Source organism: Prionailurus bengalensis, chromosome D2 (genome assembly GCF_016509475.1).
Source record: "Prionailurus bengalensis isolate Pbe53 chromosome D2, Fcat_Pben_1.1_paternal_pri, whole genome shotgun sequence".
NCBI lineage: Eukaryota > Metazoa > Chordata > Mammalia > Carnivora > Felidae > Prionailurus > Prionailurus bengalensis.
Window position 1 is genome coordinate 50906890 of NC_057351.1, and position 71253 is coordinate 50978142.

Genomic DNA, 71253 nt, shown 5'->3' on the forward strand with positions numbered 1-71253 from the left:
CAGGAGGAGGGGAAAGGGTTTCTCACGAGTGTTTCAAAAGCGCTTCTAGCTCTTGGCAAAAGGGTCTGGTTCGTGGCGGGCGCTCAATAAACGTTGTAAGCGCGCATTTCGAAACAATCACTTTCTACAGTATTTTCTAGGAGGAATGGTGAGAGTTGTGAACCCCTCCGGGGGGAACCAAACATTTTCATTCAGAAGGAGGCAAAGGATTGGAGCGAGGTTGCTGATTCGGACGCACTAACTTTTGTTGGTACTTGAAGGCGAGGCAAGCGCCTTATAACCTTGAAATGACTACTTAGGAGGAGGGAGGGGCGGACTGTGCAGGTCAACTACAATTCCCAGGATGCCAGAGGGGGCGGGCCCCGCGACTGCGCTCACGGGCGCGCGGCGCTCATGTGACTTCAGCATGGCGGTGTTCGCGGATTTGGACCTGAGAGCGGGTTCCGACTTGAAGGCGCTGCGCGGGCTGGTGGAGAACGCCGCTCACCGTGAGTCTCCCAGGCGCGGGCGGCGGTGCCTGCCCAGCCTCGCTGCCCCTCAGACCGTCGGCCACAATCAGGAAGAGCCCGGGGCCTGTCCTCGTCCAGGTCTCCTGGGATCTCTGGGATGTCCCTGGAAGCTGATGCCCCCGCGGTGTTGCTCTGATCCCGGGCGCGGGAAACTCGAAGGCACTTGGGAGCTTTTATCCAGTCTAGCTCCTTCTCTCCTGCACATTGAGGAACACTGAGGCTCTGAGAGGATGGGAGATTTGTGTAGAGCCCCACGGCTGATGGATGGAAAAAGCCAGGGCTTCCGAGTATATACATATGCTTAGCTTGTACTTTTAGTATCACCCCTCCCCGCCCGCCCCCCTTCCTGCCTCACGGCAGTATCGCAGCAATATGGGAAACGGGTGCACTGATGGGGAATGCTGTGGAGATTCAGAGAAGGGGGCAGGGACCTGAGGGTGACATTGTTGGAATACTGTTATTAAAAAGGGGAGGATGGTGGGGTCGTACTAGGGAGGGAAGCAGCATGGCCAGCGTGTTCGAATGTTACTCATATTTGAATCCAAGGGAAGCAGAAGCCCTGAGAGATAAGATCCTATTTTAATTATTGGAGTTAATCGTGACTGCTGCCTTCTTCCTTCCACTGTAAAGTGTGAGGATAGAGAGGTTTAAAAATAAAGAGGTTCTGCAGAGCCTGTCAAATACTGGATGCTCAATAACTATTTGAGAGGGGAAGGAAGGAAGGGAATCGGACCAAATCTGATGAGAGGGAGAACCACTCTTTTGGCATTAATAAGCATTATCTTTTAATATTAGTATCCTGTCGTCCCCATTGGTGTTTAAATAACTTGAAGATAGGAGTCATGATTTAGACGTATTTTTGGTTGTCTGAATGTCCATAACAGTGCCGCATTCAGGCTGATAAAAGCAGGCCCTGCCCTCACAGAGTTCCCAATCTATTGATGGTGGATAGCTGGAAAGGGGAAGTGAGCAGTGGTGTGAGGGAGTTGTTATTCCATTTCTCCCTAGAAAAAGGGCCTCTGCAGGAAGTAGTAAGGGTAAAAAGCAAAAGAAATGAGCGAGAAAAAAGCTGTCACGCTAATAATACACCACAGAGGTCAAACAGAGCCCTGCCTCTGTGCCTGCACCTGCTCTAAAACATCTCTGCTTATTATCTTAATTTTCATGACAGCCGTGTAAGAGAAGTTCTGTTGTTAGCACCATTTGATAGCTGAGGAACCTGAAACTCGAGGTTGAGTAACTTGTAAGTGGTAATGCTTAGATTGGGAAGAAGGCAGTCTGAAGCCAGAGCTCACATGGTCCCTCTTGACCCCTAATCTTGACCTGAGTCAGGCTGAGCCTATGTGTACAGGAAAGAGGTTGTTACATTTAACAAGAATGTTCAGTTTTTCTTTTCAGTGGGCTATTCAGTTGTTGCCATCAATCATGTTGTTGAATTTAAGGAAAAGAAACAGGTAGGTAAAGAACATTTTCTGAAGTTAATAATAATCAGCTTTTACAATTGTTTTTGTTTATATTGGTAATATAGAAGCTACAGATGAGCATATTTCTTAAATGCAAGCTCTTTGGCACTATCTTATTTTGTATGTTAACAGTGGGGGAGATGCAGAGTTTTCTGTCAAGTACCAGGGCAGATGGAAGGATTCTTGAAGTTGAGTTGATGTTAATTAAATAACTTTTAAAAGTATATTTTATTGACTGAATGGTAATCACAGTATTTAGTCCTTTTTATTTTACTGACTTGGACTCGTTACTAATTGATTTCCTTCTTAAACATGCTAGTAAATATGTATGTTTCTCTTTAGGCCAACAGCTGTACCTTATAGATTATTCCAGTCTAAAAACGATTTTTCATCCCTTTCATCCATTGATGTTCTCAGCTGCTTTTCTGCTTATCAGCTTTCTTCCTTTCAAAACAAAACAAAACAAAAAATATATTTAGTGTTTCTGGATGCCAGAAATGAACTTTTCTGAAAAGCCCTTGTAAGTTTTCCATTACGCTTCATTCCATTCACATGTAAAATCTAGGGTAACTGTTTATCATTTGTTGTAGGAAATTGAAAAACCAATAGCTGTGTCTGAACTCTTTACAACTTTGCCAATTGTACAGGTGGGTATTTTGTTGCTTAAGTATAATACCTATTCAGACATGCCCAGTTTTATGTAGGGTTCTCTAACCTGCTTTGCTCCTTCCTTCCTACCTGCCTTACTTTTCCATCAAGACTCAGCCCTTTCATGAAGGAATCAAGTCAATACTATCGAGTCAATACTTCCTTAATGGTCTTTTTTCCTGAAGTCCTATAACCTTTAAAGAATCTCATTGTGTAGTTTAACATATGTATGTCTTTATTTCACTTATTATATTATAAATTCCTTGAGAAGGAAGAATAGGTTTTACTGATCGTTCCTACCCTTTATTGCTAGTGCCTTTTATTTATTTATTTAAAAAAAATTTTTTTTAAACGTTTATTTATTTTTGAGACAGAGAGAGACAGAGCATGAACGGGGGAGGGGCAGAGAGAGAGGGAGACACAGAATGGAAAGCAGGCTCCAGGCTCCGAGCCATCAGCCCAGAGCCCGACGCGGGGCTCGAACTCACGGACCGCGAGATCGTGACCTGAGCTGAAGTTAGACGCTCAACCGACTGAGCCACCCAGGCGCCCCTATTGCTAGTGCCTTTTAATGGCCATTTTCCAAAATGGAAAATCATTCATTTGTATTTTGAGCTTTTTTTGATAGAATGTTTTTGATTATAGGGAAAATCAAGACCGATTAAAGTTTTAACTAGACTGACAATTATCGTTTCGGATCCATCTCACTGCAATGTTTTGGTAAGTTAATTTTGCTTCTTTTTGACCCTGTAAGTTGTATTGGTTGAACAGTGTTGTAACAGTGTTTTCATCTCACCCCCTTCTGACATACCCTGCCCCCGGGCATGACACCTGCCTGTTCTCCCTGTCCTCAGAATCCACATAGCATAACAATCTCTTCTACTCTTGGCACATATATAGGGATACCATAATTAAAGAATCCTTTGACAACTGCTATTCGCTGAATTTACATGAATGAGACCTAAGGTGGGTGCTGGGGATATTGCTGTGAATAATACACAGTTATTGAACTTAGGAAGTATAGTTTAATGGGCAAGACAGGCACTAAACAAATAATTTAAAATGTGAGGAATATTTAAAAAAGGTGGAGGCAGTAAATAAAGGATGCTCTGGGAGTGTGTAATGGGGGAGCCAACCTAAGGAAGTTGATACTCCAACTGGGGCCAGAAGAACCAGTAAGTGTTACATAGTACTGAGCAGAAGAGAGAGTGTTCCCACACAGGATGGATTATGTACAGGTCCTGGATCCAAGGAAAACGTGGTGTATTCTGGGAAATGAAACAATACCAGTAGGGCTGAGCCTAGTGAGCTGGTTAACCTGAGATGAGGTTGGGGAGGTAGGTAAGGGTGAGCAGTTGGGTAAGCCCTTGAAGGTTTTAACTGAGGAAGTGAAATTATGATGTTTGCATTATTAGGAATGGATCAGAGGGGTTGAGTGGATTTGAGAGGCTTGGTGAGGTGGTGGTGGGGGGGATTGACAGAATTTTATAACTGATTGGATACAAAATGATGGGGTGGGGGGTGATTGACAGATTTGATGATTGACTGGACAGAGTGATGGGGTGGGGGGTGGTTGCCAGGATTTGATGGTTGATTAGATATAGAATAATGACTCCCCAGGCATGGCCTAAGCACCCTCCTAGGTAGATGGCGGTACCCTTTCCTGAGAAGGGATGTACAAAGAGCAGGTGTGAGAGCATCATGTTTGGAACATTATTGTGAAGGTCAAATGCGCAGTTGGAAAAAGGGGTGTAGCCTTCAGAAGAGTGGTCTGATTAAAGATACTGATTTGGAAGTGGTCACCCTGTAGAGAACAAATGAAGTGATGGCAATGGATGAGAATCCCTGGTCCAAGTGCAATGTATATAAAGAGAAGTTCTAGGACAGAGCCTGAGGAACTTCAGCATTTAGTGGTAGAGCAGAGGAGGAGGAGCTAGGATTGGAGACTGAGGAGGGACTGTAAGAAATAGGAAGACAGTGAGCAAAGTGAGGAAGGGTGAGCAGCATCAGTGGGCCCAAGCAGTCCAGCAGGAGAAGGGCTAAAACATGTCTTGGATTTATTGCCAAGGATCTCCTTGGTTGCCTTAGCAAAAACCATCTCCATGGAAATGGTAGGGATGTGAGGAAGTGCAGATGGCGTGTGATGCTGACTTTGCTTGAGAAACTGACTCCACAGGGGAACAGAAGGCACAGGGAAGTTTGGATGAGAACCTGCTGTCTCGGTTAGTCAGGTGGGAGAGGGAGGTACTCCTGCGAATGGGAAGAATCTCACGAAGGAGAGAGAAAGAGAGATCCCTGAGAAACTGAGTTTTATCGGGAGCTGGAACAGACTCCTTTGCCATAGAAAAGGAGTCATCAGGGAAAGGCTGGCCTCCTTTATAATGATTAGTGTTGCTAAAGAAATTGTGGAAAGCCAAACTTGGGGATTTTATACAGCTGCAAGGCAGGGTTCTGGTTCTCTAGGCCCAGGTAGGTGTAAAGGAGCTGACTTTTGGTGGGTCACAAACACGTTCATTTTTTCTTGTTACCATAATATCCTGGTGGCCCCTTTTTGTCCCATTTCCAATTGGGAGAGGCCAAGTAGAGGGCAAAGAATCCTAGATCTGGACTTTCCTAAGACCAGGAGCTGCTCTGTGTTAGCATGGGTTTTCCCAGCAGCTTTTCCTGTCTGCTTCAGCTTCTCTTCACCCCTCCCCTTTTGTCTTCTGATTTTTAGAATGCCTTTTCTTTTTACAAAGTAAGAAGTAAACATTTTAAAGGTGCAAACAGGCAAAGAATAAATATCACATATTATCCCATCATTCAGAGACCATTTGAGTATACAGTTGACCCTTGAACAACACTGAGGTTGGGGGCACCGACACCCCACCCCTACCCCACGCAGTTAAAAATCCGTGTATGACTTTTGACTGATAACATAAACAGTTCACACACATTTGGTGTGCTATATGTATCATATGCCATATTCTTACAGTAAAATAAGCCAGAGGAAAGAAAATGTTATCAAGAAAACACAAGAAAGAGAAAATGCATTTATAATTCTGTAGTATACTTATTGAAAAAAAAAAAAAAATCCATGTGTAAGTGGACCTGTGCAGTGCAAACCTGTGTTCAGGGGTCAGCTGCGTGGATTTCCAGCTCTTTCATATACACACACATACAGCTTAAGTTGGGGATTTTCATTTTTAAGCAGTAACTCTTTAACTGATATATTCCTCCCTTTTTTAAAAAAATTTTTTAAACGTTTATTTATTATTGAGAGACAGAGAGAGACAGAACATGAGTATGGGAGGGACAGAGAGAGGGGGAGACAGAATCTGAAGCAGGCTCCAGGCTGTCAGCACAGAGCCCGATTCAGGGTTCGAAATCACAAACCACGAGATCATGACCTGAGCCGAAGTCGGACGCTTAACCGACTGAGCCACCCAGGCACCCCAGTATTCTTCCCTTTCTGTCCTAGGACTGTCAGGTATATTCTTGCACATCTAGCATTTCAATTTCTAGTTAAGAGTATTCTCATTGTGAACCTGATGGTATCATACTTAGTACGTGTATTTCTTGTCTCACAAAAAAATGGCGAGTTCATCGAGAGCAAAGGTACACCTTAAATGATTTTGTATCCCTCGTGCCCCGCACACAGTAGATGCTCACTGTGTGGCAGACTCCTCCACTCCCTTGTAGGAGCAAGAGCTATCCAATTTGATTCTTCTATCTCAAGCACAGTTTGGTACCCAGTCACAGTGTAACAATGTAGGAAGGAGAATAATTGGTGGGCTCTAAAATCTCATGTGCTTAGGCAGTCTTTTCTGCCAGCATGCAAAACAAAGCAGAAATGGCATATAAGAAGTATCGCATGATTGAAATGTAAGTGCAGCTAGGCCATGAGTCAGAATTCCACGTGTATACTCGTCGTTATTGTACAATAACATTCTTTTTGTGTTGCCAGAGAGCAACGTCTTCAAGGGTCCGGCTGTATGATATCGTTGCTGTTTTTCCAAAGACAGAAAAACTATTCCATGTAAGTAACAGTTAGTGAAAGAAAATAGGATTTGTTATTTTACGTAAGAAGTCTGATGTTGTGCTTTTGCAGGGGCCCTGTTTCACTCTGTCTGGAAACTTAAGATTTTTCATTTACGCTTGGAATTCTGGAATTTCATGAGAGGGTGCTTAGGTGGCATGTGGTTTTTTGTTTTGTTTTATTCATCTTGCTGGATATTTTATGGGCTCAGATTGAAAGAGTCCCTCTGGGTTTTTTTCTGTTTCTTTTTCTCTGCTTCATTCACTTATTCGTTCATCCATTTGAAACTGCCCTTAGGTAAATATTGGTCCGTCTCTTTCTAGCTCAGAAATCACTTCAGTTTCTGCCTTCCATGCTGCTCACTGCTGCCTGTGAGGAGAGAAAGGTGCAAAGTTCTACTATGGCATAAAAGATCTCCTCTCTGTTGTTAGCTTTCTCCTTTGCATGTTCTGAGGTGTGGTCCATATGCCAGCACGATTAGTCAGCCTTTAGTCTTTGAAATCCTTCAGCATCAGCCATCTGCTCCTACTATTACCCTTCCTGTTCTGAGAGCCTTTATGAATTTAATTCCCTTTGTACTTTTAAAATTGCCATTTCCATGACTTCTCAGGAGGAAAGGTTGTTAAACATGTCTGGTCATTTAGTCAAATTGAGACCAAATACATTGAGTATTTTATTTTATTTTGTTTTGTTTTTCATTTTATTTTATTTTTTTTCACACTGGGCATTTTAAGTGATTACAGGAAAGAAAAAAATCCAACTGTAATTTTTTTTTCCAGGAATATGTTTTACTCTGTGTAATAGGTACAGCAGAAAGTTCTGAATGTTGTCTTCATCTAGATGCAAGAAAATAGCCATCTACCAAACCTATATCCACCCAACGGATATTGTAGGGAAAAAAATGCACTGGTAGTTGATGTTTTAATTTTATAGCATGGTTAATTTTTAAGCAAAGTCTGTTCTAAAATTATAGGAAGTTTTGCTTTAAGTTTATCCAGTAGATGGAGCTGTTGACTAGGGAGGCTGATGTGTGATTACATTTAGTTTTTAAGGCAACTATCAATTCTTAATTATTCATATTAATTCACACAAAATGAATTAGCACAAATGAATGAAACAGCACAAATTATCTTTGAATCCCTTTTTAAAAAAATTCTTGACGAGTCCCTTCGTAAAATACCCAATTATAGTAATTCTCAAGAATTTTGTTTCAGGAATAGATGAGTTGGATCAAGTGGTTCTGTTTTCAAGAGGCCCTTGTGGAATTTTTAAAAATCAGGAAAGTCAGATCTCCCACTACTCAGGATTCTGATCTAGTAGGTCTTGGGTTTGAGTATCTTTTTTTCAGGTTCCACAGGAGACTCTCATTCAGTGTTGAAACCCTAAGGAGGAGGCATGGGTGCCTGGAGCTTCTTTAAATAGCAACTTAGTTTTGTTATTAAGTAACAGCAACTTAATTATAATGTAGACTGAAAGTTGGCTGTGTACCTCATTTTGTGTTGTCCATTTGTTTGTTGAACTGATTCTGAAGCACAGTTTTCATTTCCATAGCCATTTACTGGTGATTGGAGAAACAAACAAAACACTTAAAAAAGACATACACTTATATATACTTCCAAAGACTTCTATGTATTATCTTTAACACAACAATCCCGGGAGTAAACTGGACAGATATATTTTATTATCATCATTTTTTAGAAGAGAAAATTGAGAGGCTAAATGATTTGCTGTTAATCTCAGGTAGTATGCGGTAAAGCCAGGACTTTAGGTTTTAGAGTACATTAAAATTTCATTTAGCCATTTTATCTTACTATAGTTGATCCTTGAACAACATGGACTTGAACTGCACGGGTCCACTTTTATGCAGTTTTTTCAATAAATACATTGAATAAATGTACAATGTAATTCAGTAAATACATTCAATAAATGTACAATGTAGTTTCAATAAATACATTGAATAAATGTATAAGTAAATGTATTTTTCTTATGATTTTCTTAATTTTTTTTTTTTTTTTTGGTCTAGCTTTGCTATGAGAATAGTGTATCTAATACATAAAACATACGAACCTGTTAATCGGGCCTTGATGTAATCAGTAATGCTTCTAGTCAATGGTAGGCTATTCGTAGTTAAGTTTTTAAAGAGTCAGAAGTGGGGGGTCGGTGCCCCTAACCCTCACATTCAAGGTTCAGCTATCCTTGTTCTTCTCAGATTATTCAAAAGTGTGACTTCAAAAGCATGAACACATGCTTTATATGGTGGGAGAACTGTCAGAAATACTCTGGGAGATGATTAAAGCTATAAATAACATGCAAGATATTTGGAATCTTGAGTATACAGATATACTCAGAAAGTGACGTGGTGACAGTTTTTGAAATTGGAACATCTTCCTCTTCTCTGTCCAGATCTTACCCATTCATTAAGACACAGTTGAAGTTAGCAGTCTCCCTGTTTTCCACAGAAAATCAATTTAAAAAAGACATTTTTCTTTTAATCATAACGTAGGTATATCACGGTCTGGAATTGGGTCAGATGCAAGCAGTTTGTTCCTTAACAGGTTGTATTCTATAAGGGATTTTATTTGTTTGGTTTTTAAGTTGATTATCTAGAATTTAAACAAGCGTCCCTGTAGATGTAATGTTCTAAAACTGAGGTCTCTAAAATGAGTCATAAAAGCAAACACACACACATATGTTAACAATTAGTAGTTTAAAACCTAACCACCTTAAATAGCATTGTTTCCATGGGAAATAACATATGATTTTCCATTCTGAGTGTCTGGAAGATGTCTCATGGATAAACCCTCCCTCTCCATAGTTACCCCAGGGGATAAGGCAGAGATGAAAGATTGTGAGGGGAGTCCATTAGCCGAGGCTTCTTGGGATGGGAGGTGGCAGTGGAATTTGGCAGACAGTGTTATATAGAAGCTTCAGGAACTTTTGAGTTAGTTATTCCCATTTGAGATTTAAAGTAACTGGAGGAGAGGCGAGGAGAATTCAAGTTATTTAGTGCAGTGGTCGCCAAAGTGGTCTCCCTATTGATTTAAAAAGATACTGAACCTTCATCCCCAGTACATGTATGTTTATTTTCGTATAAATTGTTTGTATGTTCCATTATATCAGTGTGATTTACAAAAGAATATACACACACAAAACAGATTTTAAGAGAATGAATTAAAAACTAAATGGAAATAGAAGTTCTGTTTAGTTCTTCCTTCCAAAATCCGTGCCTTACCCTTTGAAGAGCTGTGTTGCAGAGTCTGCTCCCAACACCTGAGGCCCTTGAGGAGACAGAGTACCTTGTGAGGCATTGTTTCTCCAGCTGTCGCCTGACTCCACCAGCTTCAGAATTGATAGGGCTGTTTGTAAGATGCAGGTTATTAGGCCCTACTTACTGACTTTATTACTGGGAGGAAGGCCTGGTAATCTCCATTTTAAATAAATGGAGTTTGTATATATATATTTACATATATACGTACATATATGTATACACACACACACACACACACACACACACTTTAGATTGAGAGGTACTGTTTATGGACATCTCTCTTTTCCCTGGGTAAGTCTGGCTCTCTCTTGCATGTTACTTATCATAAAGTACCACCATGTATTAAACTGACACCCGTGAAGGGGATTTGGGGAAGACTGAATCTCTACCCTCCTGTTTCCCTTGTTTCATAGAATCAAAGGTAAATGTATCTGGGGGTATGTGCAAACCCCTTAAATCCTTGTAGGAGTCCTTGGCCAAAAAAAAAAAAAAAAAAAGGTGAAGAACAGTTGATATGAATTCATACGCAACTTGCCAAAACCACCATAATAGAGTTCTTAATTGCAAATATTACTTGAACAAAATTTAGTCCATTTTAATGATTTGGAAAGTATCTCATTAGAATGTGAAATTAGCTCTTATTTTATAGTTATCGAAATGTATCAATTAAACAGTTGTATTAATAGAAAAATAACAAAAGAATTCGGCTTGAGACATTTTACATTTGAGGTGTTAGATGGAGCAACTGAGCGTTTATTATAATACACGTATTTACACCAACACAAGAGATATTTTTGAATTAGCTGCTGTTACATAAGAGGGGGAAAAAGCAATACATAAGTTAAAATGTAACCTAATTTAGCTTTATTGTGGGGAAGAATGCTTAACAGACTTTTAAAAAGTGAATCTGTTTTTAAATGAAAAATAATGACAATAAACTCAAACAATATAGAGCAGTGTGTAATGAAAAGTACGCTTTCTTCCTACCTAAAATTCTCTGTCCCTTGTCTCCAGAGGCAACCGCTACTAACAGCTTTTGTGTATCTTAGAAATAGATATTTACCTACTCCTTCCTTCCGCTCCCTCCTTCCCTTCTTAACACCATGCTTTTTTTTTTTTCATCTAACAGTGTATATGGTTCCATAATATCAGTTAGAGATGTACCTTATTCTCTTGAAGGACTCAGCATATTCCATTGTTTACAGGGACTGTAATTTATTTAATATAGAGGGATATTTAGTTGCGTCTTTTGTGATTGATATTGCAGTGACTGTCCTTGCACTAATTAGTATTCTCGAGCATTTGTAGGGCAGATGGCTATAGAATATATTTCTAGAGGGTCTCTATAGGATACATTCCTACAGGTGAAATTGCTGATGTGTGTTTAAAATTTTGATACCTTTTGCTAAAATGCTTTTCAAGACCCCGTGCTAATTTAAAGACCCAGCGAGTGCCTGTTTATTCATTCCCTTGTTAGCAATGGATTACTGAACTTTTTGATCTTTGCTATTCTGGTAGTTTGAAAATGGTGACCAGAAGCTGAACTTGTTTTGTCTTCTGTTCGGAGCTTTTCATCCATTCTTATCAAATTTTCAATGAGTCTTTTATGAGTTGGACAGCTGTAGCATTTGGGATGGGGCAGATTCTTTATAAGCCAAATGTTTCTGCCAAAACAGCATTACTTCCCAGGCTTACTAAGTTACTATGACTGTCTAAAGCCAAGCAGTCTCTGATCACTGCTTGCTTCCTAAAGCCCTGCTGTGGGGGTAGGAATGACCAAAGTGGGAACTCTGAAGAAAAAAGGCAAGGTGTGACATTCCTGTCACTGGTAGAAGGCCAGGCCAGTCATATGGGGGACATTATTGCATGTTCTTTACCCCTCTTCCTTACCCTGTCCTTCCCCTCCGTGCATGTCCCTGATGTTGGTTTGCCAGCATAGCCATCCTGGCAGTTTGAATTTGTTCATCAAGCCTATATGCACCACATTGTCAGTAAGGCTGATTTTTAACACGGTATGAAATGGCCAATTCTGTCACCGTAAATCAAGTCATGGTGAAGTCAGAGCCAGAGCTGCATCTTCTAGCAGTGGTTTTGGCCTTATACTCATGCTCGTAACCTTTCCCCAGCTTTGTTTGCTTCCCTGACTTTCCATTTATCCTGTTTTCCTTATCTACTTGTTTTGTTTTGTTCTTGGTAAGCCATTTCGAAGTAAATGCTGACTATTGATCAGTAAATAAGAGCAAAAATTAGAACAGAGGAAAAGGAAACTAAAAGTTGAAAAATGGATTCAGTATCATTTGATTTGTAACAGCTCTGCTTGGACCATTTATGTAGACTATTTCTGTTAGAATTTGAACAGAATGCTGTTGGTAGGGCCATGTTAGTGTTCCTCCAGCCACTTAGTAGACTGATGGTAGCCACAGGCCTGGGGTGATTCCTGGCACAAAAATAAATCTGTGGAATAAATGGACCATGCCTATATTCCTTTGGCTTATTTTTTTTCCCCCTTGGATTTTAGAACAACTAATTGCTTCTTTTCTGGAACAATCTGAAGTTACTTTCCAGAAACTGAGCCTCTCTTAGCAACCCATCCTTATGTAGCAGACCATGAGTTAGAGGGTCTCTAGGCTCCGTCTGTTGAGATGGTCTGTGGACACATCACTGCTTCAGCTAGACTACAATTAGACCTTTCACCCAAACGTGAAGGAATGGCTAATCACTGACAGACACATTTCAACACAGAACCATTATGATGCCTCTGGAGTGAACCACGTCTATTTATATTCCTTTAAATCAAGTACAACCATATTTCTTAAGATGAACCAGTTTTTCCTTTGGCTTTACCTATTTTTTTTCTTCTTGACAGGTTGCTTGTACACATTTAGATGTGGATTTAGTCTGCATAACTGTAACAGAGAAACTACCATTTTACTTCAAAAGACCCCCTATTAATGTGGTAAGTGTCATACTTTCCATTCCACATGTGAATCTGTACAGATTTGCACTAACAAACTGGAAAAGGGGCAAAAGGAACTAGTGTTCTTTAGAAGGAAAAAGCAAACGCGGTTTAGAAAAGAGGATTTTATTTTTGGAAGCTGACCAAAGGTAGAAAGGGAACTTAAAAACTATCCGGTAAATTATTGAGATGTTTTTAAAAGGCTTTAGAAACCCGAGTTTATGAAGGATATTTCTTAAAAGGATAGCCCTAATGACAGACACTTAGAGCCCGAACGTGGAACATGAAGGGGACTGGGAAGTTGAGAAAGAAGAGGTAGGGGGGAAAAATACATCGAGGGTTCCTGAGGCACCAGTGAGCTAGGACGGGTAGGAACAGGAAGGAGCAGGGCACGGAAAGCACCGTAGGCAAAGTCCAAGCACAATGAAAATCTGCACTGATGCCTGCCGTTTCGCACAAAAGCCCCAGGGTTACTTTTATAATCACCTGAGAGGGCAGCCATGTGTGCAGGGAAGTTTGTTCCTTCCCCTGCGATAGAAGGTTTCTCATTCCCTTTCTACGTAGCTTCTCTTGTTTTTCCCTGCCGTTTATCTTCCGTCTGTCACACCTTCTTGTCCGTCTTCTCTCACCATAAAGGTGGCAGTAGCTCACATCAATAGCCGGCAGGTCAGCACGCTCTCAGCTGTTTGCCTGGGCAGCCAGATCCTGCGGGAGGCTTAGGACGTTATTTTAGAATTGCAGCCTCGAAACCTGTCTCCCATTCTCCAAAACTACTCTTGAAGGAGAGAAAGGGTTCAGCAGACAGTCCAGATGACATGCCCAGTCCTGTCAGAATTGGAAAATTAAAAATGTATACACTTGTTCAAGATCGATAACTCCCCCATTCTTTTGTCTCTGTAGAATCACAACTTCGTTGGGTTTTGTTTTGCTGTCGCCGCTGCTAAGGAATTGGCTCAATGCCAAGAATAGGGGGAGACAGTGAGAGGAGAACATTGATCTATGTGGTGTGCAAAAATTGAATCCGTGTGGAAAAATTTCAGTTGGCTTATGTTCTACCCCTAAAAATATGCTACTAAAAAACTTGAAAAGTACTCAGAATTTTAAAGTCATATATGTAAAGGGGAAGCTATAAACCATGGCTTTTTTGATAAATAGAGAGTGCTACTGAACATACAGTATTTATTAAGCTCAAATCATTGTTTCCCATGTTCTTACTGGTACTTATAGATAAATAAGTAGACAGTAAGAGAAAACCCCAAATCATCACATTTTAGAGCTGGAGATCTATATTGTTTAGCAGCTCGCTTATGAAGTGTAGAATGAAGGCCAGCACGGAGAAGGTGTGCAGCCCTTCAGTCATGGGGTTGGCACTGGTCTGGTCGATACCCCGTCAGATGAGATCTCTGCTCTGCCCCAGCTACCTGTGGTAAAAGGCACAGACGAATACGGCACCCAAGGTGACGGCAGTCTTGTTGGCCTCACGTATTGTTCCTCTCCAGAGGTACCAGTCTCTCTAGAGGTTTGCCAAGGCTTTTTACCAACCTCAACCCGCCGGTCCAGTTTCTACGTAAATGGCACCCCCTAGAGTTAGGAGGTGCAGCCGCTGGCAGTTGCTATTCAGCTTGCAACTCGTTTACCTTTCTCTTCGTCTTCATGAACAAGGAAGGCCATTTTCCAGAGGCCTTGGCCTGAGTAAACCCACGTATGGTTTTACCAACCGTGTCCTTCGCTGGGAGGACGTAGTAGCATGTGGTGGATTCTAAGGCCAGGTCTATGGTCTGGAAAGCAGTGCACCGCACACAGTTCCTCACGCCCCATGACAGTGGAAAGCTCAGTGGCTGTTTTGGTAAAGGCTTTCAGTTTTTTGTTTTTTGTTTTTTAAGTTTATTTTGAGGGCATGCGTGCACAAGTGGGGGAGGGGCAGAGAGGGAGAGAGAAAATCCCAAGCAGACTCCACGTTTCCAGCTGAGAGTCCCAACGCGGGGCTCAAACTCATGAGCTGTGAGATCACGACCTGAACCGAAATCAAGAGTCGGACGCTCAACCAGCTGAGCCACCCGGGCGCCCCTCACTTCGTTTCTTTGGAATGTGCCCTACTGTTCAACCCTGATTGTGAGCCTCTAGAGAGAACCACCTGTGGGTTGGGCCTTTTTGAAATTACCCTAATATCTTGCCTATGCTGGATACTTCCTAAAATTTGTCAGTGGAATGAATATATGTCTAATTTAGCTTCCTAAGGTGCAGCTCGTGGAACATGGATAAATCCTGCTCGTCATTAGTCTTGGGCAGGTTGTCAGTATGTGGCAGGAAGCAGAGGCCAGGAGGGAAGTGGGGCACTGGGGCAGCACGAGGAGGATGGCACTGGGGACAGTGGCACTAGGACAGTCCACTGTCCGGTCCCATCTGTAAGTTCAGGAAAACTGATGGATATTTTTGGCTTAATTCCCACATACTTCAATTTAAGAATTCTGAAAAGTAAAAATTTGACAAGTGAGAGGGATATGCAGTATTTAACATAGTGTCTGCTTTTTTAAAAAATCTGGTGTGAACATTTTACATATGTTGTTTAATAAAAACTAGATGATGGAGTGGCAGGAAAGGCTGTGCAAGATTATTTTTAGTCTTCATCTAGTGTAGGAGTAGGCTGTGGTGTGAATTGGTCAGGAGGCAGAAAAGTCCCTATTAATTTATTCACCACCCATTTTTCATTTGAAAGAGGAAACTGGAAACATATAATAAGGTAGCTAGCTTATTGTTCAGGGGGAATGAGAGTTGTATGGATGTGTATGTATTATTTGTATCTCATAATAGCTATTCTAGATATGGAGCAAGGTGTTTACATCAAAATATGGAAATAATATTCACCACGAAAGTATGGAACATGTAGTATGTGGGTAACCGTTAAGTCTTAAGTCTTAATCCTTGCATGCTTCTTTGGACTTGAGAGTAAACTTGTCTTTGGCCATGAGAAGTTGATAGGTTGGCTTTATAAGGATCACTCTATGGGGCACAGATCTTAATTTGGATAGGATGTGTACTCTTTTCTTTGTGGTGCTGAGAAGCATTAAGATATTTTATTCACTAGTCCTTTACCTAGAGGCTTTAAGCCATGGGACAGTTATCAGCTCAAAAGGCTGGGATGATTGGAGGATGCGAATTTTCTGTTATAGGAAGAGTAAGTTCTGAGGATCTTGGGTGACTACAGTTCATAGGAATGGCGTTGTGTACTTGAAAGTTGTTGAGAGTAAATCTTAAGCATTCTCACCAAAAAAAAAGTATTGACTACGTTAACTGTCAGGTGAGGGCTGTACAAATTATGTGGATCTTGGTAACCATTCCACAATGTATATGTGTACCAAATTATTGCATCGTACACTTTAAACATGTACGATTATATTTGTCAGTTATTCCTCGATAAAGACGGAAGAAGAAGGCGGTTGGGATTATGAAGGAGGGGCCAGAGCAGCACGCCAGAGCACTCCATTTGTACAACTTACAGCTCACAACCCCTCAGTTGTCTTCACCACGTGCTTAGGGCACCATGATATCAATTATATGATTTCCTCTAAAATCTACAAACCTCTTCTGGAGCCTGGGTAACTTGTATGGAACCACAACTTTACCATGTGATAGTTGGATTTCAAAAAAATTGAATTCAGCTCCTCTTCATGGACAATCAGATGACTTGTAGTTAACCTACAGTGTAGGCACACTCACCTGCTCTAGCCCAGTAGCTGCAGGGTGGGTAGATGTTGATGACCCCTGTTATGCAGATAAGGAATTGAGACTCGGGTAGTTTGTGGCTCTTCTCTCAAAAGTTGACTTGGGAACTGTATTCACCTCTGATTCTAAATCTGCTATCATTTCCCACTGGGAAATGCTATTTAAAATTACTTTACAGCAGAGCTCTTTGTTAAGCATAGAATAATTTCATAGTTCAAAATGTGATCTTTAGGAATTCAGGTTTTTGAGAAGAATTTTTTTTAAGCAGTACATACTTTTACCCTCGCTTTGATTTTTTTTTTTTTTTTTTCAGTGTTATTGCCATTCAACAATGACTTCCAGTCTATGGAGTTATTTCGGTGCTTGTATGTGTTCTGCTCTCTGATGCTTTCCTCTCAGCACTTCCTTTAACTGTAATACATTTCTCTCTTCGTGGTCCCATTAGTCCCCACTGAGAAATGTCCAGTAAATAGTGTCTCAAGCGGTGAAGTTGTTCCAGGAATCATGCCATATATTCTTGAGCTGGGTGAGAGTGCTCTGTAAACTTTCTTTTTCATCACACATATTATGAACCTAAGTGTGTTGAGTGCTTTATCGATCCAATGCTTCCACCAGTGCTAGCAAACGTGCCGGTCTCAAAAATTTTTGTGTGGCATAAAAACCAGAAAGAAAATTAAAAGACCAATGACAGACTGGCCTTAGATCAGAGACAAAAGGCTAATCTCTCTAATATATAAAGAGCTCCTAGAAGAGAAGCTAAGAAAGCCAGATGAACAATCCCTTTTCGAAAATGGATTAAGAAAATGAAAAAGACATTTCACAGGAAAGGAAATACAGATGGCTCTCCAACACGAAAGGTACTTAAATTCATCAGAATAGGAAAAACTCACATTAAAATCACCTAACTGGCACAAACCCAGAGGTCTGATGATACGCTGTGTCATAAGGTTGAGGCAAAGCAGGCATTCTCAACATTGCTTCGAAAAGTGTCAATTGGAACGATCGCTATTGGGAAGTGGGTAATTTGGCGACAACCATCAAAATCCCAAATGCTTTACGTTCTGACCTTGTGTCTTAGTTTCCGGGGCTGCCATAACAAAGTACCATAAACTGGGTGGCTTAAAACAACAGAAACTCATTGTCTCACGCTTCTAGAGGCTAGAGGTCTGAAATCAAGATGCCATCAGGACCATGCTGCCTCTGAAACCTGTAGGGGAATCCTTTTCTCCCTCTTCCTGGCTTCCGGGGCTTGCTGGTAATCTCTGGCAGTCCTTGGCTTGCAGCTGCGTTACTGCAGTCTCCGCCTTTGTCCTCAGTGTGTTCTCCCTATGGTCATCGTTTTGTAAGGACACCAGTCATCCAGTAGACGCCAGTGACCTCATCTTCAATAATTACATCTGCAACAACGCTGTTTCCAAATAAGGTCACATTCTGGGGCACGGAAGGCCAGGACTTCAACATACCTTTTATGGTATGTTGTCAACCCATAATACCCAGCAATCCACTTTAGTGTTTATTCTACAAGTATATTGAAACAACCCAACATCTGTCAGTAGAGGCTTGTGTAATTACATGGCATACCTCTAAAATGAAATACTATGCAGCTATAAAACAGTGCAGAAGTTATGAGCTGACCTGGAAAACCCTTTGAGTCAGAACAAGAATGTGGTAGGCTACCTTCTGAGTAAGAGGAAAGATGACATATATTCATTTTTGCTCATATTTATTTGTATGAAGACACTCTGGAAGAAGACACAGAAATTAATAGAAATTATGGGAGGTGGGGATGGGGCAGATGGGAGCAGAGGTACAAGTAAGACTTTATATTGTCTTCTTTCTTTTTTTTTTTTTTTAATGTTTATTTATTTTTGAAAGAGAGAGCATGAGCAGGGGAGGGGCAGAGAGAGAGGGAGACAGAGTTTCTGAAGTGGGCTCTGCGCTGATGGCAGAGAGCCCGATGTGGGGCTCGAACTCATGAACCATGAAATCATGGCCTGAGCCCAAGTTGGACACTTAACCAACTGAGCCACCCAGGCGCCCCTTTATACTGCTTTCTTATGTTCCTTTCATTTGTGAATTATATGAACAAATTACCTGTCTTAAATAAATGACACGCCAAAAGGGTGTTGAATCCTTTTGAATTCAATTAAGAATTTTTATGAAATTAACAGAGAATCCGTATATTGTCCTAGTAATCAACTGCCTATTTTCTTCCTGTCATCTTAAGCTTTGCTTAGTTCTTGGAATTTTACCGCCAGTATTTCTCGATTCGAGTATCACACACCTGCCCTTGGTTTGTAGTGTCATTATGACTGTTATTTTTCATTAGTAAAGAAATCTAATCATCTGCCTATTCCAGAACCTTGGTCAGAGATATGAACAAAAGCCAATCAGGCAGGCAATGTCATTCTTCATAAAAGAGGCTGTTAGGAACAATCATTTGATGAGCGGAAGGCAATTTACATTAGAATGGTCTTAGAAGCAGGCCCAGGTAATGAGTCCGTATTTTATCTATCTAAAAATTTAAAATACGGTAGTATTATGAAGGAAATATTCACAGCCTTCAATAGCACACTATGTATGATTTCTATATCAGATTTTTAGCTATTTAAAAGTGAACTTGAAAAAAAAACAAAAAAAAAATAAAAAATAAAAGCAAACTTGATTAATGTACTAAGAGCAAAGGCAACTTTTTTCTTAGAAACTAATTAAGCTGATAATTGTCACTTTTCTTCCTCCCATCCCCAAAAAGAGGAGTTTTTAATTTTGATCTTATCCCCCGTGGGGGCTAAAATTTTAGATACAGTTAGGAATACTTTATGACCTGATCACCCAGTTGTGTGTATCGTCCACATCTTTTTATTTCCCCTCTTCTCTACTCAACTGCGTTGTGTTTTAGTTCAGCAAATAGAAGGATGAAGAAAAAATGTCAGCTTCTTTGGCTAACTAGTAGTTCTGGTAAGAGAAGTAGCCAACGGGATAGTTGAAAGTATGGCTGAAGGAAGTGTTTTGGTTTCTCTGTTGAATAATTAGCCAAGTTCACCCTGTTTCCTTTTAATATGAATAATCCTTGGTGAGCAGCATTATCACATAACCTCTTTTCTGTAAGCTACTGTGTACTCAGAATATACATATATTAAACACTTTTTATATAAAAGACAGTTACATGTTTTACACAGTACCATGACACCAGCTCTCGAGAAGTGTACGAGACAGGCAGGAAGAGTGAGGTGTATATTTAACTATGGCACAAAGACTATCATAACAGACATCATTCCTGGAAATAAACAACACAGGCCCAAGGATTAGGAGTGGGAAAAAGTTGTCAGAAAAGGGGAGAGGGGAAGGTTGCAGTGTGGAAAAGAGCATGTAAATTTTAACTAATATCAGATATGTAAGGAAATCTAAAATAAAATCTCAGAGCCTTAAGGCAGGAGGCCAAGTTAAGTGAAGAGAAGATTGGGGGATGGGAGAAAGGCAGTGTCTGTTCAGGGAGAGAAAGTAGGAGCCTGAATTAAATCAAGGTGGGCTCCCAGTTCTGGAAGAAGACAGGTGTTTCCATTCCCTGTGGACACTCAGGAGTAGACCTCCAGCGGTCATAGCCCACCACCCCCAACTCATCCTCTGGGTGATAGAAATTCATTTGCCAGACACACAGGCTTGGACCATACTGCCTGGTTTGTGCCTGCTGTCGTTCCTTTGTTCATTCAGAACACCGCTGCAACCGAGTGACTTTGCCATTGCCCGTGGTAGCATCCTTCAGATGCTTCCCACTGTTGTGTCCTGTCCCCAGTCCTAACGGCCTGCACAGTTGGCCCTTCCCATCCTCCTTAGCCTCCACTCCCTCCATAGGGGCCCCCTCACTCTGTCTTCCCCAGCCCACAGCCTCCTCCCAGTGCTCCCATACTCCCTCCAACCCAGAGCCTCTCCATGTGCTCCTCCCTCTGAAAATGCTCCTTTCTCTACTGTTGCCTCAATTCCTTCCTCACCGACTCCTAAATTTCTCTTTGATCGCACTTCTCAGAGTTGGAAGTTTTGTGCTGTTGTGTAATTATTTGATAGTCCCCTTACTAAACTATAAGCTCGGAAAAGGGAGGAGCCATGTTAGCTTTTGCTCACCATTTCCACACGTGGTTGGCTTAACACATATCTGTTGTGAATGGATGAAGATAACTGACTTGCTCCTCAGAAAAGATAAACAGTGTAGTGGTGGATTTCAATTGTTCCCACTCCTTCCAGGCTGTTTTCTTACCTGTGGATGCCTATCTATTGAGAATGCCTTAAGTTGGAAAGAAGTTTTCTTTTCCTTGCGTGGGAGGCCGAGCTTGTCTGGTGATCTGGGCGAAATCGTCAAGAGCCCAGGTTTCTTCCATCTTTTTTTTTTTTTTTTTTTTTTAATTTTTAAACATTTATTTATTTTTGAGACAGAGAGAGACAGAGCACGAGTGGGGGAGGGTCAGAGAGAGAGGGAGACACAGAATCTGAAACAGGCTCCAGGCTCTGAGCTGTCAGCACAGAGCCCGACGCGGGGCTTGAACTCACAGACCACGAGATCATGACCTGAGCCGAAGTCGGCCGCTCAACCGACTGAGACACCCAGGTGCCCCTTCTTCTGTCTTTTTTGTTGGGCATCCATGAGCCCAGCCAAAACTCAGGGACTCTATTAGTAAATAAAGAAAAAGGAGAGAACCAAAAAAAAAAAAAGGGGGGGGGCAGTTAGCAGTCTGTGCCACAAGGCCTGATAAAGGTATCATAAGGGTTAAATATATATGCAGAAGACTCTTAGCACAGTGCCTGGCACTTCCTTCACACTACTTCCTTCATTCAGCGTATGTAATAATTGACTTACCTGAGATGTCTTCCCACCCCTGTTCTTGGAGCTTTTTTTCAGCTCTTCCTTTCTTTGTCTCTTCATTAATGGGTCAAATTACTTTTTTTTGGTTTTATTATATTTGCAAATAGTTTATTTACCCTAAGTATAGGGAGCATGTCTCCATTTTCCTTTTAATAGTTCATGGAGGAATGGCCCATCTGCTGCCTGCCCTGGGACTTTGCTCTCCATAGCCTCCCCATGATTCCTGTTAATATAAAGTCAGCTTTTCCACAGCCAAGATGAACTGTTGATCAAACAGAGCCACATACCTACCTTCTCCTGTGGATGGTGCCATCCGGGCATAAATCTGCCTTTGTTTAAGGCTGTACCTTGACATGCAGGAGGTGGGCGGTGGGGTTGAGGAGGAAGATGAGGGAGAATCTTAGTGAAAATAAAGTAGGGCAGTGTGTTTTTATCCAGGACGGTTTATTTTCTTTATTTCCTGTGAAGGCAATTGACCGAGGTGTGGGCTTTGAACTTGTCTACAGCCCTGCCATCAAAGATTCCACAATGAGAAGGTACACAATTTCCAATGCCCTCAATTTGATGCAGGTCTGCAAAGGAAAGGTATGGTTCCATAATTTTCGGATGTTTTTTTCAAATCTAGCGGTTAATTATTATTAATACACTAGAATTGTTTAACGAATTCCTTTTCCCTAAAGCACAAAATTCTTGAGGCCCAGAAACAAATTCTCTCATCTCACTGAGCCCTGAAAATTTTAAGGGAAAGAAAAATATTGAAGGAAAATAACATGAGGTGGGGTGGTGAGATGTGTTGAAACCCTTTATCTTCCAATAAGGAATTTGCAGTTTACCTACTGTGAAAAGAATGGTCTAGTTTGTCATCAGTGAGTTGAATTAAGATTATAGGACGTTTTCAACTAGTTTTTTAAACAAATTAATCTTTTCTAAGATCTGGTGGGAAGGCTTATTCTATTTCTTGTTATATATAGGCTGCTGTTAATGATAAGCTCTTTTATTCTTTGACTTTGATTTTTTACCTTATCTTTAAAAGCGGTTGGTATTTGTAGAGCCTTAAAATGTTATAAAGTGATTACTGGTTACTTGTATTAGAAGATTTCAATTTTTTTTTGGTTTACATTTATCTAAGATTAATAATATTGGTCACTTTCTGTCCTGTAGAATGTAATTCTGTCTAGTGCTGCGGAAAGGGTAAGTCTGCTTTTGAGTACTTTGTTTTCACTTTTCAAGTTACAAATCTAGAGGAAAATTTAAAATAGTCGTGTAATAAATCTTTATTGTGTATTTTCATGTTGAACTGCATTTGCTCATTGTAATTGCTGAAGAGTAAAATGTATCCCCATTCCTTTTGGGCTACAGTTTTTGTTTATATGAAATTTTGTTTTTATGCTATTCTAAAATGCTTTCAAGAGTCTTTTAGAAACTTTTAGCAACTTAAGAAAACCATCAAAATTATAAGAACTGAAATTTATGCAATTGATTTCTGTATTTTTGGATGCTTAAGCATCCTGTTAATTTACTGCAGGTAAAATCATTGAAATGTTATGAATAACTTCTCTCCTATTTTTTTTTTTCATTTTATTTTAGCCTTTAGAAATAAGAGGCCCATACGATGTGGCGAACTTGTATCCTTTTCTGAATTAGAAGTTGTTGAAATGTTCTTTTAGGAAATTTGGAATTTGATGTGCTATTGCGGTTTAGCAAGATTTTTTTTAGCCTTTTACCATAAGGTTACCAATTAATAGCTTCAAAAGCAAGTTACATCAGGCCAGAGAGAACCTCATCCTTTTGTTTTCTGGGTCAAGGGTGAAGTAGAAAAAGGGGAACGAGGGACTCTTGAAGCTTAGAGCGGGTCTCCTTGCAGATGCCTGTTCCGTCCGTTCAGGCTGAGAGCTGCTGTAGAATGAGAGTCTCTTGGCGTGAGCAGGTTGGGCTGGCCTTGGCAGTTCTGTTTCTGTTCATCTCCTGTCTTTGGCTGATGCTGGGTTGAAAGCTTTAATGGCCCCACCAGAGGGTTGCTGTTCGGGCTGTCTGAGAGTGATGCCAGGGCTGCCGTGTCCACCAACTGCCGAGCAGCGCTTCTACACGGAGGTGAGCAGGTTCTTCCAATAAAGACACCAAATGGGCATTTTAGGAGCCAGTCTTTGTTATCAGACAGCGGAGCCATATTTGCTTTTACCGTCCTGCTCTGCAGAGTTCCTTCAGGGTCGCCTTCGCTCAGCTTGTTTTAACTATACCTGTCAACGCTTTTTGCCGTTCATTTTGGGCTTTACTCTGTGTAGTCTGTGGAATGAATATAGCCTGTGTTACAGAAATAAGGACGGAATGTGTTTTTCCAGCTCTGTGTGTGTGTATCCCTGTCTACAGTTCTATAGGCTTCTAGTTTCCTTTTCTCCCCCGCCTTCTCTCCAGAGGGGCATGCTTCCCTGCTGAAAATCACTGTTTTAGAGAACTGAAACATGAAAAATTGATGTTAAGCCATTTATTAGGAACACAAAACAGCGGATGCATTTTCGAAACCCAACCAACAAACCCAAATAGTCATTTTTCACACGTATTACAACTCGTGATTCTTTTTCTCACGTGTTGTTTACATGCTCACCTATGTGCTCACTATATATACTCTTTACTCACATTTCATTTACCTATATCTACCTCCTCACCTTAGTGTCCCTACTTGAAGCCACGGAACCTCCTATTCATCAGATGATAAAAATTAAACCACAAGTATTTGATATACCAAGACTTTGGAGAATGAAAATGAGGTTTTATTAAAAGAAAAAAATGGGGGCGCCTGGGTGGCGCAGTCGGTTAAACGTCCGACTTCAGCCAGGTCACGATCTCGCGGTCCGTGAGTTCGAGCCCCGCGTCGGGCTCTGGGCTGATGGCTCGGAGCCTGGAGCCTGTTTCCGATTCTGTGTCTCCCTCTCTCTCTGCCCCTCCCCCGTTCATGCTCTGTCTCTCTCTGTCCCAAAAATAAATAAATGTTGAAAAAAAAATTTTTTAAAAGAAAAAAATGTACACTTTGATCTGCTGTCCTATCTTCATTTCATGATTTTTAGCATTAGTAGTAGTGGTCACGAGCCAGTTTACTTGATACCACCTAGATGAATTTTAAACTTCAGAAATAGGTTGCTACATGTAGATGAGGTTATGTGGCATATGAATAGGTGAGTTACTGAGGCCCGTGTTGTTGTGTCTAGGTTTTAATGATCTCATCTCCACTTGGGAGAACTGGGTACTGTATTGCCTTACCATGAATTAGATGATTTTCCTTCAGTTTTCAACATTTTTAGTTTGAGATTGTTATATGGCCTAGACTCCATCACATTAGCTCTGGGAATGGCCACATTAATTAGGACTTCATCAAGATTTGCTTGAAATTAGGGAACAGTTGATTCATGCTTTGGTTATTCTGCCATTATTTTTGTCTGTTTTAAATGAACATAAGGAATCCTTGAGATTTTGGATAACAATTGGTTTTCCAAAATAGATTAAACAAGAAAGGGAAACTAATAAGAACATATAATGGGAAAAATATGAAGTTCTGCCTTTGACTTTAAAAAACTCAACTATTCAACATGGGTCATATATAAAGCTCGGCTTTTCTAGAAGCTAAACTAAAGGAAGCCCTATGGACTTCAAGGTAGCAGTCATCTTCACCCTAGTGTGACAGTCCCAGTGTATGCCCGCTGTCCCTGCAGAATTATCAACACATCTAGAGGAGACAGTATGTTTACCCAGGTTTTAGTTGACATTGAGATCAGTATTAGATTGTGGTGTGGTGGGTTCCTAAGATTGCTAATTCGGCTTCAGATTACACTAGAAGAAATAAAGGAATCTGACGCAAGAGGATTCAAAGTCTCATTACCCTCTGCATAGATGAGGTCCCAGCTGATGTGTAGCATCCTGAGCACCACATGTCAGAAGGGCAGCAGTACACAGGAGCACTTCTAGAAGATGGTCAGTAGGTTCTGAAAGGGCTTGGAAACCTCATAAGAGAAAGTGTTAAAAGCAGTGCTGGAATGCATTCCTGGAAAACAGAAGACTTAGAACACATAGTAGCTGCCACTCAACACTGGAAGGCTTATTATGGGGAATCAGAATTAGGTGGGTCCTGTGGGCTTCCAGAAACCAGTGAAGAGCAATTCTAAGGAGGTTGTAGAGAAGGGACAGGGGAAGTTGGCATTTTAATGACCTTGACAGAAGTTCTGTCCCTTTTATAAACTAAAATGCTTTAAATAACTGGCAAAGATCTAGTAGACCTGGTACATTAATCCTGATAAATGAGAAAGTAATGCTTGCATAACTCTTTAGAATTAACTTTACTTTTATGACTTCAAACAAGAAATAATTCTTAACTAAATTTATGTTCATGAAGTTACTCTGATTCCGCCTTCTTTGGTGCTAATGGATCTCTCTCCTCCCTGGTCCTTCCTTATTTCATAAGGATTAAATTTGGATCTGTGTTTTCATGGCATGGTAGTTCTTCACAAGCTCCCCCTCCTGCCCTGTTTCCCCCTAATTTTTTTCACACTCCTCCTTCACACCAGCTTATTGCCTCTTAAACATACTAGGCCCTTCCTACTTCTCTCTCCATGCTTTTGCAAAGGAGTCCTCTCCTCTCTCTCTCTCTCTCTCTCTCTCTCTCTCTCTTTTGTATTCCTAGTGGTACTTCTGTTACAATACTTTCCTGATTCATCCAGGCAGATGCAGCTTCTTCTGGGTGCCTCCATTTCTATTACATTTGCCCCTAATGTGCTTATCTCAGTGTACGGTAGGAAGAAACACTAGGTAGGTATCTCTGCCTGGCCCAGTAGTATATTTTGAGCCGAAATTGGGGTAGATTTAAGTCGAACTCTGCTGCCAGCCTGACCTAACATCTCATAATTCCCATTCTTTTCTGTTGTCACTAATATACAAGAGATCGATAAACACGTGAGCTTGATTTTCTTCATTCACTCGACAAGTATTTATTGAACACCTGTTAGATAACAGGCATTGCTGGGAGCTTGACCGTACAATACGATTGATTCTTCAGAGGTACATTGATGACCCAGTGAGGGACCCAGATATGGTACGTGCTGTCAAATGAAGTGAGCACACATAATCACCATGGGAGCGATTCAGTTGACTGTTGACCTTGCTGTCTTGATTCATTTTTCTACCATGCATAAAGCGTCTGCCACGCCAAGGTCTGTGACTTGGGTCCTGACTACAGAAGATGCCATGGATGCACCGTTAAGGAGAACTGCCCTACAGTTTTACCCTTGAGTAATCCCTTCAAAGGGAATTAGATGTAAATAATATACTGATGTTTATCTACCTTGGGGGGAGAAGGCAGTAATGGTGAATGGCATCAGAATCCATAGCCATTCATTCTGGTTTTATCATTTACAGATACTGTAAGGCAAAGTCACAGGGTGTGAAACTTGTTAAAGCACCTCTTTTTCACTCATGTCTTAACTTTAAACACTATGGTTTGCCTGTTTGTTTTATAGAAACTAGAAAAACTGCTTTTGGAATTATTTCCACAGTGAAGAAACCTCGGCCATCAGAAGCAGATGATGATTCTCTTCCAGCTTGCAAGAAAGCCAAGTGTGAGGGCTGAAAAGAATCCCCAGTCCTTGTCAGCGCTCCCTTCCTCCATTTGGTAGTCCGTCCACCACAATGGAAATAAAAGCTTTGTATGCTTTACTGTTTTCATGTGGAGCTAGGAATTGGTAGTCTATGAAAACAATTTTATATTCAAGCCATTAAAATAACAAAACCTAGTGAAGCAGTAAAAAAGAAGACCGCCAGCTTAATAGAATTTTGATATACTTTAAGAGAAAAACAGAGACTGGCTTATTTATTATTTGTATTAAGGATAAACAGCAGGTATAATTGAGTAAGATGCTTCAGTATTTCTGGGCAGTTGGGTGGTTCAGTCTGTTGGGCGTCCGACTTTGGCTCAGGTCACGATCTCACAGTTTGTGAGGTCGGGCTCTGTGCTGACGGCTCAGAGCCTGGAGCCTGTGTCGGATTCTGTGTTTCCCTCTCTCTCTGCCTCTCCCTTCCCCCCCACCCCCCCCACCCCCAAAACAAACATTAAAAAAAATTTTTTTTAAGATGTTTTCAATATTTCAAGACTCTTGAAAAATGTTTCTTCTTCATTTAAAAGTACATGCTTTGCTGCTTTACTTGATATACATGGCTTATTATTTTTCAGTCTTATGCAAAAAGTGGTTATCTTGAGGCCTGTTAAGCCATACTAAGGGGTTGGCTGTTAGTCAATCTATTCTTGTTGTAAGCCTCTCTCTCATTATATTCATCAAATCAAAGTTCTTCCTAAAAGAAATTGCTGTAAAGGTTGTGGAAGGAGAAAGTGCATGTAAAATCACAGCCTCTTCCTTTGCTGGTTCTTACCTCCATGATGTTCTTGAAATAGAATTCCCTCCTTTAAGTTGAAAGTCCCTAAAAACCTAATACTGATTTTCCTAATAGCAGTATTAAAAATATCTAACCATTGTACTCAACCAACCTTGGAAATAATTTTTTTTAAGGAGTAGAATCATTATATTAAGAAGAAATTGCCTTTTTTTTTTTTTTACAAATATCTGCATTTATGTTATATTGATATGAAGAAAATAAGTGAGAAAAAGAACACTATTGTGAAAGAGGAAAGATAATTTTTAAAAAAGAAAGCTTTCAGGGTGCTTGGGTGGCTCAGTCAGTTAAGTATCTGACTCTTGATTTTGACTCAGGTCATGCATGATCTCTTGTTCATGAGTTTGAGCCCCGTGTCAGACTCTGCACTGACAGTAGGGAGTGTGCTTGGGACTCTGTCTCCCTCTCTGCTCCTCCCCCACTCACGTTTATTCTCATTCTCTCTCTCTCTCTCAAAATAAATAAATTAAAAAAAAGAAAGCTTTTGGGGTGCCTGGGCGGCCCAGTCGGTTCAGCGTCTGAGTTCGGCTTAGGTCATGATCTCGCGGTTAGTGAGTTTGAGCCCCTTGTTGGGCCGTGCTGACAGCTCAGAGCCTGGAGCCTGCTTCGGATTCTGTGTCTCCCTCTCTCTCTGCCCCTCCCCTACTCATGCTCTGTCTCTGTCTCTCAAAAATGAATAGATGTTAAAAAAAAAAAAATTAAAAAAAACTTTCTGTCAGTCTCACTTATGAATATAGTTGCTAAAGTAAAATATTGGTAAAGAGAGACTATTAAAACAGTATACCATGGCAGGTGAGATTTATTCTAGGAACGTGAGGATATTTCAGTTCTTCTTAATGTACTTTTTCATATTTATTAGTCAAATGAGGAAAATCAGAGTTGTCTTAACGGGTGCCAGAAAGACATTTGATAAAACTTAAAACCCACTCCTGGTTGTGATCATAACCATGGCAGAACACAAGTAAAAGAATATTTCACACACACACATATGTATGTGTGTCCATATATATTTATATATTGTTTATATTAAGCATGAAGGCTCTAAATACAAAGCATTTTTGTCTGACTTCTTCTTGAGCAATTTGATGGATTAGTCACCTCCACTCCCCTCCGTAAAACTGATGGCCGCCGCCGCTGAGCCCAAGTGCCACAGTCGGCCACTTCCTCGAGTGCCCGTTTGCACCTCCCTCCACCCCACTTTGATTCTCCGAAAGTTAGGTGTGTGTTTCTTCACAAGTCTGTTTATGCCACTGTGGGTAGCGTTGTAAAATAATATATGCTAACTAAACATTATGAAAACTATTGCACTCTGAGGAACAAAAAAAAGAATTCCCAGGAAATCCAAGGTGATGCTTTCCCAGGAATTCTTTTTTTGTCTCTCCTAGCGCAACAGTTATCACAATTTTTAGTTAACATATATATATAACATATATAACCAAAGGTGAGCCACTGAAAAACCCTGTAGGGCGCCTGGGTGGCTCAGTCAGTTAAGCGTCTGACCTCGGCTCAGGTCACGATCTCACGGTTCCTCGGTCTGAGCCGGTTTGTGCCGACAGCTGAGAGCCTGGAGACAACTTTGGATTCTGTGCCTTCCTCTCTCTGCGCCCTCCCCCTGCTCGTGCTTGCTCTCTCTCTCAAAAATAAACATCAAAAAAAAAAAAAAAAAACCACAAAAAAAAAAACCACACCTGCTGTCAAAGTAGGTGTGAACAGGACAACTAGGATTTGGGGGGATCCAGTAAAAATTCCACACTTGGATTGCTTCGCTCAAGTCTTAAGTTCTCTTTCTTCTTTAAAGAGACAGGGACTCAAGAAGACAGCTGTAGATTTCCCATCGGAGGGTCCATACTCCCAAGAACAGGTGCTCATCTTTACAGACCAGCATGTGAGTGTGCATTTATGTATTTTAAACTCAAAATATTTAAGGGGTCGTATGTTCAACCTCTTTTGATGCCCCACCTTAGTCTGCTTTTTCAGCCAACTAGTTACGTGTGTCTATTTGCCCCAGTTGCACCAGATATCATAACTGAGGGAAGTTACTGCAGATGTGACTGTCCTCTTCATAAAAGAAGCGACTGGGAAAAGATTAGAAACGCAGGTACTTCTTTGTTTCTGCACGTTTGTTACGCATTTGCAGTTGTGCCCGCTTTCTCCTTACGCGTAGGTGCTCGTCCTGTTGCAAAATCGGAGGGCGTGCTGGCCGGTCCTGCGGGAAGAACAGCAGGCGGGTTTCCTCTTGAGGTTTATTCTTGTCAGAACATGACGCACTACTGATTTATTGCAACAAAATGACAATACCGTAAATAAACGTTCAGCGCGGTGGTCAGTTAGGAACTAAGTGCACCAAAAGGTAATAATTTTAGTTAGTAAGTTACTATAAAATGTCATTTTAAGATGACTCTCTTCACAAAGACACAGATCATGCCTACATAAAAATATATATAAGACCTCTGTGAAGAAAACTCTTTACATGCAATGTTTTTAAAAGCTTACTTATTTTGAGAGAGAGAATCCCAAGCAGGCTCTGCGTGGTCCGCACAGAGTGCAACACAGGGCTCGAACTCACACTTTTGAGATCGTGACTTGAGCTGAAATCAAGAGTCGGATGCTTAACTGACGGAGGGAGGCACTCTTTTTTCGCATGAGGAGGCATTGTTCACCAAAGTCTCCCCCAGAGTATGAATTTAATAAAATCCAAAATAGTGTCTGCATATATTTGCTTCTGTATATGTTTGGGTTTTAAGCTACATTTTGAAAGAATAAATATGAGAATAGCTAGGAAGTTTCTTAGAAAAACACTGGGAGGGACTTGTATGCCCCGATACTAAAGAGTACAGCAGGACCCTAGTGATTAAAACTGCATGACTGGTGCAAAAATTCATGTCGGTCAATGAAAGAGTCGGGAGTTCAGAATGACTCCAAATGTAAGAAGAAATGAGGGACTTTTCAATTCAGTGGCATTGGCACCACTGGTTCCCTATGTGGGAATGGCAGCGCGGCATACCAAGTAAGTGCAAAGACGAGACGTTGCCTGTGTTAAAATCTGAACTTGCCGGTACTTAGTGCCTGGGACCTTGCATAAATCACATAACCACTCTGAGTGTGCCTCACTTTCTTCATCTATTTTCATACCTGTGGTGCTACTGCACCGGGTAAGTAGATTTATATTTGTAGAAGGCTCCAAGGAGGATCGGTCGACAGAATTACCTACTCTTTAAGTAGCAGCTGTTGTTCTATTATTTAGGAAAGAAAAAGCCTAATCCCTATCTTCTCCCCAATATACACCACGCTAAATTCGAGCGGATTAAAGAAATTTAAAAAAACAAACAAACAAACAAAAAAAACTTGTAAAATACTAGAGAAAAGGTGAGTACATTTTTTGTCTAAAACAACCTTGGGTTGGAAGAAACCTAAATGAGGTCATCAAAGCCAGAAATGTGAAGCTTGATTAATTTACCTATAAATATAATGTTCTGTTAGAAACGTGCAAACAACTAGGAAAGTGCATTTATAATGCATCTTATAGAGCAGAGAGGTCTAGCATCCTTAGTAAAAGCTTAAAAATGTTTTTTAAAAACATATGCAACATGATAAATGCTATTAGTGTCCGACAGGTCCCTTTGACCAGGCTGATGTACCCCTCCTCTGGCTGCTTCAGATTTGGGCACTAATGGTTGATCTTCACTCTTCCCCAGAGCATTGCCCTTGGGCTGATGGAAGTCACTTTACCCAGGGATGCCTGGGAGGTTTTACACCCCCCACCCCTTGCAGTTGGCCCGAGGCCAATGCCTGACGCAGGGCATTCCTAGCCGGCTTTCTGGCCTCTGTGGCATGATTTATGCTCCTGAGCTGGGATAAGGCTGAGGAGAGACTTCTCCTGAAAGCACATCTTTGCCTGGTTCTTCTTCTGCCCTGTCCTGTTTCCCTTGTTGCCTTCCTAGAGCACGCTCAATAAATCTCTTACGTAAGAATCCTCATTCCAAGTGCTGCTTCCAGGGAACCTGACTTAATAGAAAATGCAACAAAGATTGAACCAGAAAAACGCTCAATAAACATGAAGCTGCTGAACTTTCTAAGTAATTAAGGAAAATCCACCAAAAATAGATCTTTTGCTGATCAGGTTGAAAACTAAAAAATGTAGGGGCGCCTGGGTGGGTTAGTCAGTTGAGCATCCGACTTCAGCTCAGGTCATGTTCTCACAGCTTGTGAGTTTGAGCCCCGCATCTGGCTCTGTGCTGACAGCTCAGAGCCTGGAGCCCGCTTCAGATTCTGTGTCTCCCCTCTGTCCTACCCCTGCTCACACTCTGTCTCTCTCTCTCAAAAATAAATAAACATTAAAAAAATGGAAAAAAAGAAAGATAAAAATGTATAAAATGAAACTTCATGATTTGGGGGAAATTTCTTCTACAAATGTATTTCTTCAGAAATAGCTGCTTAGGTGTAAAGGGTGCCTGCGTCAGGACATTCATTGGACAATGTCTAAAATAATGGGAAATGCCCTCTCTGCCCCTCCCCCACTCTCTCTCTCTCTCTCTCTCTCTCTCTCTCTCTCTCTCTCTCTCTCAAATAAATAAACATTAAAATAAAATAATGGGAAAATGGAAACAACCTAAATGCCCAATATAGGCCTAGTTAAGTGACCCATCATAAATTGAAACATAAGGATACCATCTATATAGATGTGTAGAATAAATTGTTCAATTGAAACCAAAGTTACAAAACTAAATGTACAGTGCCTATGTGTAATGTGCACAGAAATAGCATGAAATAAGGATTATTGGGGGTGTTTGCTTTCTTCATTATTCATTTCTCTAATTGGCTTAATACTTGGTGAGTAGGTATTACTTCCTCAAGGGGAGAGAGATTTTTTCCCCTTGATGGGTAAAGGCAATCCCATAGATGTAAGACACCACTGGACTAAAAACAAAGTTCAACAGGAACCCAGGTGGGGGTGGGGGACTCACAGTGTAAGTAAGGGTCAAGGACGGCTTGGTGGAAAGAAGACTGCTAACTCGAAGGGGAGGAATGAGGAGAAATGGTGGGGTAGGGTGGGGTGGGAAGGAGAGCCTCCCAGGGAGCTGGCACAGTATATGAAAACAGAAAACCAAGTGCCTGGGTTTTGTAAGAACTGAAAATTCCAGAGCTGAAATTCAGCGTTTAGCTAAGAAAGTGATGAGAAATAGATGAGAATAGGGAGTTAACAGCAGTCAGATTTCAAGGATTTTTGAAAACATTAAGGAGTTTTCATTTCATCCTAAGGGAAACGGGAAGCCACTGAAGAATTTTAAAGAGGATGACTTGACCAGATTTGCATTTTAGCAAAATCACTCTGGCCGAAACTTCAAGAACAGACTGGAGGGAAGAGAGTCAGAGGCCAGGAGCCGGGCAAGGGGCCATTTGAGTAATCCAGGGGACACTGTGGCTGTCTGAACGTGTGGCTCCTGGGATGGGGGAAGTGGGCAGACTACAGAGCTGCTTAGGATTCTTGGTAAGAAGACTTGGAGGTGGGTTGGAAGAGAGGGGTGAAGAAAAGAGAATCAAGAACTAGCAGGAGTCTGTCGGTCAATGGGACATTCCCTTCACTGAGGAAAACACAAGACGAGACACAGATTGTGGGCAAGGAGCTGGGTCAGGTGGGAAGAGGAGGAGCTTACAAGTTGACCACCTGTGTGACAGAAACTTGAAAGTTTTGCCTAAAGCGTTTATCTTTTCCATTAACAGAAGGTGACTGAGCTGGCCTTGTTCCAGTGGGACTTACCCATGCTGTTTCTCATGCTCTCTACCTCTGTGCTACTGGAAATCTCTCTGTGTGGTGACACGAAAGTGTTTCAACCCTTACCCTCTTCTCCCCTCCCAGCTCTGGCGGGGAGGGGGACTTGAAGGCATCATAGAGAACTTGGTCACATGTTAACTCACTAAGTTATGCTGTGGGAGACACCAGTACCAGCAAGAGAACTGTCACTCTCGTCGTAGGTGCTTTACTAGGAAGAAATGGGAGGATGCTGAGCCTTAAGGCAAGACTAGTTAGAGCCAGGACCCTAGCAGGAGTGCAGAGGGATGGCAAAAGGGGATTGATTGAGAGGGAGGGAGACAACGGAGGGACTGAAGCTCCTGATGCCCTTGGAGGTTAGGAGACTAGATACAAAAGACCCAAAAATATTTCAGACTGTCCTCACAACTTAGGTGCCCATGACCAGCTAACTGGGACACCTTCTGGTTGTGGACGGTGCGAGTACACACTCTCAGTGTTAGAGGCAAAGCTGAGGCCGTGTGTTAGTTATCCCATCTGGGATGAGTTTTGAGGGGAGGGGTACCAGTACCAGTGTTTCACATTGGCCTTCATACATTTCCTAAAGGGCCAGACGTTTCCCATGACCTTGCCCTTGCCTGTGTCTCTCTGCTGTCTGGAACACTGGGCTTGAATGGTTCAGTTTATCCTTCAGACTCCCCTGAAAAGTCTGTAGACATCCCTGCCCTTTGCAGCTGAGACTCTCACAGGACTGTTTTTTTACTTCGCTGTACTTACCTCAGACCATTTCGATATATTTCTGGGATTATTTCTTTAATATTCATCTGTTCCAGGAAGGCAGGGCAAGGACCATCCGGTTTTCTCATCACAGGTCTTAGCACCTGGTCCAGCATCTGGCAACAAAATGGCTCCCCTTGAAGGTCAGATAGCATTGACCAGGTGTGTTTCCCCGTGGGCAGCCTCTGACACCAACAGTCGGTGTCCACAACCAGATTAGCTCTGATGGGAACTTCCTAAAGAGCCCTTGTTTAGCTTGCAGTAATCACTCTGCCCACCAGGGGTCTCTTTCTCCCCATCACTGGGGCCAAAAGAACTCTGGAACACCCCTGTATCTTGACGATGGTTTTCACAGCCTTGTTGCTCTACGTGCTGTTGTGGTGTACCCCCACCTCTGCATCACCTGGGAGCTCATCAGAAATGCAGAGTCCCAGGCCCTGCCCGCAACGGGATGGATCAGAATCTGCATTCTAGCAAGGTGGTCTTGCTTAGACCACTGGCGGTCTGTGTACACATTAAATACTGAGAGGTCCTATTTCACAGGACATTTCTAATCTGAAAAACTCGGAAGAGAAAAAAACACTTCATCGAAATGGCCTTTTTCATCTGGTTCTTTCCCACCACACTCATAGAAGTACTTAGAGGTTCAGAATTTGCTTTTATTATGAATATAAAATAGACATACAACATAATATACATTTACACATTTACACTTCGCAGTCCCTTTCATCTTTTTCGAGCAGATTCAACTCTGCACGGCCCAGCGGTCCACTCCCGCCACTACACCCCGCCCCTTACACTCACAACATTCTCTTCACCTTGGTACCACATGTGACTTGGTAAGAAATACCAGACCCAGGCATAAAACAATTGGCTTCACCGTCCTTCTCACAGAATCCCTTTCATTCTACGGTTTCCTTTCCTGTCACGTCATGCCTTCCGTTGCCTCGAACTTCAGCATTGAAAATTCAGGAGAAAAGAGGGCTGCGATAATCACCCCTGCCTTTTCAAAACACCTTGAAATAGCTTCCACGAGCGAGGCGCACATAAGTAGACACTGACCACATTGCTCGTTAACATGGTTCAAGATCTGCCGGAAGGATCTGAAGTGTTCTATACAAATGAAGCTTTGCTCACCAAATGGATGATTGTGAAGGATCTGAGCATCAGCGGTGTCGAAGTAAATAAATAAATAAATAACCAGGAACAAATAGAAATAGAGTGTGCTTCACTAAGGGACATGTCTATACCTCTAGCCCCGTGCTTTCTCAAAACCTCATTAGGTGCAGCTTTACAACAGGTGGATAGAAGCTGGGTTTTATGACTAGTTGCTCTTCTTTGGGGCCGTGCCCTCAAAATGCCAGTGAACACCGATGAAAGAGGCGTGGTTTCCTTCAGAAGGAGGCCAGGCGACAGGTTTTGTAGGAGTTCTCCTTGAGGCTGTCAAATATTGCTTTGGTTCCATTCTGCCAGTGTAGCACCAGATCCATCGGGGTCTTCCCAGCCTAATCAAAATACATGAGGAAATTTGACTTCCAGATGGGAGGCATCTATAAATTCGCATCCTCTGTGTGTGTGTTTAATGAGGTAATGGATAGGTGTATGCTTTATTAAACTGTTTCCTGCTTTCCACTATGAGTGATTTGCGGTTTATATTCAAATCAGCCCTTCACTGTTTCTCACAGTAATGCTTTTGGCATTTCAGATTAGCAATGTTTGTTGTTGTTGTTGTTGTTGTTGTTGTTGTTGTTGTTTTTCCCTGTGGGACTACCCCAGGTTTGGGTAAAAATCCCTGGTCCCTAGGTAGTAAATGGCAAGAGCATGCAAAGTCATTTTGAAATTCACAAAATGGCTCTATGCATCTTCAGGATCCTGCAGAATGGGCACGGGGAAGTGGTAGTCAACAACCAGTTCCGATCAATTTGGAAAATGATTCCCGATTGATAAAAACTGGTGGTAAGTGAGCTGCTTCGGCACCCTGGCTTGTGTCCTCAGGTACCCTTCAGAATGATTACTGCTCAGAGGGATACAGTTTTCACAACTGCTCAGAAGTTACATTGGGATCTCCCAGGAAATTTCATTTTTCTTGGAGGTGACATCAACAGTGTGGAAGTGACTTTTGAGACCAAAATTCTTTGTCCCTTATGCATGTGTCTCAAGACATTTATAAAAAGGAAAACCATGTCACCTCTCAATTCTTGCCTTTAAATATGAGAAGTCTTAGATTTTTCCACCTCTATTCATTTGGAAGTCTCTCTAACTCAGAGACTGTAACTCAGACACTGGCAGCTTTGAGATGCAAATCAGTCTAGAGACCTGTTTTGTTTGGGTCCAACCAGAGTTGAGATTTTTTTTAAAAGCTAGACTTAATTGGCAACAGTTGGAAATTAGATTTCCCAACTGACTTTGTGAGCTCTCTGAAGAAATCAGAAGAATTGGTAGCATGATCCCTGTGGATCCACAGAGCAGCAGTGGACTGGGCTAGGGACAAGCCCTTTAAAGTTTTGTGCACAGACTCCTGCAGCCGCCATTTAAGTAATTTAGGTGCTCTGCTGCCATGTGCTTATTTGAACTAGTGGCCCTGTAACCTTGATTTTGGAACTTCCCACCTCTGTAGCATCTTCCTTGAGAAACACTCTCAGAACACATGATGGCAGAGTTTTGGACAACGACAGAATAATGTATTGTGTGTCGTTTCCAGTTCCCTTCAAGATGGTGTCCAAAGGCTCACAGGTCCATTGGGCAACATCCAGCCATTGGGTCAATGACATTAATCGTTTCTGGGTGCTTATGCTGTGGTCTGATAATTCAGAACCGTTGGTATATTTTGGGCTATTCTTCCATGAGTTCCTTCAACTCTTCTCTGGTAGAATTTATCTCCTAATTTTCTAGCTACTTACACAGTCTCCCCAAATATGTACGCTATTTCTTTCTGCTGGTAGTGTCTCACTGCCTAAACGAAATCATTTTTTCTGCAGTTTCAGAGATCTCATTAAATCTCTTTTTCTGGTAATTTATTTACATTATTAGATAAGACCAATCTCACTATCAAGGGAGCCTACTATTAAGGCTTTCCCATCCAAGCAGTCTCTATTTACTGCTTTTATCTTTTGTTCTTATCACCGAGACAGTTTTGTGGGTTTTTTTTTTTTTTAATGATAAAATATTCCTCTCGGTCTCATAGTAACACAATAAGGGGAAGAAATTATTCACAGTATATGATGACTGGGGTTTTCTTTTCCTTCTTTGTAAAGTGATTCTCCACCAAATCTTTCAAATTATTTCTTTAGTAATTTATATCCATTCCTCTCAGTGGTATTTTTAAAGCTTATATTAGATGATGTTTGTCTGGAAATTGGGACCATGAGAAAAAGTTGGTTCTATTCCCTGGCTTGCAGATGAAGCTAAATTAACACGTACTTGTAGAAGGGACTTATACGAGCATTTTCAGGGCCTAAATATAGGAAATTATTTTGAGGGATATGCAGATAAACCAAAGTGGAGAATGGATAAAAATTATCTCAAAAATATAGGCAACAGCATGTCTAGCCTTGGAAGAAAGGGGTAGCATGGCATGCTGTTGTAAGGGGTGGGGGTGGGGAGACTACTCAGAATTACTCCTATTAGATCTTGATTAATTTCAGTTCATTGGCTCTTGGCCACATTGACCAATGTGGAATTTTATCACTTCAGGAATGGTGTCTGTCTTTATACCTGACTACCCCAGGCCTGGCTCAGCCAGGGGTGGCCAAGGCAGATTGGGCTTGGGCTTGGGAGAGGGAACAATTTGACCTGTATTTTCAAGACCAAATTTTAAAAGAATCACCAGACACTATACCAGCGCCAAAACAGTCATGGCGGGCTACACTCATCTCTGACCAGGTGACCTTGCCAAGGTTAGCAATGTCGTCATGGCAATGTTAGCAACGTTGTTACAGGACATTTAAACATCAAAAGGCTGCCCCCAACCCTGAAATCCTACAGGTGTGGGACTATTTTCAAGTACATGAGATATGTTTTTGTTAAGAAGAAAGCCCCCAAGCAGGAACGGCTTAGTTCAGGTACTTACACAATTCTTGATGTTGAGGTCAGCCCCGTACATAATTAGGAGTCTGATCATCTTGTAACGGTTCAGCCTCACGGCGTCGTGCAGAGGGGTATCTCCTTCCTAGAGAAGCAGAGTCAACAGGCTAAAGGTGGACCTGAGGCCAGGAAGTGAGTCCCACAAGGGCACCTAGCTTGGGGAGGGATTCCAGATAAGTGAGGGACGAAGTTGCAGGAGGCGGAGCTTTGCCCAGGTACTCACTCGGTCTTTGGCGTTGAGGTCCGCCTCACAGGCGATGAGATGCTCTGCACACTCGTAGTGACCGGTCCTCACCGCCACGTGCAGTGCTGTGCTGAGCAACTGGGAAATTGAAGAATGCAACCGATTCGCTGGGTGCGGGGACAGAGGCCATCCCAGACCCCAAAGCATGTGGGAGGGGAACAAGTGGCCACTCTGGTGTCCCACCCAGCCTGAGCTTCCAGCTGACCCAAACGGTGAGGTGGCTTTGGGAAAGAAAGGGGAAGGGGAGGAAGGTGGTGGAGGGGAGGAGCAAGAAGAGGAGAAATACCTTATCCCGAGCACTGATTTTTGCTCCTTTGTTCAGCAGCAATTTTAAGACATCCAGGTTTCCTCCACGGCTTGCCCAGTGGATGGCTGTGGATTCAAGCTATAGCAGAAGGTAAAGGGGTGTGACTTAATGTAAAGAAGAACTGGTCAGAGGAATTAGTGCTTGGTTCTGAGGCCCAGAAATACCCGATTTGCTAAGGCATCCATGGTGACACTGGATTGTCCCCCTCTGGGTTGCTAATTCCAAGTATTGTAGCAGAAGGCTCTGGCCAGATGCATTAGCTAAACTGGATGTGTGTGGACATGAGTGTATGCAGTCCTATGTGTGTATCTGTGTGCATGTATTTGCATCGTTAGAAAACTCAAGTCTAATAAATCTTTCTTTCTTTCTTTCTTTCTTTCTTTCTTTCTTTCTTTCTTTCTTTCTTTCTTTTGGTAAAAGCATAAAAACTACAACTTATGGAGAATTTCCACTTGCCATAAAGGTGCTACACACTTTCAATGGGTTGGTCCTCCCAGCAGGTGTGACTGCCCTCATGTTGCAGGTGAGAAAACCAAGTCTCCCAAATAGTCAAGTTTTTTGCCCGAGGAAACGCAGTTAGCAAGTATCAGAATAGATATTCAAACCCACATCTGCCCGGAACTTTCAGCCACTTTTGCCAAATAGACTCAGAAGTTCTAGACAAACGCATTTTAAAATTCTGGCATAATGCAAGTAGTCCCTTCCAAGATTTTAATCTGGAGCTGTCACCTCTTCCTGTGTCCCTGTTGTTTTTGTCTCATCTCTTTCTGGTTCTCTGCTGTCATCTGCACCAGCACAGCCTCTGTAACTCAGCTGCCACCGCCGGTGGTCACTGCACACTGCCCTTACTCTTAGGAGCTGCCCTCTTCCCCACTCTGGTATATTCCTGGCCTTCCAAATCACACGCTCAAGAATTTGAGTGTCTTTTCATGCAAACTTTATTTATTTTTTATTGTTTTTCTGTGTGTTCGTCTTTTGGGTTCAATTTCGTTCAAGTTCTTTGGACTTTTTTTTTTTTTTAATATCCCTTTTCCACTTTGCTATAAAGTCAAATTGAGTTGCATTTAAATAAATAAAGCCTATTCCCAGCTCAATCTGCAGTTCATGAAATATGCTGTCTGCTGGTCTTTGTAGAAATCACAGTGGTTGAGTTATTGAGGTCTGAATAGCAGCTACTTTCCATAGATGCAATTCATTCCGTAGGCAGTTTAGCCCCCAACCTCACTGATGGCATCTATCATATAAGGTGTACAGCTAGAAAATTCTGACACATTGCTGGCAGCCACGGGGCCATGAGCAGGCTGCCGTGGATAATGGAAGGACAGGGACACTGAGAGGCAAGTGCTTACTGTATTACTTCTCAGTAATGCTACTGACTTGATACTGACCCAACTCTCTGATGAGGATATTGAATTCCGTGCAGAGGCTTTCACTTCCTTCTTTTCCCTGGAACACTCCTCTGCTTTTCAGTATGTATGGAAAATACTTTCCACATGACCTGGTCCCATCTCCCAACTTCCCTTTGTATGGAGAAATGAGCTTTCGCCCTGTTCTCTCAGATCAATTTTCAATCCAGTCAACCCCGTTTTTCATTGTAGGTTTTCACGAGCTTCGTATAGTCTACTTATTTTGGCTCATTTCCAAACAAAGAAATATATTTACCATATCACGGAATTCGATCTGGGCTCCAGCTTCCATTAACTTCTCCACAATTGCCAAGTGTCCTTCTAAGCAGGCTCTGTGAAGGGCTGTCCGTTTATACTGTCAGAATAGAGATTTAAAAAGAGAGACAGCGATGCATATAAAAATGAGCATAAATCCTTCTAAGGGCTGTGGAGCTGGGGACTCCAGTGACCTAATTAATAGAAACTCGAGTGCTTCTTTTGGAATTAGAAATGTCAAATTTACTAAAATTGCAGAACTAGAACAATTATCCTACAAATGAGGTTTGAGTTTCCTACAGGTACATTTCTAAGCCCTCAGAGGTCTATGTGGAGGGATATGAATTTAAAGTTCAAAACTACCTACATGCTGACATTTCCCTTTCTTGAATTCTGTGCCTTCATTGTTTGTGTAGAATTTGCCATGCAGATCAGATGGCTTTCTTCCATCTGGGACTGTTGCTAGGTTGAATATCAAAAAGCATTCAATTCTTTTTTAAGAGATTGGGGGGAGGGTTAAGCCTCTGACTTCAGCTCAGGTCATGATCTTGTGGTTCGTGGGTTCAAGCCCCATGTCGGGCTCTGTGCTGACAGTTCAGAGCCTGGAGCCCGCTTCGGATTCTGTGTCTCCCTCTCTCTCTGTTCCTCCCCTACTCGCGGTCTGTCTCTCTCTCCCTCAAAAATAAATAAACATTAAAAAACAATTTTAAAAAAAGAGAATGGAGGAGTCATTTTTAGTTCACCTTCTGAAATGATTCTCCAGCCGGGAAAGGATGCAAAAAGGAATAGAAGAAGGCTTTCTATGAATGGATTAATAGCCTATTTGGCCTAGAACAATTGTTGGCATTATTCACTCCAGTGTGCTCTATTTACAGATAAGGAAACTGAGGTCTAGAAAAAGCAAATTAGCTGCCAAAAATCAAATAGCCAAGTAGTGAAAGAGCCACCACTTGAACTCCAGTCCACAGATTCCTTGTGTAAGGCTGATGTGTTTGGGTCCAATCAAGGATGATGCTGAGGTGCCTGGGTGGCTCAGACAGTTAAGTGTCCAACTCTCGGTTTCAGCTCAGGTCATGATCTCATGGTTTGTGAGCTCGAGCCCCATATCAGGCTCTGAGCTGACAGTGCAGAGCCTGTTTGGGAATCTCTCTCTCCCCCTCTCTCTGCCCCTCCCCCACTTGCACACATGCTCTCTCTCTCTCTCAAAATAAATAAACAAAAAAGTTATTAAAAAAAAAAAAAGATGATGCTGTTATGTATTTCTCCAAAAGGGATTCATTGGCCCTGCCTTATTAAAAGACTATCCCAAGAATATAAAAAGTTATAGACAAACTGAAAAATCAGTCAGAAGTACCAAAAAAAAGATGCAATCCACAGCGCTAATCCAGCCTCTTTTTTCTGGACTGCCATGCTATCCTAATATGCTACCGGCATATGTGGTAACAGCTGGGGAAACTGTTTCAGGTGGATTGGTTTTTGGCATCATGTTAGCAAGGCTGAAGTTAAGCATAAGAAACACAAAATTAATGAGCTGGATTTTGCAGCGCTTTGTGTAAGCCTTACCTCATCACAGACATCTGGATTGTTCTTGTCTGACAAGAATTTTTCTACTACTGGCAGCTTATTCTCCAGGGCAGCCTTCAGGAACCTAGGTACATCCACAGGTTCCGTCTAAAGCCAAAAAAATAACGTGAGAGTTACCGCGAGCTTTCCAGCATTTGCCCAAACCCTCCGCAGATATTCCTTCCCCTGTAGCATAATGCCAGACGTGTAGCACCACAAAAAGCAGACAGTCCTTACAATGATTTCAGGTTCAGGTTCCTTCACGACCGAAACTTTAGTCTTCCTGTATTTTTTCCTTTTCTTCAGCTGAATGATTATTTCAAGGTCTTCTAAATTTTCAAGCTTTGATCTTTGTTCTAGTTTTTTCTTCTTGAGCTAAAAAAGAAATCCGTATTTCAAAATATGGTGAGTTCTACTGACAGGCATTCTGGTTGTGTCTAAACAAAATTCTGCAAGGTCTGAGAGAAGTATGTGAACAGTTTGAGCAAAAAAAGAGAAGAAACAAAACAACTTTAAAACTAATCTTTGATTTCGACTTAGTGACTTCTTAGTCAAGTATTTGGGGTCTAATCTTTCAGCTAATTGCCTTCACCTTCGTATCTCTTGTTTGTAGTTTTTGACTAATTGGAGATAAGATCTAGTCTATAAGTGACGATCTTGTAACCCTTTCCATAAACAAACCCCAGATTTCTGTAGACTTTTTTATTTGACTCAAAAAATCCAACAGTAAGCATTAAGCCCTGAAATATCAATGCCAATCTCTTTCAGGTGGCTTACTAAGAAACCACCTGTCCTGGGACTACTGCTAACTAATGCATGCTTTTTCTGTGATCAGTAAGCGATGCAAATTCACCCAGCAACACAGAATTTGTCAACACAGATAGTAAACGCAGCCAAACAATGATTCATGGATCATAAGCCACATTACTGAGAAAAAGAGGTCTCTCTTGCTTCGGACTACCTAGACCGTGTATGACATCAGAAAGTCACTGGACGTGTTTCTCTTTCCAAGTCTTTCAAGCAGAAGATGATCATAGAACAGTCTGTCATTGATTTGGAATCCAGAGGTCATAGTCTTGCTAAAGAATTAGTTCCTACAACCTGTCCTATAAAAGTTGCCTCTTTATGGGTTTGAATTTGGCAGAGAAACATCTTTGGAACGGCTGCTTTTATTTGGTTCTCTCTTTTCTCCTTCCTGCCTGGCACCTCTTTCCTCTGTCCCGTCCCCAACTTCCCATTAGTGGAATCCAGGGAATCTCCTTACCTCTGCCTCTCGCTCTTTCTCAATCTTCCACTGCTGCTCCCCCAGGCTCAGGGAGTGGGCCGGAAGTGTTTTCAGGTCCTCTTGTTTCTCTACAGTAACAGCAGCTTCATACTCCCCATCTCTGAAATCCTCGGGAAGGAACTCCCCAGTCTCTCCGCTGTTGTTCTTCTTCCCCGTAACCTATGAGGGAAGAAAACTGTAGTGTCAGAAGGAGCAAGACCGGTCCTGGAGTCATTCTTCAAAGAGGATGCTGCAGGAGGGCTCTGGTCCTCCCTGGCTGGTGACAGCCTCCTCTGTGAGATGTGCTTTCAGATCCCGGGCTGGGACACACTGGGGCAGGATTCTAGGATTACCTTCAGGTGATCGTCCTCTTCTCTAGCTAAATCAAGGCTTAGATTAGGTTGATATGTTTAAACCCACTTTGAACCCACTCAATCCCATTTCTCCTAGGAAAACTGCCACCCCTCCATGATTATTTAAAATTCTTCCGTGATTATTTAAAATCCCTCCATTCATAATTTCTTCCAATTCTTCCATGACATTTGGCCTTGAGTTGTGAAGTTTCCAGACATATCCTCACAAAACTTCTTCCCTGAGGCATCCTCATACCTGCCTGTGAAGCTGCGCTTTGGTAAGAAAACCAAAGGAGAAGATAATAATAAATAGGAAACAGAGAACCCATTCCTACCAGCTCCATTTTTCCAGTTTCACTTATTTCATCACATAAGCCAACCATTTTCCATAGATGACACCCGAGTCCCTGTGCATCATGCCTGAATAAAAGGACATTTCTATTTCCAAATACCAATCAAGACCGAACTGATTTTCACTGCGAAATGATAACGTGTCTTACGTACCAGCTCCTCTACCTTCATCACCATCATGTCTGCCTGAGGTTCGGTTTGTCTGTGTGTCTATTCCCCCGTGGAATGAATCCCTTGAGTCGGCCCTGCTGAACCCCTCCACCCCGGTCAGCTTATATAGCGAGGGCTGGGTGAGATAATCTTCCAACCTGGGAACCCAAGTAACACCCCGGCCCCCACCCGTGGCCAACTCAGAGGCAGGTGAATTTTCATTCCAGACTCAGTGTCTGGGAAGCCGAAGAGGGAGGGGATGACAAGTAACCCCACTTAATATGTGAATCAGGAAGAAATGTGAGAGGGCCATTCCTTTGGCGGTGACCACACCGCTCAGCAATGCGAGCCATCTATTTATCGAGAAGCCAGGGGACAGCTGTCTGTTGCTATTGCACCACAGCACTGCTCCTGTTCCTTCTTTGTCAGCTTTCATATGACTAACCCTATCAAGAAAATGTAAATGCCCTGCATATCACACTGCCAATAATATCTTGCTGATAACCAGACTTATCAACACTTCACTTGGGGGAAGTGTTGCTTCAGGACATCCTATTAGTGGGTAAACAGTCTGAGAGGAAAGGATCCGGGGTTCTAATGGCCCTTGTCTATATCTGTTTGGAATTCTCTGGAGTGATGTCTGGGGCTAAAAAGGCCCCATGACATGCCATCTTACCATCATTGTAAGAAATTGAAAGCATTCAGTGATGCACTTTTATTTCATGGTGTCACTGGCCACAATTAGCACATTACGTGCTCGCTGTCATCTAAAACTGCATACTTACCGGAGCCTTTTTGATTCAGATGGTCCCAAGAAAGATTATAGGAGATCAGTATTAGCAATGGCATGGTGTCGATTAGGTCATAGAGCCGAAGTTCTCAGATGCTATTGGTAAAACACTCGCCTGTGGGAGCTTGTCAAAAATGCAGATCCCCTGGCCCCACTCCAGGCATTCTGAATTGATTTATGATGGGTCCTAGGAATCTGCATTTTTCAAAGCACCCATATAACTCTGATGCATCAGGCTTTGAGACACATCGCTAGAGGGGCAGAGAGCTTTGCTCTAGGGAGGGATGAAGAGGACCTCTGTTTCTGGTTTCTCATCTGAGGTGTTAAATCATGTAAAAATATTTAGGTCCTTTTACGGTTCAAGAAGAGATTGGGATTGTACCTTCAAAGCCATTCAGAACCTTAGTGTTTTCAGTAAGAGAAAAAAGGGGAAGAATGAGAGAAAAAGTATTATTAATGGAGGGGAGTATTAGGATCTATGTTGACCTTTCTGGGTCTGTCACCCCTCAGACTTACCCCCCCCCACACACAAAACATGGCTGCCAGTCTCTTCTCCCCTTGAACTGATCAGCCCATGGACATTTTCTGGAACTGTCAGAATGAGACATTGATCCCCAAAGGAAAAGCAATGGTAAAGAACCCTCCTAATAACTCCCGTATCTGTTCTGGTCCCCTAATGTTCTTTCCTAAAAGGGGTTTTACTTAAAGGAAATCTCCTGGTGTTTTCTTTGAGGTGGACACAGCTATTCCTGTCTTCATTGATTTCTTCATCTAAGTGAGAAGTGGCCATTTTAGTTTTTCCTACCATTTCTCATGGCTTTTTGTTCCAGGCTTGACCCAAACTGAGGACAGTATTAGGAGACGTCTTTGGGGAAGGGCCAGGGGTTGTTTAAGGGTCTAGAATATGGAATCTCACAGCTATTTGTGCCCTCAAAGTTTGAGCAAGACCAGTGCTTTCATTTTACAGAGGGTGGTGAGGCATAGAAATGTTGAGTAACTTGCTGCAGATACACAGCTGGTTGGTGGATACTGGGTTGAAGAGTTTTGATTGCATCCAATAGGAACAGAGAATCACTGAGCACAGAGCAGATTTTCAAGGAAAGTTCATACCTAGACCCACTGGTAGGTAATAGGCTCTTCAGTGTTCAGATCACTTCAAAAAAATGCAAGCAGTGGTGGGGGGTGGGGCTCATCAAGCTCTGCTCTTCCTCCAGTCACTGAGTTTTCCCCTCAAGCCTGGCTGATTCTGTCTGGGAAGCTCCAGGAAGTCTTGAAAAGAACTTCACAGAGGCCGACAGTTGAGGACAGTTGACCGAACGGGCTGAACCTAGAGAAAGGAGCGAGCTGGGAAGATCCTCCCTTATTGTCAGGTCAGCAAAATCCCTGTCGGACCTCTCCACTCCCCTTTCCCCCTTGTTGATCCAGTCAGCATTATAAACCAAGATGAGATTGTCTCTTCAAAAAGTGATGCTAGGGGTGCGTGGGTGGCTCAGTCAATTAAACCTCCAACTCTTGATTTCAGCTCAAGTCATGATCTCACAGTTCATAGGTTGAGCCCTGCATCAGATGATTCTCTTTCTCTCAAAATAAGTAAACATTAAAAAAAAAAAAGAAGCAATTCTAGATACATTTAGCTCCCTAATAACACATAAGACAAAATTTCATTTTCAAATCATTCCTTTTCATCAAAATTGAGAACTTCTCAATTCGAGGCAAGTTTTTAAAGAAGCTCCTTCCTGTAAAAGTTCACCTAGTGGGGTAAGTTCTGAAAAGTGTATATTTGGCTGGATCGTACTCTCAAACTAGGCATAACCTTTCCTATCCAAGATGAATTAAGACAAAAAACCTTCAAGCTAGTTCTACAATTATTTCACAACCCAGTGTCAACCATCTATGGACAGAATGAACAGGGGAATGGTTCCTGAGCTTTGCCGGAATTACCCCCATGAACCTTTCCCCCAGTTTCTGCAGTTTATGCATTTTGAGCGGGGCCAGAATTATAGCCCTCTTTACAGCTGGAGAAAGTGAGGCAGGGGAGCAGAGCATATACAGCATTTACTGTCACCCAGGGTTCCAAAAACTTGCCTAGACACCACCCTGGCTGTGGTGCCAGAGCTCAGCTCCAAGGCCAATTTCATGTCTCCAAATTTTTGGACACCGTACCTCTATGTACTTCATCATACGTCTACTAAGACTTTTCTCTTATTATATTTTCTCCACTATGTAAGTAATATATGCATGTTATTGTTAAAAATTAAAAATGACAGAGTGTTGCTTAATTGCAGTCTCACTGAGTGTTGATTTGATACTTGATTTTTTTTCACTCGATAACATGTCTTAGGGATTGTCTTCTACCAGCATAAACAAACCTATTTCATTATTTTAACCAACCGCATGGATTTCCTTGTGTGGACAGACCGTTGCTCATTTAGCCAACTCTCCCGTCTATGGATATTTAGGCTGTTTTTCAAAACAGTCACTTTTATTTGCTACAATCAAAGGCATTTCATGGCACATAAAATTTTATTGTTATTAACACTCCTTGTCCTTAGAACCCCCACTTCGATACTAAAAGGAAGCACTCCAAGGACTGTGGCCAGATTCTGGCTCAGAAGACACCTTGTTCCACTGTCGCACTTATAATTGCTCATTTTGCTGTCCCTCTTAATAACCTTCCCAGAGCCAGCTGCTACTCACCTCCCCTGGCTCAGAGAAGTGGCTGACTTTGCCTAACTAGGAATCCAAGTATCCTTACAGCCAAGCCATGGCTCAGTTACACACTTGAAAATGCCAAAGGGAGGTCATAAAAGTGAAGCAAACAAGGTTCAAGGTTGTTTCCCCTCCACCACCAACGGGGAATGCAATCACCTGTATTTGGAAAGCTGAACAGCCTGGGGACACTTTGAGCAGGCTTGTGGTATCTGTCTTCACCTCCTCTCAAAGGACAAAGTCAAGACTAAAGTCCTCTTCTACCCAGGGCTCTGGATACAAAGTGCATGCACCCTGCTGTAAGCAACAGGGCACAAGCTTCCTTTTTGTGGGTATCGGTGGCCCCTGGCGAGAGAGGTAGGTGAGGGCTGTAGTTCTCACTGCCACACCTTAGAGCAGGTGCTTTGTTCTAGTAAATTACAGGCCGCAACCCAAATTCTGCTACACACATGAATCCATGTCAACCAATAGGCTCACACAGCCACACGGACTGTTCTGCACGCTCAATGAAGCCAGCCCCATCTTAGGCCCTCATACAACAAACAGCATACAAGGTTCAGCTGAGGCAAATGAAACTGCATCCTAGCAGCACGTTTTGGCTGCTTTTCTGGTGCAATCAGATGACAGAACGTATGGCCCAATACACAATCTGACAGAGTCCTCGTACTCACTGTGGGGCTAGGTCTCCAAAGGCCATAACAGAACGTCTGACACAGAGCAGCGCCATATTTAGCTGGCACCTAGCAGGGTTGCTACATGCTCTTCTAGCCAAACCGCATGTCTTGAATCCTCCTTTCGATGACAAATAATCTGTACCATTTCTAATGCTAATTAACAAAGAATTCGTCAGTACTAATGAGAGGTAAAGATAAAGTGCTTGGGGTAGCCTCTTCTGGAACATGCACAGCTGATTGGCATCTTATAAATCCTAACCACAACAAGTGTAATGTGCCAGCTAGGGCACCTCGGGTATAAATTAGTATTCCCCAGTGGTTCTCAGGGCTGGGTGCATCTTAAAATTGGCTAGGAAGCTTTTAAAAGATACCCCAGCCTCACCCCAGGTACATGAAATCTGACTCTTTGCCCTAAGATCCAGGTATTGGCATTAAAAAAAATTCTCTAGTTGATTCTAATTTCCAGCCAGCATTGAAAATACCAGCATAAGATACAGATTTCAGTGAATGTGTATGTAAATATACGTACATAAATTCTTTTTTTTAAAATAACTTAGTTAGCATATAGTGCAACAATGATTTTCCTTAATGCCCCTTACCACTTAGCCCATCCCCCACACACACACAACCCCTCCAGCAACCCTCTGTTTGTTCTTTTATGTTTTGTCCCCCTCCCTGTTTTTATATTATTTTTGCTTCCCTTCCCTTATGTTCATCTGCTTTGTATCTTAAAGTCCTCGTATGAGTGAAGTCTTATGATGTTTGTCTTTCTCTGACTGATTTCACTTAGCATAATACCCTCTAGTTCTATCCACGTTGTTGCAAATGGCAAGATTTCATTCTTTTTTGATTGCCGAGTAATACTCCTTTGTGTGTGTGTATATATATATATATATATATATATATATATATATATACCACATTTTCTTTACCCATTCATCCATTGATGGACATTTGGGCTCTTTCCATACTTTGGCTATTGTCAATAGTGCTGCTATAAACATTGGGCGGAGGGGTGCATGTGCCTCTTTGAGACAGCACACCTGTATCCCTTGGATAAATACCTAGTAGTGCCATGCTGGGTTGTAGGATAGTTCTATTTTTAATTTTTTGAGGAACCTCCACACTGTTTTCCAGAGTGGCTGCACCAGTTTGCATTCCCACCAGCAGTGCCAAAGAGATCCTCTTTCTCCACATCCTCGCCAACATCTATTGTTGCCTGAGTTGTTAATGTTAGCCATTCTGACTGGTGTGAGGTGGTATCTCATTGTGGTTTTGATTTGTATTTCCCTGATGATGAGTGATGTGTAGGTTGGCCATCTGGATGTCTTCTTTGGAGAAGTGTCTATTCATGTCTTTTGCCCATTTCTTCAGTGGATTATTTGTTTTTTGGGTGTTGAGTTTGATAAGTTCTTTATAGATTTTGGATACTAACCTTTTATCTGATATGTCATTTGCAAATATCTTCTCCCATTCCATTGGTTGCCTTTTAGTTTTGCTGATTGTTTCCTTCGCTGTGCAGAAGCTTTTTATTTTGATGAGGTCCCAATAGTTCATTTTTGCTTTTGTTTCCCTTGCCTCCAGAGACATGTTGAGTAAGAAGTTGCTGCGGGCAAGATCAAAGAGGTTTTTGCCTGCTTTCTCCTCGAGGATTTTGATGGCTTCCTGTCTTACATTTAGGTCTTTCATCCATTTTGAGTTTCTTTTTGTGTCTGGTGTAAGAAAGGGCCAGGTTCATTATTCTGCATGTCACTGTTGAGTTTTCCCAGCACCACTTGCTGAAGAGACTTCCTTTATTCCATTGGATATTCTTTCCTGCTTTGTCAGACATTAGTTGGCCATACGTTTGTGGGTCCATTTCTGGGTTCTCTATTCTTTTCCATTGATCTGAGTGTCTGTTTTTGTGCCAATACCATACTGTCTTGATGATTACAGCTTTGTAATACAGCTTGAAGTCCGAGATTGTGATGCCTCCAGCTTTGGTTTTCTTTCTCAAGATTGCTTTGGCTATTCGGGGTCTTTTCTGGTTCCATACAAATTTTAGGACTGTTTGTTCTGGCTCTGTGAAGAATGCTGCTGGTGTTATTTTGATAGGGATTGCATTGAATATGTAGATTGCTTTGGGTAGCATTGACATTTTGACAATATTTGTTCTTCCTATCCAGGAGCATGGAATATTTTTTTGTGTCTTCTTCAATTTCTTTCATAAGCTTTCTATAGTTTTCAGTGAATAGATTTTTCATTTCTTTGGTTAGGTTTATTCCCAGGTATTTTATGGTTTTTAGTGCAATTTCAAATGGGATCGATTCCTTGATTTCTCTTTCTGTTGCTTCATTATTGGTGTATAGAAATACAACCGACTTCCGTACATTGATTTTATATCCTGCAAATTTGCTGAATTCATGGGTCAGATCTAGCAGTTTTTTGGTGGAGTCTTTGGGTGTTCCATATACAGTATCATGTCATCTGGAAAAGAGTGAAAGTTTGACCTCCTCCTGGCTGATGTGGATGCCTTTTATTTCTTTGTGTTGTCTGGTTGCTAAGGCTAAGACTTCCAATGCTATGTTGAATAACAGTGGTGAGAGTGGACATCCCTATCTTGTTCCTGACCTCAGGGAGAAAGCTCTCAGTTTTTCCCCATTGAGGATGATATTAGCGTTGGGTCTTTTATATATGGCTTTTATGATGTCAAGGTATAATCCTTCTATCCCTACACTCTTGAGGGTTTTTATCAAGAATGGATGCTGTATTTCGTCAAATGCTTTCTCTGCATCTATTGAGGGGATCATGTGTTTCTTGTCCTTTCTTTTATTGATGTGATGTATCACATTGATTGTTTTGTAGATATCGAACCAGCCCTCCATTCCAGGTATAAATCCCACTTGGTTGTGGTGAATAATTTTTTAAATGTATTGTTGGATCCAGTTGGCTAGTATCTTGTTGAGGGTTTTTACATCTATGTTCATCTATGTTTCGAATCAAGGTAATTCTGGCTTCATAGAAAGAGTTTGGAAGTTTTCTTTCCATTCCTATTTTTGGAACAGCTTCAAGAACGTAGGTGTTAACGCTTCTTTAAATGTTTGGTAGAATTCCCCCTGGAAAGCCATCGGCCCTGGACTCTTGTTTTTTGGGAGATTTTTGATTACTAATTCGATTTCTTTCCTGGTTATGGGTCTGTTCAAATTTTCTATTCTTCCTGTTTCAGTTGTGGTAGTTAATATGTTTCTAGGCTTTGTCTATTTCTTCCAGATTGCCCATTTTATTGGTGTATAATTGCTCATAATATTCTCTTATTATTGTTTGTATCTCTGCTGTGTTGGTTGTGATCTCTCCTCTTTAATTCTTGATTTTATTTATTTGGGTCCTTTCCTTTTTCTTTTTGATCAAACTGGCTAGGGCTTTATCAATTTCGTTTATCTTTCAAAGAATCAGCTTCTGGTTTCATTGATCTGTTCTACTCTTTTTTTTTATTCGATAGCATTGATTTCTGCCCTAATCTTTATTATTTTCTGTCTTCTGCTGGTTTTGGGTTTTATTTGCTGTTATTTTTCCAGCTCTTTAAAGTGTAAGGTTAGATTGTGTATCTGAAACTTGTCTTCCTTCTTTAGGAAGGTCTGGATTGCTATATAGTTTCCCCTTATGACCGCCTTTGCTGCATCCCAGAGGTTTTGGGCTGGGTGTTATCATTTTCATTGGCTTACATGTACTTTTTAATTTCCTCTTTAACTACTTGGTTAGCCCATTCACTCTTTAGTAGGATGGTCTTTAGTCTCCAAGTATTTGTTATCTTTCCACATTTTTTCTTGTGGTTGATTTTGAGTTTCATAGCGTTGTGGTCTGAAAATATGCACGATATGATCTCAACCTTTTTGTACTTGTTGAGGGCCGATTTGTGTCCCGTATGTGATCTATTCTGGAGAATGCTTCATGTGCAATGGAGAAGAATGTGTATTTCACTGCTTTAGGATGAAATGTTCTGAATATATCTGTTAAGTCCATCCAGTCCAGTGTGTCATTCAGAACCATTGCTTATTTTCCTTGCTTATTTTCTGTTTAGATGATCTGTCCATTGCTGTAAGTGGGATGTTGAAGTCCCCTACTATTATGGTATTATTGTCAATGAGTTTCTTTATGTTTGTGATTAATTGATTTATATATTTGGGTGCTCCACATATGGAGCATAAAGGTTTACAATTGTTGGACCTTCTTGGTGGATAGACCTCTTAATTAAAAAAAATTTTTTTGGGGGCGCCTGGGTGGCTCAGTCGGTTGAGCGGCCGACTTCGGCTCAGGTCATGATCTTGCGGTCCGTGAGTTCGAGCCCTGCGTCGGACACTGTGCTGATGGCTCAGAGCCTGGAGCCCGTTTCAGATTCTGTGTCTCCCTCTCTCTCTGACCCTCCCCTGTTCATGCTCTGTCTCTCTCTGTCTCAAAAATAAATAAATGTTAAAAAAAATTAAAAAAAAAAATTTTTTAATGCTTATATTTATTTTTGAGACAGAGAGACAGAGCATGAGCAGGGGAGGGGCAGAGAGAGACACACAGAATCTGAAGCAGGCTCCAGGCTCTGAGCTGTCAGCACAGAGCCCAACACAGGGCTCAAACCCACAAACTGCAAAATCACGACCTGAGCCGAAGTCAGAGTCTCAACCAACTGAGCCACCCAGGCGTCCCTGGATAGGCCCCTTAATTATGATATACTACCCTTCTTCATCTCTAGTTACAATCTTTATTTTAAAGTCTAGATTGTCTGATATAAGTATGGCTTCTCTGGCTTTCTTTTGTCAACCATTAGCATGATAGATGGTTCTCCATCCCCTTACTTTCAATCTGAAGGTGTCTTTAGGTCTAAAGTGGGTCTCTTGTAAATAGCATATAGATGGATCTTGTTTTTTTATCCATTCTGTTACCCTATGTCTTTTGATTGGAGCATTTGGTCCATTGACGTTTACAGTGAGTACTGAAAGGTATGAATTTATTGCCATTATGTTGCCTGTAGAGTTGGAGTTTCTGGTAGTGTTCTCTGGTCCTTTCTAGTCTTTGTTGCTTTTGGTCTTTTTTTTTTTTAACTCGTCTTTTCTCCGCTCAGAGTCCCCCTTAAAATTTCTTGGCGGGCTGGTTTGGTGGTCATGAACTCCTTTAATTTTTGTTTGTCTGGGAAACTTTTTATCTCTCCTTCTATTTTGAATGACAGCCTTGCTGGATGAAGAATTCTTGGCTGCATATTTTACGATTCAGCACATTGAATATATCCTGCCACTCCTTTCTGGCATGCCAAGTTTCTGTGGATAGGTCTGCTGCAAACCTGATCTGTCTTCCCTTGTAGGTTAAGCACTTTTTTTCCCTTGCTGCTTTCATGATTCTCTCCTTGCCTGAGTATTTTGTGAATTTGACTATGATATGCCTTGTTGATGGTCAGTTTTGTTGTATCTCATGGGAGTCCTCTGCAGTTCCTGGAGTTTGATGTCTGTGTCTTTCCCCAGGCTAGGAAAGTTTTCTGCTATGATTTGCTCACATAACCCTTCTACCCCTTTTTCTCTCTCTTCATCTTCTGGGACCCCTATGCTTCTGATGTTGTTCCTTTTTAATGAGTCACTGATTTCTCTAATTCTTAAATCATGCTCTTTTGCCTTAGTATCCCTCTTTTTTTATACTTTATTATTCTTCATAAGTTTGTCTTCTGTATTGCTGATTGGCTGCTCTGCCTCATCCATCCTTGCTGCCGTGGTATTTTTATTCATGATTGCAGCTCAGTTACAACATTTTTTTATTTCATCCTGACTAGCTCTTACTCCTCTTGTCTCCACAGAAAGGGATTCTAATCTATTTTCAACTCCAGCTGGTATTATTATCGTGGTTCTAAATTCTGGTTCAGACATCTTGCTTGTATCTGTGTTGATTAAGTCCCTGGCTATTGTTTCTTCCTGTTCTTTCTTTTGGGGTGAATTCCTTAATTTCATCATTTTGAAGGAAGAAAAGAAATTAATAAGGTAAAAAAATTAAAATTAAAAAAATTAAAAAGAACACACACAAAAAGTCAAATAAATGATGCTAGATCCTAGGTGTGTTTTGTTCTGGTTGTTGAAAGGAACTTGATAGATTAAAGAAAAAAGGGAAAGATAAGAAAAGAAAAAACAAGAAAGAAAAAAAGGAAAATGTTTGAAAATTTGAAAAAATGAAGACAGTTAAATAGAAGAAAATGAAATGATGGAAATAAAATAGAATTTGAAAATTTACAAAAAAGTAAAAACCATGGTAGAAAAAATTAAAGAAAAATATTTTTAATAAAAATGGCGAATAAAAGTAAATTTTTTCTTTCTGTATTTAAGAATAAGAAAAGAAAAGAAAAAGAAAAAGAAATTGAATAGATGGACCAGCAAACAGACTGAAATACAATTGAAATTACATCGTTTTCCTCTAGAAGTCAAACTATAAAGCACTTTATAGTCCGTAAACTAAGCAGGTGGAGAGACTTGTGTTCCTGAAGAGCGAGGTTGGCCCAGTTGGGCGGGGCTTAGTGTAACGACTCTGTTCTCCACTAGATGGCGTTACATAGCTTACTGGGGTGGATTGTTGTGGCGCCTGTAGATGTGTATGTGCATGCGCGGAGGGGTGAAAATGGTGTCACCCAGCTACCCAGTCTCCAGTATTGGAACTCTGTTCTCCCCAGTCAGCAATTGCGCACCAGTCTCCAGCTTCCGTCCACTCTCTGACTTTACACTGTCCGTGTATAATCCATCAGGTTTACCAGGCTGCACCTCCCTCCTGAGTTTTATCTCAGATACTGCTGTGTTTCCCAACCCCTCACTTCTGAGGGACTCTGGCTTTGACCTGTTTTGACCTTCTGAGGGAGGGTCTCACTGAGCAATGGCCGGGGTGCCGGCTGCACCCAGGAACATTTGCGGGACCGTGCTGCTGCTGATGCCTAGAGACTGCAGCCAGGTGCCAGCCCACCCCAGGAAAAAGTTCACTCAATCATGTAGCAGCAGTGTTTCAGGGATTATGGAAAAATCACAACACACATCTGGCACCAAGCTTCACTTAAGGTCCTTGTTCCAGCACCAGCAAATGTGGTTGTTTTCCAGGGTCCTCTGGGATCTTTGCCTGTGGGGTGGCTGCACAGCCTCTAGCAAGTGTCCTCCCAGCAAGGGAGCCACCTCTCCCCATGTGGCCTGACGACCCCGAGGACCTCGCTCTCTGCTCCTGGGCATTTGCCCTTCCCACTAGAGCACTGCCAGGTATCGAGCTGTGGAGTTTCCAACTCTGCACTCCCCCTGTTTATAGAGCCTTAATGGAGTTTAAGTCCTCTCCTTTCTCCTTTCTCCCTTTTTTGTTCAGTCCCTGCTGTTGTTTCCAGTTTTCCACTTTCTTGCCAGCTGCTTTGGGGGGATGTGCTTTTCCCATATTCTCCCTGTCTCCATCCCCTTTCCACAAGCAAAAACAGCTTCCTGTCCTCCGTGGCTTTTCTTTCCCCCAGTTCACCTCACTACACCACATACCTGCTGAATTCTGTGGCTCAGGTTGTGCAGATTGTTGTGCTAATCCTCAAATCAGTTTTCTAGGTGTGGAAGATGGTTTAGTGTTGATCTGGCTATGTTTAAGGGAAGAGAGATGAAAAAAAAAAAAACTTCCATACTGTTCTGCCATCTTGGCCCCTCCCCACTACATACATACCTTCTTGAAGGTGGAGGAGGCAGTTAAGCGATCCTAATCCCAGTCTCTGAATTTTGATTGTTAAAGACCCTGCCTTTGCTAAGACTATGGAAGACACACACACACACACACATACACACACTTTATTCATTCAATATTTATTTGGCCCTACTGTGTGTCAGGCATTTTTAAAGAACTGAGATATACCAAATCTCACAGCAGACAAATTCCCCTGCCTTCTTGGAGTTTTTACAGTTTTACTGAAATATTTAAAGGAAACCGCAGACCATATGACATGCTGCTTCTGCCACAAAGTATGGAGGGTGTGGGATGAGGAAATAGGGAGCCTGGCTTTTAATCCTGGTCCTGCTCTGTGTCTAGTTGAGCAAGCCCTCTAACCTCTTAGAATCTCAAATCCTCCAATTACCAAAGGAGAGCTTTCAACGAAATGATCTCTGGGGCCCTAAAATTTTATTGAGGTCTTCAAACCACTGAATCAAAAGGTAGAAGAAATAAACATTCATGACTACAGCATTCTATGCAGATGGCAGATTTGATTCTCCAAAGCCTCTAAAATGGGAAAATAGTCCATAAAGCCTTCACTAGCCCTGAGTATTTCAGCCATTTTAAAGACATACCCCCATTTGATAAACGTGAAAATCTCACACCTTCTGTTAACATGAATAGAAATGTCAAGATCAACTTGGGGCCAAAACCAAATCAAAGCAATAGTAATTTTGAATATGCTTTTCCGATCTTCCCCAGACCTTAGAGATCTTCATAAAGCTTCTTCCCTCCTTCTTCCCCTCTGAGAATCTCTGCCCAAACAACTTCTTGCCTTTTTGGAATCCATGTAGAAAACAGGCTGATAAATGGACAGGAAGGACTGTCAGAGACTTTGTATTAAAAGTCTTATTTCCCCAAAACAGGGATTCTTTTTTTAGACCCCTGCATTAATTTCCATAGTCTTAGTAAGGCAGAGCCTTTAACAATCAAACTCACAGAGGGTGATAAGGCTGAGTGGATTGTCTCTCACTTGGAGAAGAGTGGGTGTGTGGGAGAATCGGCTAATTTGAATACATATTGATACCCCTTCCTGCCCCTAAAGTTTCTGAAAAGCTAAACTTACTTCATAAGATGAAATTTCACTGAATGGACAGCGGGATGGTGGAGAGTTTGCATTGAAGCCATTTCAGGGGGAAAAAAAAGAAGTCTGATTGTCATAGCAATGCTTTGAAAAGATTTTGATGCAGCTTCACATCCAATTACATAGGGCATCCACTTGGGGTGAGAGATAAGTGCTTCTGTGACCGCAAACATAGAAGGAAAATCCATTTAACCTTTTTAGCCAATTTATTAAAGCAAGGGAGAATTATTTTTTAAATGCAATTTTTGACTTCAGGTAAGGAGAATTGGAAAAAAATGTCCCGGTATAGTTTGGAGTTTCCTAATGAAAGAGAAAGTGCTGCAAAACATCTTAGGCATGGGTTCTTTGGGAAGCTGGTTTAGTAAAAACCAGTAAAAGCACTGACTGGTCACCAAGTCCACTGTCTGGCCATCAGGAGAGGCCAGGCTCAGGTAGGCAGGACCCTTATTTTAAAGACTGAAACCTCCCTTTGTCAATATCCTGATAGTTACAATCTCACTGCAACATAGTTTCTCGTGGCTTACCTAAAATCTTGGCAGTTTTATCTGTTTATCTCATTCTAGCTTCAGAAAAGACCATCACCAACAAAAACATTCACTGAACACATTTTACAATGAGTCTTACTAGATCAAGGGAGTCAGAGCTAAAAGGTGAAGTTCCTGCCACTGAAATCCTACAGGAACTAAGGCCCTTCGGTTGGTTCAAAGCGCTTCTTATAACTAGGTATTGTCCGGTTCTTTTGAATACTGAATTTTGGAATGTAGAGAAGGCTTCAGTATTGTCTAGCCCAGTCCCCTAGTTAAACTTGCCTTGGGGCAAGTGGTACCCGAAGAAGTGGCTCGTCCCAAATTGCATGCAGGGTCAGGCTACAAATCCATGTCCCCCTACTTCCAGGCTCACACTCCATCCTCAGATTAAAGGTATTTTTCTTCACAAAGATATGTTAGCTAGTATCTGGTGCTCTGTTCCCTTCAAAGTTAATGTTCCTATATGTACTATTTCATGTTTTCTGTGTCCTCTTATACAGAAGTTTATATCTCTGTCATTTTAAACATATATTTAAATATATATATATATATACAGATGCGTGTGTGCATGTGTGTGTGTGTGTGTGTGTGTGTGTGTGTGTGTGTTGGCTCCCATCCCTTGGAGTAATTGCTGGTTCCAGGTTTGGGACAGGGAAGGTACAAGATGAACTTAGAATACTCGATGCCAAAAACCAAAAAGGCGCTCACAGGCTAATGTAGTACTTGCTAAAGGAGCAGCCATAAGGGGCTCCTGCTGTCTGAATTTGGGATATGTTGAGCTTCAAAAAGAATAATGGTGGTAACTTACATATGAAACAATCTATTGGGTCCATGGCAATATTCAATAAATGAAGGTTTCTATATAAATATATAGACACGTAAATAGAGAAAGGGCAGGAAAGGGGAAGCCCTTCCCCTTTCGCAGAATGCCAGCTAGTTAATGTAGAGAGAAGGGTAAAATTAGAAAGTTCACCCCTGTAAAATAATTGATTCAAGCAAAAATCATCAATGAATGCTAAAGTGATTTTATGAAAGTCCACCGGGCATCAGGATATTCTCCTAGTACTCCTGGATCACAGAGATTATTTATTAAATAATAAGGGACAAAAGGCGTCTTTAAAATGGAAAGACCCAACAAACCCCACTTTCATGAATGATCAAACTGATTATCAGAGGAAGTGCTGGGGCTCGGTATTGGTAATTTTTTAAACTTCCCAGCTGATTCTCTTTTCCAGTCTAGAGTTGAGAATACCATCGTAGGGTTGAGATTTACATGAGTATGTGTGTATTATATACATAGACATATATTTTTGAAGCTGTAGTAAACTGAAGCCATCCTGATCGCAGTCTCAGAATTGTGGCAGTAAGACTATGGGAAAGAAATGCACCTTTTATACAATTTATTCATTCAGTGTTTAGTTAGCCTGTGCCTGTGGAACCTGACATTATGCATTTCCTGAAGTGTTGCAATCAAAAGTGCACCCCATCCCTTATGAACTCTTCCTACCCAAAATGATTAACCTGAATCCAGTCACGAGACAGTGTTCAGACAAATCCAGAATGTCGGACATTCAAAACAGAAACAAAAACAAAACCAGTTGGGCTCTTCAAATAGGTCAATGACTTGAAAAGCCAAACAAAAAAGAATTGGGTGTTCTAGATTAAAAGAAACTGAAAGAGACATAACATTCAAACAAAATGCATGAACTTTCGTTGGATCCTGTTGTCTAAAAAGCAAAAGCCATAAAATGCATTTTGGGGACAATTAAAGACATTTGAATATAACTTGTATTTTAAGCACTATTAATGAAAGTGTTTTTTAAGTATATATATTTTTTTTTTCAACGTTTATTTATTTTTGGGACAGAGAGAGACAGAGCATGAACGGGGGAGGGGCAGAGAGAGAGGGAGACACAGAATCAGAAACAGGCTCCAGGCTCTGAGCCATCAGCCCAGAGCCTGACCCGGGGCTCGAACTCACGGACCGCGAGATCGTGACCTGGCTGAAGTCGGACGCTTAACCGACTGCGCCACTCAGGCGCCCCTATTTATTTATTTTTGAGAGAGAGAGAGCATGCACAAGCAGGGGAGGGATAGAGAGAGGGGGAGAGAGAGAATCCCAAGCAGGCTCCACACTGTCAGCACAGAGCCTGATGGAGGTTTGGATCCCACCAACCGTGAGATCATGGCCTGAACCAAAATCAAGAGTCTTAACCGACTGAGCCACCCAGGTCCCCCTAATGATAGTATTACGTGCAGTACTGGTTTTGAGGTAATGTAGGAGGGCGTCGCTATATATTCTAAATTATTTAGTGGTGAGGTGTCATGATGCCTACTTCCAAATGGTTTCCACAAAAAACCTCTACGTGTGTGTATGTATGTATAGAGAACAAAGGCCAAGAAAGAAAAAAGAACACAACTGTAAAATATTAATTGCATCTGGGTGAAGTGTGTACGGGTTCTCACTGTCGTCGTTTCAATTTTTCTGAACCTTGGCAAATTTTTAAATAAATACTACCTTTTAGTGAAATAGGAACCGTAGAACATTAGCTCGGTGAAGCAAGGGGTGTCTGTTTGCCTGTTGGTCTCACCGATCTATGCCAGGCACTTGGAGCAGACCCCGGCACCCAGTAGGCACTCAACAAACCTGTGTTAAATGCAAAGCAAACACGAAGAGGGGGGCAGGCTTGAGGCCCGAGGGAGGGGGCAGAAGGGAGGAGCAGGCTGCCTGCGGGCACCGCGCCCTGCGCATCAGCGACTCGCAGACCTCCAGCCTCAGGAATGCCCCGCTCGGAGCCCTCTGCCTGCATCTGCTTCCGAGCAGCCAGCGGGGCAGCTGGTTGGGGAGAGCGTCACTCAGCCAGAATGTCTTGCCCATGACCCGCTTTTCCCACCACCCTCCAGCGGGAAATGGCAAGGAGATGCTTCTGATGAGAGATTAAAAATGCGGCGTCTGTCAGCACACACCTGCTCAGGCACCCGGTGGATCAAGGGAAAACTTTTTGTCTGTTGACCCTCCGGGGTCGTGAGGTCCGAGAGCCCCCACGAAGGTGGTGAAATTGAAAGGCTTAGGAGAGGGCAGCAGCTGACTTCTCTCTCCATTTTATCCCCTTCGCTGCCACCAAAACCGTGTATTGTTTTCAAAAGATGAGTTTTCTAACATTCCACCAGCTGATGACTTCTCACTTCATTTCCAAATTCTGGGGTTGAATGTGTACTAATGGCTAGAATATGAATAAAACAAAAATGGCCCTGGAGGTTCGTGGAGGAGGAGAGTACCAGGCGGTGGTGAGGGACTCAGGTGCCGACACAGTGGTTCAGCCCAAGGGCGGCCGGCCAAAGGTTTCTTTCTTTCCTCCCTTCATCCCTCCTTTCCCTTCCTCCCTTCCTTCTTTTCTTCCTGCTTTCTTCTTTTCTCTCTGTCTCTGCCTCTCTGTCTCTCTCAAAAACAACAGGGACTGAAACTAAAGGCAGGGGTGAAGTTCAGATGAGCCCAGCCTCCACCCCCTACCACCTGGTAAGTGGAGCCATGCCCCTCCTAATAAGTGCCTGTTTCAGAAAGAGGTTCAGACCCTTGTAACTAGAAAGCCCGGCCCCAGGCATGGCATCTCTTTCCTGTGTAGACCTGCAAGGGAGGTGATCTTACCTCTCCCACTTAGAAGGAGCCTGGCAGGGCTTTCTGAACTGAATTCCCATAAGAAAGGGAAGAGCCTGTTTGGAAAAACACACTCTTCTGCTGCCAACACAAGCAGACCTTTAAAAGGGAGGAGGGAAACTGTAACCCCTCCAAGATCTTTGCTCTCCTTCGGAGCCCAAGCTCTCAGGTTTCACAAAGGAATTTATAGAGCAGACTGACGCCTCTGGGGTTGGAATCAGCTCAGGACTGAGTGGAGAGCCGTGCAGAGGGACAGGCACCCTTCTCTGCTTTGTGCAGGCTGGGGATTGTTTACCAGGGGATGAAAACGTCCTCTCACTGAAAAGGAATGTTTGGCAAGAAAATGACCTCTGGAGGCACAACCCAGTTGCTCCCTGGGGACTCAGTTTGGGTTGGTAACTGATCAGAACCACCGACCTGGACAAAGCGTGCTGGGTGGGGAAGGGAAGGGGAGGGGGCTGAGGTTACAGGAGCTTCAAAGGACAGCTGTCCTCTTTTCTAGGTAGGTTCTGCATGGCAGATGAAGGAAAAGGAAAACACAATGAGAGGTTAGAAATCATTTGAGAAATAAAAGAAATGTTTGATTTGTTCGTGAAAGTGTTCCCTACTGCACCACTCAGCTCAGAGCTTGACCTAGGTCCTTGTGGGGTGATGGTGGTGTTCAAAGCCCGCTGCCAAGAAAGAATTCTTGAAGACGTCTTTGGTGCAAAAAGGTGATTTTATTAAAGCCTGGGGACAGCGCTCGTGGGCAGAAAGAGCTGCACTGGGGTTGTGGTGGGTAACTGATTCTATATCCTCCGGTTGGGAGGGGGTCAGGGATAGAGTTAAGTCTCTAAGGAATTTTGGAAGCGAGGTTTCCAGGACCTCGAGGGGCTAGGTGTTGTTAGGAAAATGGCATTTATTACCGTTTAGTAAAGCCTCAGTCATGAGACCCTTCAGATGTATATCAGGGGGCCATGGCTGGGAGTATGATTGCTAACATATATCTTGGGGGAGTTGAGATAAAGGAAGTTGCCAGAGGAATTTTTATATGTTAAAGTAGACTTACAGGATCCTGGGGGCCAGGATAATGTTAAGCCAAGATTCTCTTTTGCGCCTAGCAAAGTGTCATCATTGAGGCAGCTGAGCTCCTAGAGGAAGGTCACACTGCCTGTTTGAAGGACTTGTCAGTGGGGTGTAGGCAGCAAGGGAATTTAATTTTCCATTTGCCTTTGTTTCCCACATCACCATGGCAAGCACTTAAACCCCTTTACATCTTGATGAGGGTGATCTTAGGGCTCCAGGAAACGGAGTCTATAGGTGTCTGGAGATTAGCCTATGGAAAAGATTGTTTTTTTTTCTTGCACTTTACTAAGTTATCCGTAACCTGAAGGAGACACCTGTCCCGTGTGACTGTGACCTCTGTCTGTCAGCCATTTGCTCTCTTTCCTTTCCCCTGTTCTTGGGCAGCCAGGAGTGTCCGAGGAATAGCACACATATCCCACCTGGCGGGGACACGGGTGCTGTTAGCCTGCACTTTGCGCTCAGCTTTCCCCACGCTCCCTTGTCACTTTGAAACCGGTGTTTGGGGGATACTAGACGGTGTTGGGTGAGTCGCTCTGGTGGCTGACATCCACCCTTGGATAAAGGTGAGAGAGATGATGTCCTTCCTTATTTGGTGGCTCTAGAAGCCACGTTCCCTCCTCATCTCTTTTTTCACAAGGACTTGGCCCTGGTCAGCAGAAGCCCAGGCCATTCAGCAGCCCCCACCCTTGGCACTTCCTTATCTCAGAGTCTTTACTGTGGAATTCCTCGGCCTACCCCGATATGCTCCGGATGTGCTTCAATCCATGGCCTGCCACTTGGCTCCTCTTGTGATGACAAGCAGATAACATAGCTCACATGCCTTCTCCTTTTCCTGCATACCAACCAGACCCCAGCTCCGAAAAGGAAACGCACCACAAACCAAGAGAGATGGAGTTTTATTTTTATAGAGACATTGTTAAGACGGCAGTAAGCCTAGAATTATGGCAAGTGCTTCCCCATGTTGCTCCAGTAAATCTCCTCAATCACCTCAAGATTTTTACAGATGGGGAAATTAGTGGGTGCAGGGGTTAATTAAATACCCACAGTCACATAGCAAGCGTGTGTGTGTGTGTGTGTGTGTGTGTGCGCGCGCGCACGCGTGCAGGAAGAGCATGAAAATTCAAAGCCCGGGCTGACTCCAAGTCCAAAGAACCTTTATTGTAGTTAAATCCCATCAGAACTAAGCCTGTCTCTGAAGGCAGTCACTATCGAGATTTGCCAAGTTTGGGTATCATTAACTTGGGAGACAAGTGTTCCTTCTTCAAGGCATGGTACCAAAAGGTACAATTCCATCATTCATCAACATCACTGTGGTTACACCATAACTCACATACGATGGACAAAGTCTCTATATCTGAGAAACAACAAGAAAGCAGAGGAAATATTTGCTAAACAAACGAACGGGCATAAATCTGAAATCAAGTGGCAGGAGATACATCCAAATGGATACATATGAATGAGTTAAATGCCTCTTTTAGAAGACACATACTCTTATATGGGGTGAAACAATACAAAGCAAGCTATCTGCTGTTTATAAGAGACACACGTGTGCCAGAACGAGATTCAGAGGGTGAAACTAAAGGGATGGGCAAAGAGATCCTGTGTAAATGCTACCAAAATATGCAGAGGGGAAATATTAGTAGCAGACAAAATAACTTTGAAGCAAAAAGCACCAAGTGGGAGAAAGAGAGATGAAAAACTCCACCCAACAAGAAGTTCTAGCGATAATTAAGGTTCAGGCAGTCGATACCATAACATTGGAAACACTGAAAGACCAAATCTGTGTACTCAGGCATGCTAAAAACAGGTACACATAATAAAAAGTTCCGTTTAGGCCTGATAGAAACTTGCCATCTCTTCCAATGGCTAATGTGTCTGCCATGTATTTAAAGCAGGGAACTTAAGCTCAGACTTCCAGATTGGAAAGACTCGAAGTATTTCAGGGAGAGCTTATTTATGCTGTATGAGTATTTTACGTCAGGGAAGCATTATGACAAATAGACCGTGAAAATCACACCACATCCTAAGGAAAAACAACAAAGCCAAAGAAGATTCTTGGAGTGTCTCTTCAGGAAATCCTCAAGCATTTAAGGCTCTTGGCAGTTCGGGTAATGTGTTCATAAATTTCCCCTAACAAACTCATTCCAGCATCAGAACATGACAAATCAATCAAACTTTAGAGGATTGATAGCTAAACTCTTCCAGGGCCGTGGGCATGAATCCAGGAAAGGAATTTATGCCAGACTATTGAACCCCTTCCTGCCAAAAATGGAAATAAAGACAGAAAGAAAACCAGTTACTTTACTTCAATTCATATCTGCCACATTTTGGGCAAGAGAATTAAGGGTTCAGTTAGAGCTTCTCACAGGTGAGAGGAAATTCCTAGCAAAAGTAAGTAACTAAAGCAGTCAATCCTTAAACCTCATCTTCTCCAGCAGGACATGGGGCAATGGAGGAAAGGGGCCAAGAAGCTAATGAGGGAAAAGGTTGTCTGTGGACAACCTTGGGCCTCTAGGATCCTAAATGATGTCTTTTGAAGGGACACAATTTGAACGGATATTGAAGAAAAACCCAAGAACTAGTTCGTGCTAATCTAGAGTTTATATATTCTGATAAGTATAAATTAGACAAGGAATTGGTTAGAAATGCTAATAGTTTTCAAGAGAAGAGGACTTTTTCCTCCCGATCCTATGTCAGGTACATAGGTGAGATCCCCGTACTTGAAGGGGATTTGATGCAGTTGAGGTCACTAGGACCTTACATTCTACATCCAAACCAAATGAATACCTCCGAACTCTGTAGAAACAGGGACCAGAGACCCTACTAGGTCATTGACCAGCAAGGTTGGCTGTGAAAGGGTTAACCACACACACACACACACACACACACACACACACACGTAACATGTGTATATATTTCTATATATAACTTCAGATAGAAAGAGAGAGAGGGGTGCCTGGGTGGCTCAGTTGAGTGTCTGATTCTTGATTTTGGCTCAGGTCATGATCCCAGGGCCATGGGATCGAGCCCCACATTAGACTCTCTGCTGACAGCAGGGAGCCTGCTTGAGATTCTCCCTCCCTCTCTTTCTGCCCTTCCCCCCCTCACGCTCTTTCTCTTTCTCTCTTTCTTTCAAAATAAATCAAGAAAAAATTTTAAAAAAGGGAGGAAGGAAGGAAGGAAGGAAGGAAGGAAGGAAGGAAGGAAGGAAAGGTAGAAATAGATATCAACTTGGGTCTCTTTCTGCCTCCTCTCCATTCCTTGCCTCCTGTTTTCTCTTTCTCCTCCCTGATCTGACTCTCTGTTTCATTTCCTGTGTGTCTGCTGGTAGGTAGGTCTTGTCTCTGAGTGTCTCTCCATGGGGCTCAGTGTATTTCTCTTGGTCATTGGCTGCCTGCCCCTCTCCCTTCCTCTCTCTGTTCTCCTCCCTTCCTTATTCCTGCCTTTTGCTCTGGCCATGGCTGCTGCTGCTATGATGTGTTTTCTATTGATGGAGTGAGCATTAAGGATGCCCAAATATGGTAACGCTTTCAGTCAGGGTTGAGATCATGGTAGCAAGGCAATGCTCACACCCTGCTCAGGCAGTGCTCAGGAAACTCAGGACTGTCACAAACACGGGCCCACCTTCTATCCAGCCTCCTGAGATCAGAGGAAGCAGAGTGATGCAGCCAGACCCTGGTCTATAAAAGGCAGCAGAGGCTTTCTTCTGGCAGCTGCCACTTGTTACAATTCAGTCAGTTTTCCATCCCAAAGCAATTTACATTCATGTCTCTGTTATGATCACTAGGCTGTGCCCTTACTGGAGGGGAAACCATCTTCCCTAGAAACATTTAGATCATTAGAGTAAATCCACTGGAAGAGGAATGCTCAGATACAACAATGCAACTATTGAAAGATTTTTTTTTTAATCCACCCTCCTTTTAAAAGAATGTTCAAAGAAATTGCCACATCAGAGTTCTGAAATGTCAAGAATTCCTCTCATTTCTTGCTGGAGTTAATGCCAGGAACATTCTAGAACACTACAATCGCTCATTCCTTACAATGAAGGATAGAGGATTGTTTGCCTGAGATTTAACCCACCTGAGAAGTATTTTTCCAAGGTGCTCCTCAAGGTCAAGACTGGCTGCAAAACTTTCAAGCCGATCTATGGGAAAAAAAAAAAACAAAAAACTTTTTTATTAAAGAGGTGTGCTTAATCAGTCATTCCTCCATGGCACTTTAGGGATTTTATTTTTACCGAATCTTTCTAGAATATGCGGGAAATCTCCAAAATGGACGGCACCAATTTCAGCTGCAGAAAACAGCGTCACTGAAGGTGAGCGAAGACAGGCAATTGTGAAGAATGTAAAGGGTACAGCTTCATTTTTCTAGATTTCCCTTTTGTGATTTTTTTTTGAAGGGGAGTCCAAGTCAGAAAAGCTGGGAAGCCTATCCCTTAAATTCATGGCTCATAAAATTGATTAGAAAAGGCTTTTAAAGTCTCGTCGAAGGGCTATGTAGGGTGTGAAAATTTCCACCTAGGACAAATTCTGAACTGTACTGGGACTTTCCCTCAGTCCAACCTATTCATTACCATTTATTGAGCACTCACCATACGCCACGCCCTGGGATAAGTGTTTAATTAGTTCGCATACATCTCATAGTCATTTTTAATACAGATATGATTATTTTACCTATTTTACAGATGAACACACGGAGCCTAATGGGTTAAAGAAATTTGTTTACACAGCTAAGAAGAAAGAGATCTCAGATTCAAACCCACATCTGCTAACCTTACAGTCTATGTTTTCAAATACCTGTCTCATGGCCAGACTCGCCACATAAGAGTCCAGATACAGAGAGAAAATTGGCTCTGAGCACCAGTGGCAATAAATGTCCCAGATGGGGAGCCTGCTCACCCTCCCTAGGCCTGTTCAGTAGATCTCAGAATGTTATGGGGATCATTGTAGGAAGAACCACCCAGGTTCATCAAGCCCTATACCACTTGCAAAGCCTGATTTCTGTTATCTCAGATGATCTTTTCTAGAACTCTATGACTTAGGGGTTGTCATTCCTGTTTTAACAGAAAAAAAGACTAAGACCTAAGGAGGTGAGGTACTTACTCAAGGTCACATATCTGGTAACTTCAGAGCCAAGGCTTGGGCCAAGTCCACCTAAGTCTTTGTCCAGTGACCTTTGACCAATCTGGGCCAACTCCAGTCAATTGATCATGACTACTCCGAAATGTTTTTGAAAAATAGTCTCAGGATGGATCAAGACTTGGTGAGAAAAATTGTCATGATTGATTAGCCGTGTCTGCACGGACACTAAAGTGGGGTGTGGCAGTGCACTTACCATAATTATGTCATTTCTGATCTATTTTGTACAATCTCAAATCTTCCAGAAGAAGGAATTAAGGCTGATCTCAGAAATTCTGAGAATACTCAGAATTTGAATTGAGTTGATTCCAATTGAACTGGAACAGAATTGAATGAACTGAAGTGAAAAACTAATGTACCTGGACCAAAATAATAATGTTAGGCCTGGTGATCGATATATTACACAATGAAATATTTAAATAAAAGAGGAATCAGCTAGAATTGGTGAGAAAGAAAATACAAAGCATCGCCCTATCCCACATTCCCAATATCTAGAAAGCACCAATAAATTAATAATAGTAAATTTTATTAATTAATTTACACCTATAATAAGATGTTGAGATTTGGTATGTATGACCTATGGCTGAAAAATGAAGTGAGCATCTGCATACTATAAGATTTGGGGCCAAAATCCTTACCACAAGGGAGAGATGGTAGAACCAGCCCTGTAGAAGCCCCATTACCACTCCTCCCAGTGTACCTTCTCGGTCTATCTGAATGACTGTCAGGTCCCTCGGACAATACACCTCCTTTAGCAACAAATATTATGCAATGCCAAGTTGCCATCACAAAATGTAATTGACAGATCTAATTTGTATATACATACAATTTCCCCTAAACACCAAGATAATGCCCTAACCTGACAGAAATAATATAAATAAAAGGGACATAATTTGTAATTAAAGTAATAATCTGCTTTAGTACTTATTTCCTGGGGCACAAGAACACTAGAAGACATAATGAAGTAGTCGATTGCTTGGCCTACTTATAATGAATAAGTTTGGATTAAAAAAAAAAAAAGGAAGCCAATACAAAGTTGAATATTGTTAACACCTTGTCTTTATACTTAACATATTGAAATAAGACCTAAATAAGTAAATTTGGTTTTTTGTATAGATTTATTGCCAATGGAACAGATAAAATGTGGATCGATAGATTTACAACTTAGGCAGTACAAATGGCCTCGCCATCAGTGATTTTGATGGTCCAAAATTGTCAACAGTTCTTGGTAAAATTCCAAAAAAATAAGCACTCTATAATCTTCCCTTTATTCACAATGGTAGTTACATTTCTGGAAAATTCAAGGTCTGTTAAAGCTATATAAAAACACTTTGACAAAAATACTTCGTAGTTTTTCTATAAAATGGAATTAGGTTCCAGGCTCAGATAATTATAAAACATCTTGCAGGGAACTGGAAAGACATGCTGGTTATGAGACAATTCATGGTATGGAATTGTCCCATGTGTTCCTGGCAGTGTGGAATCCCTGGCCTTGCCCATTAAGTGTCAGTGCAGTCTCCCGTTCACTGTGTTAACCAATAATCGCTTCACGTATTTCCAAAGTGCCCCTTGGAGATGGTGTTACCCTTGTTGCAGACATTGTCCTCTACACAGAAGACCAAGAAAGAAATCAAAGTCTAAGAAAGTGTTATCAGGCGTGGCTACTATTGCATTTCCCTGGATGAGATCGAGGGAGTGGCTTCCTACCTAAGCCAAGTAAGGGGAGGTGGGGGCATCATCAAGAGAATTGGGCATAGAGATTGGGGCTTCCACCATGAAAAGGAGACTGACATCCCGCTCCCCAGGTTGGATGTTCACAGCAGACTGCCTCTTCTGCATCTGTGTTGAGGAGAATTGGAGAGATGTGGAGGGTACAGAGAGATTGTCCACAACTTGGAGCAGCTGCGTGCCCGCCCACCACTGGGCCTGGCAATGAGCTTGAATTGCCCATGGGAAAGCTGGACACAGCGGATTGCAGGGATTTGGGCTTGAGCCATCTTGCTGTTATCCCGCTGAAAGGATTATCTCTTGCGCAGACACCCAACAACAAGTTGATGTTGCATTTGCCACCCTTGCTGGGAACTGAAGTGGAAGGAGAGCCCAGGAGTAGAAGTAGAGCTGGAGCCACATCTGCTAGTGAGGGATTTGTAAAGTAGGAAGAGGGAGGGGGGCTTCAGGAGCTTCAAAAAACCTCGGCATGAATATCTGTCATACTGGAGGTGTGGTCATTGACTGGCATGAGCTGGATAGGTAGCAATACAGCAAGGGAAGACCTCAACCGGTTAAGTAAAGACAAGTTTGCCCTTTCTGCTTTTCCCCACTTGTGATGGTTAATTTTACGTGTCAACCGTAATGGACAGGTTGCCCAGATATTTGGTGAAACATTACTCTGGGTGTATCTTTGAGGGTGTTTCTGGATGAGATTAACATTTGAATCAGTGGGCTGAATAGAGCAGATTGCCCTCCCCAGAGGGGCTGGGCCTCATCCAGTTTGTCCTTTGATGGCTGGAGTAGAATAGAAGGCTGAATAAGAGGTAACTTGAACTCTGCCTGACTATCTCTGAAATGGCACATTGGTCTCTTGCCTTCAGACTCAGACTCAGACTGGAACTTACAAGATTAGCTCTCTTGGTTCTCAGGCCTTTGGACTTGCACTGGAACTTGAACTGAGAGCATCAGGTCTCTTGGGTTCAAATGTTTAAATCAGAATGTTTCATGTTGGGGCGCCTGGGTGGCTCAGTCGGTTAAGCGTCCGACTTCAGCTCAGGTCATGATCTCATGGTCTGTGAGTTCGAGCCCCGTGTCGGGCTCTGTGCTGACAGCTCGGAGCCTGGAGCCTGCTTCGGATTCTGTGTCTCCCTCTCTCTCTGACCCTTCCCCGTTCATGCTCTGTCTCTCTCTGTCTCAAAAATAAATAAACATTAAAAAACAAAAAAAACCCAAAAATGTTTCATGTTTATACTCCAACAGGTTGAAACTCCTCAGTAACCTAGTGACATACCTGACTTGGTCCCACGAAAGACTTAAAATAATTTTTAAGAAGTCAGGAATTTGAAAAACATATATGAATTTTTTGAAGAAAGCACAATATTGGTTTAAGAAAATAGTGACTCACAGGGGTGCCTGGGTGGCTCAGTTCGTTAAGCGTCCGACTTCAGCTCAGGTAATGATCTAATGATTTGGGAGTTCGAGCCCTGCATCAGGCTCTGTGCTGGCAGCTCAGAGCCTGGAGCCGGCTTCAGATTCTGTGTCTCTGTCTCTCTCTGCCCGTGCCCTGCTCACACTCTGTCTCTCTCTCTCTCTCAAAAATAAATAAACATTCAAAAAAAATTTAAAAGAAGAAAGAAAATAGTGACTCACAGAAACTTTCATACTGAAGCATTAGTTTCACCACTTAAGGCAAGATCTGATTTCTGGATTATGTGAACCAGTTGACTTTGAGCTCTGATACCTTTGTTTAGTATTAGGAAGGCAGCTGACGTGTAGTGAATTTGGAACCTGAAGACCAGGGTTCAGGTTCTGTC

At 42.1% G+C, this 71253-nt stretch overlaps 2 protein-coding genes across 2 annotated transcripts; one reads left to right on the plus strand and one right to left on the minus strand.

The window, feature by feature from the left end:
• Nucleotides 1–362: 362 nt before the first annotated feature.
• On the plus strand, nt 363–27137 carry RPP30 (ribonuclease P/MRP subunit p30). Its single transcript, XM_043596954.1, has 11 exons — nt 363–488; nt 1908–1963; nt 2563–2619; nt 3266–3340; nt 6567–6638; nt 12773–12862; nt 21909–22025; nt 22602–22631; nt 23028–23065; nt 23452–23531; nt 26942–27137. Exons 1-11 carry the CDS (start codon nt 407–409, stop codon nt 27049–27051), a joined length of 807 nt encoding a protein of 268 aa, XP_043452889.1. The 5' UTR covers nt 363–406; the 3' UTR covers nt 27052–27137.
• A 7896-nt stretch (nt 27138–35033) lies between these two features.
• ANKRD1 (ankyrin repeat domain 1) lies at nt 35034–44577 on the minus strand. Its single transcript, XM_043596955.1, has 9 exons — nt 44375–44577; nt 43518–43697; nt 42491–42628; nt 42254–42361; nt 40692–40790; nt 39009–39107; nt 38702–38800; nt 38465–38563; nt 35034–35900 (listed from the first exon to the last, which is right to left on the minus strand). Exons 1-9 carry the CDS (start codon nt 44399–44401, stop codon nt 35790–35792), a joined length of 960 nt encoding a protein of 319 aa, XP_043452890.1. The 5' UTR covers nt 44402–44577; the 3' UTR covers nt 35034–35789.
• Nucleotides 44578–71253: the final 26676 nt, after the last annotated feature.

What these genes read in the sequence shown, in the direction of transcription:
- RPP30 (XM_043596954.1), top strand. Translation starts at nt 407, where the DNA reads ATGGCGGTGTTCGCGGATTTGGACCTGAGAGCGGGTTCCGACTTGAAG. An exon ending in CATCTCACTGCAATGTTTTG is followed by an intron (nt 3,341 to 6,566) that starts GTAAGTTAATTT and finishes TTGTGTTGCCAG; the next exon opens with AGAGCAACGTCTTCAAGGGT. An exon ending in AGCAGCGCTTCTACACGGAG is followed by an intron (nt 23,532 to 26,941) that starts GTGAGCAGGTTC and finishes TTTGTTTTATAG; the next exon opens with AAACTAGAAAAACTGCTTTT.
- ANKRD1 (XM_043596955.1), bottom strand. Translation starts at nt 44,401, where the DNA reads ATGATGGTGATGAAGGTAGAGGAGCTG. An exon ending in AACCTGAACCTGAAATCATT is followed by an intron (nt 42,362 to 42,490) that starts GTAAGGACTGTC and finishes TTTTGGCTTTAG; the next exon opens with ACGGAACCTGTGGATGTACC. An exon ending in ACCTCAACGCCAAAGACCGA is followed by an intron (nt 38,564 to 38,701) that starts GTGAGTACCTGG and finishes CTGCTTCTCTAG; the next exon opens with GAAGGAGATACCCCTCTGCA.